Raw genomic sequence first — 63,586 nt, forward strand, 5'->3', positions numbered from 1 at the left:
TGCCCTGTAGTTAAGAACTTAAGAATTTTTCAGAACTCTATAATTATCTGTAGCTTTATGTCATATAAAAGTTTCCCCTAGTGGAAATTGTGACTACTTTTTTCTAATATGAAGTCTATGCCAAAGAGAAAAAAATTGTCATTTTTTATTAGCGGAAATAGTAACCTTTTAAAAAAATGATAAATTATACATTTCTTAAATCCAATTTTTGATATAGTAACAGTATTTTCCCTCAATATAATTATTCCATATACAGTATAACCAAAGCTTCTCAAAAACAGGTTCCACTGTTTTGGAATATAATTCAATATAACTGACTTCTATTTTTATATGTTACGACATTCTTCTAAAAATAAACCAAAACCAGACATAACCAATCATAATATACCTTTAAATTTCTTACATCACTGATAAATTCTTTGACGAATCCAATATATTAAAAATAAAAATCTTTTCATGGATTAGCTTCAAAGAAGTAACATTTTTTAAAATTTGAATTTACTGATGTTCCATTAACAGGCATTGAAATTCTTTATTCTCTAATTCATAAATATTAAATTTTTTTAAAAAAATTAATTTCTGATACATTGAAATCAGTTTAATTTCAGAAAGAGATTTGATCAGAAATAATAGTATCTCAGACGTCTTCAGATCGTTAAACATCTGGTCCATACTGAGAAATCACACATTTAAGTGAATTAAATTGACACTATTGTGTACTAACTAGGCAAACAAAATTCTATCTGTAGTTATTAACAACCTGAAAATCATGACAAATTTCAGTTAGTTGAATTAATGAAATGAAGTGGAAACTTTATAGCCATCTTTCTCACCCTGAATAATTGGTGAACAGAGGTCTAATTTTTAAAATCCATTTTCTAGAGTCAAAGATAGAGCTGGCTTAGCCAGTCTCCAGAGCAAACTGGAACAGACTGGATCATTTGCAGAACTCTGGATCCAGCCCTTCAGTTCAAAAGATTAAATTCACTCCACATCCAAGCATGTATACAGATCAAATTGGTGAGGAATGGGATTCTGCAAATTACTTCTTGCATATTTAGCCTTCCATTTCTCACTCACGTGGTGTATGAGGGGAGTGTATGTGGGGGAGAGGCAAGAATTTCCCTTCATCTTTTCTCCAGAACAGCAATCCAGTGAGGCTGAGACTGAGTGGTTCAAAATTATCAGTGAAGTCTGTGCCTGAATAATAGTCTTGAATCTGTTCTTCCTGATTTAAATGCGCTTTAACCATTAGAACAATTGGCACGCATAAAAGGTAAAGGTAAAGGTTCCCCCGCACATGCGTGCTAGTTGTTTCTGACTCTAGGGGCCGGTGCTCATCTCCATTTCAAAGCCGAAGAGCCAGCGTTTGTCCGAGGACGTCTCCGTGGTCATGTGGCCGGCATGACTAGACACCAAAGGCGCATGGAACGCTGTTACCTTCCCACCGTAGTGGCCCTATTTTTCTACTTGCATTTTTACATGCTTTCGAACTGCTAGGTTGGCAGAACCTGGGACGAGTAACAGGCGCTCACTCTGTTACACGGCACTCAGGATTCAACCCGCCAAACTGCCGACCTTCTGATCGACAAGCTCAGCGTCCTAACCCTGATTTAAATGCATCGCTTTAACCATTAGAACAATTGGCACGCATAGTAGTGTACAAATATATATAGGCATATTTGCAAATTCTTATAGCACTTAGACTTACATACCGGTTCATACTGCTTTACAGCACTCTCTGAGCAATTTACAGAGTCAGCCTATTGCCCCCAACATTCTGGGTCCTCATTTTACTGACCTCAGAAGGCTGGAAGGATGAGTCAACCTTGAACTCCTGGCAGTCAGCAGAGTTAGCCTGCAATGCTGCATTCTAGCCAATTGCACCACCAGTCTCTTGAAAGCCTTTAATGGCTTTCTAAAAACAGGTTTGAGGACCTGTTTGCTGGCTGCATTTACAGGCACTCTTGTCCAGTCAGACATCAACCTTTCCCTGAGCAATAAGTAGATGTGCCCTGCAGCAAAGGTCCATAAGCTTCTGTGATAAGCACATCCTGACAAATGGTAGCAGGGGAATCCCCCTCCCGATCTCTGCATGCTTATCCTCTTATTGCTATTGCTTGTTTTCTTGAAAAGAAACATTTGTTTGCAAAATACGGCTCCTGCCTTTGAGGCCCGTCAAAGCCCTTTTTTAAAGGGAGATGAATTTGGTCTGGGGGATGTGTGTGCAAGGAAAATCAGCCAGGTATCATTTATTTGTCTAACTGCTCTCTTGAGCTCTCTGGAAGTGGGAAAAGATGCTTGGCAGCTTCTCTTTGCCAAGAGGACTGAATTGGTCAGAGAAATCCCATCCTTTCATTGCAAGAGGCGGAGGTGCTGCCGCTTAGCTTTCTTGCAACAAAATGTAATGCCTTATTCCAGACCTGGAAAACAGTAAATTTATATATCTATTTAGGAGTAATTTTATTTATTCCTAATCAATAAAATGTTAAAACAGGTTATACAGCTAGTCCTCGACTTACATTTCATTTAGTGACCATTCAAAGTTACAGTGGCACTGAAAAAAGTGACTTATGACTGTTTTTCCTACTTACAACCACTGCAGCATCTCCATGGCCACTTGATCAAAATTCAGACACTTGGTTGGAGTGTCCTGGGGTCATGTGATCATCTTTTGCAACCATCTGACAAGCAAAGTCAATGGGAAAACCAGATTCACTTAACCACCGTATTACTAACTGAACAACTACAGGGATTCACCTAACAACTGTGGCAAGAAAGGTCATAAAATGGAGTAAAATACAGTTAACAAACATCTTGCTTAACAACAGAAATTTTGGGGTCAGTTGAGGTCATAAGTTGAGGACTGTAAAGCATTTCTGTAACCCCAATATTGTTTGGCTCATGTAACATGAAATATAAGAACAACCAGGTGCCTTGGTGAGTTTATAAAGTTTATAAAGATTAGTAACTTTGATTGCCTATGAATTACATGTACTGCTTGAGTTTACCCACTGCACTAAAGTATGGCTTGTTTTAACTGTGTTCTCCTGAAGACCCAATGCTGGATTTAAAGACTGCTAAGCTGAAACTAAGAATGCTAAAATAAGGGCTAATACAGCGTACAAACCCAGTTCAGGTAGTCCTTAAATTGCAGCCATTTGTTTAGCAACTGTTTGAAGTTCCAATGACACTGACAAAAGTTATTTATGACCAGTCCTCACAGTTATGACCATGCAGCCTCCCCACAGTCACATGATCCGAAATCAGGCGCTTGGCAGCCAGCCTGTATTTACAACAGTGGCAGCATCCCAGGGGTCATGCGAGTGCCATTTGTGACCTTTCCAGCTGGTTTCTGACAAGCAGAGCCAAAGGGGGAAGCCAAATTCCACTTAATGTCAGTATGATTCATTTTACAACCACCAACTGTGGTTGTAAACTGAGGACTGCCAATACTGTGTTGGATGCATAAGAAACCACTGGCTGCATTCATACAGAGTGGTGCCTAGAATCATTTTAGATCCAGTGCATTGTACGAACCCAGAAATCGGATCATTCAGAGTCGGAAGAGAGGCCATTTTAGCCTCAATATGCATTGGGCCAATCTTCCTCTGGTCCAGACTGTATTATGTGAACATCCAGTCATTTCTGCAGTACAGTAATGGGCTGCGCTGCCTAATCAATTTTACCAAGGAAATGAGATTGGGGGGAAGAGCAGCTGAAAATACAAGTTATTACATTACAAAATCCACTGGCAGTCATCAATTTTACCATTCAAGTACTGTCTGGCAACAGCACACAAACTATGTCTGGCCTCTGTTGCCGTTCATTAGCAGTAGGTGTACCCAAGCAGTGTATGAATGCCTGGACTCCTCAGCCAGTCAAGGCTGCTAATCTACGTAAGAGGAGGAAGGGCTATTGATGCAAGAAAGCCTTATCAAGCCTTATCAAGCCTTATCCTTTGTCAGCAAGGACTTCTGGAGTACTGAAGATACTGAGTAGCAATTTAGGAAGTGATTGGGGACTCTGTATTCATCCCCAAGGCAATCAGACTCATTGTCTGGGTAAATTTGCCAAATTACCGTTGCTCATCTAAGGGCGCCTTCTGGGCTAGTTATGAGAAACGTTATGGAAAATAAACAAAAGAAAGTTTAAGGAAATTAACTTCATTTACTAGTCTCATCAAATGTTTATTTAGAGTAGTGAATTTTTTTAAAAAAATAAAACATTAGCAGAACAGTTGCTTAATTGGAATGTTCAATTTGGTTTTTTTCAAGGTACACCAATATTTTAGTCAGCAGATGGCAGTGAAGGGTTATCACTGAAAATAGCAGTTAGTTCAGAGTAGTTGAGAGACTCAAAACTCACAAATGAAGGCAAATATAGGTGTCCCAGGACAACGTTGTTGCAGGATCCAATCTGGGTCGGTCACCGGGGACCTCAGAAGTTTAGTCTTCTGAGCTTTTGGAGTCTGAAATGGATTGGATTGGATCCTGCAGAATCTAAACTCTCCATCCCTAATGCTTAAGTGGGAAAACTTCATGATATCTCAGCAAGAGTTCTTCCCGGCACTCCTATCAGTATGGGAGAGTTGTTAGAAAGAATAGACACTTTGGACACTAACCTCACAATCGATACAAAAGCTGCGAGTGGCACAAAGAGCCATGGAAAGATACATGTAATGCTCAGTATCACAAGACAAGATGGAAAGAGCTGCACATGGATTAGAGAACAAACGAAAGCAATACGATATCATCAAGAGACTAAAAGAATTGAAATGGAAATGGGCTGGTCACATGGCAAGAAGAACCCAGGGCAGGTGGACCAAGGCAGTCATAGAATGACTTGGTAAAAAGCATCCACGAAAGAGACCAAGAAACAAGACGGATTGACAGCATCAGCAAGTACTGTGGCTCCACTTGGCAAAAGAAAACTCAGGACTGTATTGGTTGGAAACAGGCAGAAGAGGCCTTCAACCTGCAATGGATAGACCATGGCTAAAATGATGATGATGATGACTGATGTAGAATGAAGTAGCGGCTAACTGCTGCTAAATAGGGAGGGAGGGAGGGACAACTAAATTTACCTGAGGGCAGGAAATGGGAAAGGGGGTGAATCTGGCCTGGGGCTATAGAGAAAAGAATTCCTCAGTGTATTCCAATGGGAGTGGCAATTCCCAGTATGGTAGTAGTGACTGGTTTAAGCCCCCTCAAGCACATCAAAACAACAATGAAATTCAATAAAAGGAAATAAGAACAAAACAGTACAACTTAACCAAATCAGCAGCACACAAATATATGCCAGTTACAAATGCAGACTTAGCATCAGCTTGTCTTGTTTTACTATTTTTCATTCTGAAATCTAATCTTGGTAGTTGAGCTTTATAGTCAATATTAAGATCAGATAGGCTTCGAAGGACAGATTGAAACACAAGCAAAACAGCCATTAAGCTTGCTGAGAGTTTGATTTCTTTTCTTTTTAAAGCAAATGAATAGAAACTGGCTGTTATAAGAATTGCTAATCCCCATCCTCATTCCCTTTAAAGCATCCTGCATCCCGATGATCAGCTTCTTATGCACAGCAAGGGATTTAGGAGAACTACAGCAATCTTTTCCATCTGGGTGATGGTCAGTTCCTGTCATTTGTCATCCAGCGTGAGACTGCAGTCCTGGAAAAATCGGATTATTCCTATTGTTTAGGCAAGACTGAGCTAGAATGTTACAAGCTTTGCTCTTGAAATGTCATGTGATTTTAGTTTCTGTGTTTGAAAACATGTCCTTTCTAATATATCCAGGTTTCAAAATGTAAGACACACACACAAAGATAAAATGCCTTGGTTTGCCCATCAAGCTTAAAATGCTTATTTTCTGAATCTACATGAGAAAATGAATCATAAACTCAACAAACAATCCGAGTTGGCCCAATACATCAATGGGGGTGGGGTTGGGGGAAAGACAGGGGCAGAGGAGATAGAACTCAAGTTTCAAATTAACCAAAAGTTGGGGTATGGTACTATTTTCCTACTATGTTTTTAAACTGGGATCTAAGCCAGTTGTGCCAAGGGGGCCAACATCTCTTGAAAGTTTCAGGAAAGAGACCTTGTGCGTTCTTTGGTGAACAGCCACCACCAAGAATGTCCTGTGTCAGCTACTCATTTGTGTGACGATACATACATGGAAAGGACTACTTCATCGTATATTTACCCAACGTCTAGATCAGCGTTTCCCAACCTTAGGAACTTGAAGATGCGTGGACTTCAACTCCCAGAATTCCCCAGCCAGCATAGCTGGCTGGGGAATTCTGGGAGTTGAAGTCCACGCATCTTCAAGTTCCTAAGGTTGGGAAACGCTGGTCTAGATTGCTGAACTTCGTAACACTTCCCTCCAACCTGACTTCTGACACTGAGGGATGCAGGCAGGAAACGGTAAACCGGACAACCCTTGGCAAGTAACGGGGTCCCCCCCCCACGTCTGCTTGGGGAGCTCTGAAAGCTCTCCGGAGCTACACCGGGCGAGGCCGGCCGAAGCGTTATCTGCACCCCGATGCCTCTTTTCCTGGCTAAGTCAGAGGGCGTCTGAATCAGCGAGGGCGTCGTTTAGGGCAGCGTTTCCCAACCTTAGGAACTTGAAGATGCGTGGACTTCAACTCCCAGAATTCCCCAGCCAGCGTTTCCCAACCTTAGGAACTTGAAGATGCGTGGACTTCAACTCCCAGAATTCCCCAGCCAGCATAGCTGGCTGGGGAATTCTGGGAGTTGAAGTCCACGCATCTTCAAGTTCCTAAGGTTGGGAAACGCTGCTTTAGGGAGGCGTCGGAGCCAGGTGGGTCGGGGCGACGGGGGCGTGGCCTGCAAGGGCAGGGCGTGGCCACCAGGTGAAGGGGTGGCCGAAGGTAAGCGGCCTCGGCGCGCCGGGGCTGCCCTTTGGCAAGCAGCGCGTGGTGCGAGCGGCAGGACGGAATTAGGAGGGATGAAGGGGCGGCAAAGGTAACGCGGCTTCCCGGCGGGCGCGCGGGACGGCGTCTTCTCCTCTTCCTCCTCCTCCTCCTCCTCCGCCTCCTTTTGGTTGGGTCGGGAAATCTCTCGTTCCGGCTGATCAGCCCCTTTTTTACTCCTCCGAACTGGTCAATGACTTCTTTGTTAGCGGGAATTTCTCCACCGTGCGCTCGTTTATCCTGGATCTGTTTGCAGTGGGCTTCGGCGCGCAGCCGACTGTTTTACACAGGCTCGCTTTTGTGATGCTAGGTTTTTGTTTTGTTTTTTTTTTTGTTTTTTTTTTTGCCCAGGAAGGCTATCCACGCCTATGTCGGACTACAGTTCCCATCGTTGCCCTTGCCTTGGCCAATTCATCTAGTGGGCACCAAGTAGAGGAAACCGTGCCACCGCATCCTCCTAAAGAACATGGAGCCGGCTTCCCAGTTGGTTTCTTCCGAAGGTCTCCCCACCCCCCCACCCACCACTCTCTTTTTTGCTCTAATGCACATCCTCCCCTTCCCTTTCTTTCTAGGTTTGAGCGTGTGGTTGTATTATTGGGTTGGCGTCAGGTCTTTGTTTCACCCAACTCTTGTTTCTCCCTCCCCACCCTTCCCGAGAGCTTTGGTCTGCTGCTGTGGTTCCTGATCCCATCCACCCAAACCCTCTGCCAGCTTTTCCAATGCCATCCCTGAGCCTGTGTAGTTGTGGAACCAACTTTGCCTCAGTGACATGATGGTGGGGTTGTTTCTGTTGCTTCTGAGGCTTAGCAGAATAAGCATCTTATCCAGGTAGGGCAAGATTAAAACTGGTGACTCACCGAGATTGGATCCTGCAAGATTAAAAATAGGTGTAAGGTGAACATTTGGATGTGGGCTTGGACAATCCCTGGTGATATTTGAAAGAAAAGAAAAGAGTGGGTGCTGCAGTGAATAGCCCCAGCCTCCTTGAGTTTAATCAGCTGCTGTTACTAAGCCTCCTCCTCGCCTTTTGAGGGCTCTCCAGTCTTGAACTTCTCCAAGTCCAGGGTGTGTAATAGTCCAGCTTCTTCATCTTCCCTGAAGTTCTTGTGAAAAGACATTTAAGTGCAGGAGAGTCAGAGGGAAATATGAAAGTTTGCCCAGTGAGACCAGAGTTGAGGCACCACTGCAAAGGCCAGGAAGTAAAAAGGGAATGCCGTTTTTTGTTTTAATCCCATTTATATCCTGCCCTTCTCCGAAGACTCAGGGCGGCTTACAATCTAAGAAGGACAAATCAATGTGCTTAGCAATAGCCTTCATTCTATGTATATGCCTGCTTATTAGGGCTTTCGGGGGGCCCCAAGCAGCATTATTACAAAGTCAGCTTATTGCCCCCAACAATTTGGGTCCTCAATTTTACCTACCTCGGAAGGATGGAAGGCTGAGTCAACCTTGAGCCTGGTGGGACTCGAACCTGCACTAATTGCAGGCAGCTGGTGTTACTTAAGGAGGCATTAGCCCACTGCTCCACCAAGGCTCTTGGTGCACATTTCCAAAAGGAGCTGGTAGATTTGTGGCATGAAAAACTAAGAGACAGCCTTCCACCTAGTTACCTTTAGCTAATCATCTCACATTCTGTGGACAGTGTTTCGCCTCATGTCTCCTGAAGGTCAAGGGTTCCCTTTCCTGCAGTTCTTGGTGGTGGTTTTCCTCTTGCTTAAGCCATCCCAATCAGGTCTCTTGGCTTACAACATGCATGATTCACACCCAACTTGAAAAGGAATGTTTTGGTTGGGAATGGTGACAATTACTGCAACAGCATGTGGAGGACATCTGGTTTGAGAAAGCTGTCCTGAAACTGTTCTGCAATACAGTACCTGGTCTATTAGATCATAAGTTTATTTGTTTTTAAATTAAACGATGATTCTGTGTGGATGACACATATCCCCACTGAAATACACTGGTAATTACCAGATATTTATAATATGTCCTTGTTTGCTAAAACAATTGGTCACAATGGTGTTGTGAAGTATAATGTCCTTAGATAATTTTTTTTGTCCTGTGTTTAAACCCTGTCCTTGTTCAGGAGTCCATTGTTAAAACACTGCAAACGTCTGTTGGAAAAGTATCATGCAATAAGTGAATAGTCAGACAGAGAAGGGAAACTAGTTCAATATTACTTACCTTTTGGTAAAGCTCAGGCATTGGGTATGTTGATCTAGTCACAGAATGTTTATTGTGGTACGAACCTCAAAATGGTTTGTAAAGCTGAAGGAATTGAGTGCAACTTGCTTTTTGATGTGCTCTGAGAGTCATCAGCTGAGCAGTTCTTTCTCCAGATGTGTCAAGGCAGTTGATTCCTTGTAGTGGGGGACAAGGTAGCAGCTGTGGTTTCCTCCTCTGGTGGCTCAGTGTTATTTCCACACAAGTGATGGGATTGCATCCTCACAATTAGCAGAAAGATTGGGCAGATGTTTAATAAACAATTGTTTAGCTTGGAGACTGAAGGGAACTGTGTACCCCACACAACTCTGTCTACCCACTTCACTGCTGTTGCCCTAATCCAGCATTTATTCCCAGAAGCAGCTGCCACCTTAGCACCACTCTGAAATATGTGTTGGCTTTGTTATTGGATTTGGAATGGAAATGATTGACAGGTCATTGATTAACTTTGTCATTTTGCTTTAATAATATGTTACTCAAACTTATCTGCATGCAACATTAGGTAACAAAGTCTCATCAAATATGACTAGCAGTTTGTTTCAGCTAACTTCAGAGTGCTATTGCTATGAGTGCAAGGGGTTTGGTCTGAAAGTGATGGACTGGGAATGTTTGTTGTGGATTCCAGCATGTGCTTGACTTGTTCAGACAACAGGAGCTCCTTCCCTTTGTAATCACATCTTGATTCCTAAAGCAAGATGTGACGACAGGGGCGGGAGCTCCTGTTGTAGATGAATATGTCTTCTGAATTCTGCCTGTAGGGATCCAACTTTTGTTGTCAGCATAAGCAGACAACAGACTGTCACTTTGAAAAGTGGCCACTTAGTTTTACTGGTTGTTTAAATTCTATTCTGGGGGTCTGTGGACTGTTCTTTTGCAACTCTGTGTCCTCTTCACTATTATTTTGTTATACTTTGTGAAGGGTGGCAGTAGTTGTGAGTGTATCTTGGACTGAATAGATCCGTTTGGTTCAGCACTGTCTACTAAAACTGATGGTAGCTCTAGACCAGGGTGTCAAACTGCCGGCCTGTGGGCCGGATGCATTATAGCAAAACCGTGCCCATCCCATTGCCGGCAATGGCAAAAAAAAGTCACGATACGTCGCGACACATCACGTGACGTTGTGAGTTTGACACCCCTGCTTTAGACAGAATGATCTTCCCTAGAATCACTGTTTAATACAGCTAGGCTATGTATAAAGGGTTGAAAGGGATTCTGGATTAAAAGGTGAGACTTCTAAAGAGGCCTGCTACAAAGATCGCTAGCTTAAGCTCAAACTTCCAGGAATTGGTCCATTTTTTTGGATGGTGACATTGATTGTGTTCATATAGCATGCTAAGCTGTGTTATTATAAAACCCAGTATATTGTTTCAAGTAAAGCTTGAATCAGCCTGGAATTAACAGGGAGCACCTTGACCATATTTTTTTTTCTGCAAGATCAACTGAATCACAATTTTCCAGGTCCTTGAGATTTGAAAAGGTTGACCTTTCTCTTCCAGCCTCTTCCAGAGCTAAGAGCAGCTGCAGAATGATTGCCTCAAGTTTATATCACCGCAGCTGCTCATCCGTTTTTGAAATGCATGCGATCATGCAGATGTCAAAAGGTAAAGCTAGTTCAGAAGTGCAATGGTAAAAGCAGGCTCAGCTGGATTGCCTTACTTCTGTTTTTGTACCTGTTAGTAAGGTAAAGGTGAAGCACCCTAAGGGGAATCTGTTTCTGGGATCTATATGGATACCAACATGTTTCCTGATGAGAGTTCAGAAATGTTTTACCATAGGCTTCTTCCAAGATGCTTTTCAACTTTCCAGCCTAACTAAGAGCCCTGTTGTTCTTGACAGTTCACCAAGCTCTTAAGTAACTTGTCCAGATTTTTTTAAAAAGAAATAAATTCTAGATATAGTCTGGGAGAAATACTTCTGTTTTAGGGGAAATTCACACCTATTTCCAACTTTATCTACTTTCCCCTTGAAGAATGGCAGAGAGCTTGACACCCCCGCAATCACTCATTAAAGTAATATCCATCCATCTCTGAAGTGGCAGAAAGCTATATAGACATATCATTGACTGGTCCCTCTATTGCAGGGGTGTCAAACTTGCAACATCACAAACTTGCAAGTGTCACCATGTACCATGACTTTTTCCCCCCATTGCTCTATTGTACCCCTTCTGGTGTTGGTTCTGATTTTCAGATACAGGGTGTGCTAACAAAGCCACTGGCTAAACTCAAGTCTTGCTGCCTTCCCCTTTCTGAATATCATAATCAGAGGGGAAACTATTCACCAATCACAGAAGAACTGTGACTGGTGGATGATTTTGTCAGATAGGTAAACCTATTCAATGTACTTCCACACAGGAATGGAGTTTGGCAGGAGGGTTCAGGATTGAATTGTTAAGTCCTTGGTGCTCTCCAAGTGTAGTTGTTTGCCTGTAGATGTTTCATTTCCTAATTATGTAACATTGTCAGTGCCCCCATGTAGATTGAAACACCTGTCCCAAGGCAATTCTTCCCAACCTACAGAGTAGAAGGCTGGGACAGTCTCACATAAAGCAGGAGAACTGACTTTCCTAATTTACCTCCTCAGTGCAGAGGCCACTGGGTAATGGGCTTCAGGAAGTAGCACACTGAAGGATACACCCACTTTTCAAGAACTTGGCTCTTCTACTTTCCAAGACACAATGTTTGGAGAGGCTTGCCTAAGAGCAGGAAGAGAGGGCATACTTGGCTCCAACCTGCAGTGACCAATAGGTACTGGGTTGATTATACCTCCTGTAATTTACCTCTCTGGTAACTGGTGCAAAATGTCATAGATTTATATCATTTTAGATTTGACTGAGTGCTGTTGGTTTAAAGGAGAAAACGTGTGTCCCATGGTTAAATGCCAGTCTGGAAAGAAGACATGTTCCTTTTCATCTTCCACCACCCCCACTTCCATCCCTGTTGCACAAAAGTACTTACACATTTTCTTCATGCCTAGGGCAAATCTATTGGGTTTTTTTAAATACAGATTTTCAGGTTGAGTCTTAAAGTAATCTTCAGTATCACAGTTCAAAAATTCACAGGCATTTTTAAAAATAACATCATACTTTAATGGTTTTCCTAAGTCAAGTCAATGTAAGCAACTTTAATCTGAATAAGAACAGGCTTAAATTCTGGATATTACAATTTGTATAATGGCTTAAGGAGAAAAACCTCAGATTGCTGTAACTGTTCTTTTAATGAGTAATGAAGCAACATTTTTTTTCCAAAGCTGACTTTCCTCAAGCCACAAAGAATTTTCAACCTGAATGACAGATGTTGGGATTCACATAAACAACTTTATGGATTTTTGCTGGGGAAAAAATCTCTATGCAATTCTATGAAATTAGTTAAACATCTGATGTTGAAGCCAACTAGGTAAATTAACAGACAGGCTGCTCAGAGTCACTTTGAATCACCAGATGGGTGGAAAATAAATGTGAAAGAATGAAAAATTTACCTATTACTTTTCCCTCCCTCTCTCTCTCCTTATGCTGCCCATCTTATACCGCCATAGCTGTTGGTATGGTGAAGAATCTCTACACATCTGTAGCTGTTGGTATGGTGAAGAATCTCTACACATCTGCATTAACAAAGATTGCAGTTGAAATTAAACTAGTTTACTATAAGTATAGTATAGTATAGTAGTATAGTATAGTATAGTAGAAATCAACACTGAATGAATGCAAGGATAACCAGACATAAATTAATTTGATCTGAAATCTAGCTGCTGTGTGCTATCTCTCCATTTCTTTGAGGAGTATTTCACATGTTAGGAATTCACTGACAACCTTTTGTGAATTACTTCCATGTATATCAAAGTATCACGCAGGACAATTCAAGATGCCAAAGCAGTTCAGAAGAGACTGATGTGCCCCATGGGAAATGTCCAGTTTTAAAAAAGATTTTAAAAGAAATGATTTTAAAAAAATGATTTTAAAAGAAAAAAGAACATAGTTGTATCCTATAAACACAATCTTTTAATCCCCAGACTATGATGCAGGCACGTTTGCTAAAATTTAGAACTAAATACAAAATTTGTTATACAGAACCTGCCTTCTTGAATAAAATGGTTTCATAAAATAACCTATTCTTAATAGCAATGTCAAGAATTAGGGACAAAGGGAGAGTGTGTGTAAGAGAGAGACAGGGATGCGAAGGCAACATTTATATTTGCAAAATCTGATTTTGTCTTTATGAAAACTTGTGGCAAATCTGGCTGATGTCCCCACTCCCAGGCCATCACCCCATCAATCTGTAACTGGAAAGGCAAGTTCTAAACCTGTTTTCCTAAAAATAAATTATTCTGAATTTAGTCAATCTGACTCCCTGGTAATTGTTGTTAGAATTATTGGCTGACTTTACTGAATAAGAAGAAGAAGAAAAAGAGGGGGGGGAAGTGGGTGAGCTTGGCTTGGTTTATGGTGGAGGGTGAAACTTGTTGATTATGACTCTTACTGTTAGGATGGGGACTGAAGACACTGGAAACCCATGGTCTTGCCATTTCCCAGCATCTAAAGTGGTGTTTCTCAACCTGGCAAATTTTTTTTTATTGAAAAGTTTTTCAATACATTTTATCTTTAATAATCCCTCCCCCCCACCCCCTCCCCAACCCTTCCTAGCCCTCCCTAACCCTCCACACTCCCCTTCCCCCTCCCCCTCCCCGACTTCCCAGAGCTAAATACAAGGTATAAAAGTAAAAACAATCATAAACAACCATATGCTAACAACAATAAGCTATTAAGTCTATCGCACTCTAGCTCGTATAAAATGACTACAAGCAATACTAATATCACATCAAAACGTATACAAATGCTAAATGAAACTTTTTGGTCCCATATTTGTTCTGGATGTAATCAATCCACTTTTTCCACTCCATAATATAACGTTGTTGCGAATGGTCTTTCAAATAAGCTGATATCTTTGCCATTTCCGCCAGGTCAGAAACTTTTAAAGTCCATTCTTCTATAGTCGGCAGTTCCTCCTTCTTCCAATATTGACCTACTAAAAGTCTTGCTGCCGTAATTAAGTTCAACATCAACTTAGTGTTCACAACAGTAGTATCCGTAATTATGCCCAATAAAAACAATAGCGGACAAAACTTTATCCTTTGCTTAAATATCTTCTGCATATTCCCTGGCAAATTTTAAGACAGGTGGACTTCAACTCCCATAATTCCCCAGTCAGCATCTGGGAGTTGAAATCCACCCCTGTTAAAGTTCCAAAAGTTGAAAAACAGTGATCTAACGACTCTGATTGTCCACAGCATGCAAATACTGGAGGAGTTTAGTTTTTATGTTGGCTTTATGGACTTGGAACCAGCTGTTTGCTGTTATTTTACCAGGCTGAGTCTTTTCCTTAGTATCTTTGAAAATGAAGTGAAGGTCACGTCTAGTTATGCTGGAATTCTCACAATTCCTTATCATTAACCAGGCTAGCAGAGTCTAATGAAAGTTGCTCTAAAACATCTGGAGGGCATCAGATTGTCTCCTGCTGATAGTGGGAAAATAATTGAGGTTTATTTTACTCTTATTTGATTTGCATTTACTTAAAATATGTTATGTTCCCTTTGAACAGGCTCCCGGGGCAAAAAAAAAAAAACAAATCAGGAAGAGCTAGATTGGTAAAAGCTGGTGATTATAGTAAAATAAAGCATCCCAATAAAGCAAAGTCGATATATTAAAAAGAGGAAAAAAACATTGCAATTCTATAAAATTGGAACTCAGCGAAAAAAGACTGCTGCAATTGCTTGAGCTTATGGATTTAGTCAGGAGATTGTCCTCCCACCTCTGCATAATCTTTCTTTGAAAGGTTGAGAAATTGAATGCTTTCGAAGTCTTCCATTATGCAATTAAGGAGTGTTAAATAGTTTTGTCCATATTAAGCAAGCATATACCTGCACAGTAATACCGGTATCTGAATGCCAGACAGCAGAAACAGAATCTTAACTGTTTTACAGAAATTATCATTCCAAGTGCTTTTTTTATAAAAGAAAAAGGTGCCAGAACTCACACATGTCATACAACCGGCCTTGCCTACCCTACAAGGTTCCATCCAAAAAAGGTGCCGGAACTCCATTCTGAGTGTTCTATGAGAAAAAAAGCCCTGATCATTCCTGTGAGAATGTCAAAACAAAATGAATAAGGTTCAGAAACAGTGGCGTAGTGTGGGGAGTGCAGGGGGGGGCCGGCCGCACCGGGCGCAACATCTGGGGGGGCGCCCATTAAGCTCGCCGGAGGGGGACGATTCCGCTTCGCCGAGGGTCGGTGGTAGTGGGGGGACGGCAGCCGGTCAAGCCCGGCAACGCGTCCGATCCCGCCGCCGGCACCGGCACCTCTCCGTCTGCCGACGCCCCGTTGGGATCAGGCCAAGGCGCGTTGGGACGGGGCAAAGAGAAGAGCAGTGCCGCTGCCACCCTTTCCGTGCCGGATTTGCACCCTGGGCCAAAAAAAAACAAAACACAAAGGCGCCAAGGAGGGCCCGCTCAGCGGCGCTTCGGAAGGCCCGAGTGGGCTCTGCCGCTTCGTCTCCGCAATCGCGCACGAAGCCAAGCTGGGGATGGAGGCAGGCGGCAAAGGCTCGGCTTACGAGCCTCGCGGAAGATCAGCCACCCACTCGCGGGAGGGGCGGAGCGGGACGCCGCAGTGTCCACATGGCTCCGCGCCGTGGTTAATCCCCGCTGCACCTGCGGCTGCCATGGCGGGGGAAAAGGAACGGCGGGTTAAGTTTTCGAGGGACGAGTTACTCGCCTTTTTTTTATTTCCCTCCACCCCACCCCACCCCACCCCGCTTGCTTCTTTTTCCCCAGGGAATCTGAAGCTACTTTGCGCACATCAAAAGCCTTGAGTATTTGCGGCTGAACTCTGAAAATCGCTGACCCGAAGGCAGCCCTCTCAAAGCACCAATCCAAACGGAAGCGGGGGGGGCAGAGATTCATTCGCCCCAACCCACCTTTATTCAGGGAGGCGTGCATCACACGCCATTTTTTTTTATTTAGGGTTTTGATGAACACACGACAAAGGGAGCAATAGTCCCTGGCATTCCTTTAAGCCAGTGGTGTAGCGTGGGGGGGTGCAGGGGGGGCCGGGCGCAACATCTGGAGGGGCGCATTAGATGCATTTTACTTTAATTACATCAGTATTTTCATAACAAACAATACATGTGCTTAGGGGGTAAGGGTTTCTTTAACTAATCTAGTGGAAGAGACTCGAGTGTTAAAATCCACGGGTTAGGGGGCGCAAATTACTTGCCTTGCCCCGGGTGCTGACAACCCACGCTACGCCACTGTTCAGAAATGGACATTTCTTTCCTCCTTTTGTCTGAGGAATATTTGTTGGGGTGGCTGGTTTTCTAATAAAGTGAGTCATATAAGTTGATATTGTCTGATGGGTTCAGGAAGGTTGGCTTAACTGAAGTTTGGGGAATCTGCTGCTGGAAAAATAGAGAGAGAATCTGAAAACATGCTCCATGCCCCAAGGATGTGTGTGTGTGTGTTCTATAGGAAACAGCTCTGGAAGAGCTCTACCCTAAAGGTGAAATATTCGTATCTCTTGGCTACATACTCAGGAAGATTCACGAGAAACATTTAACACCTTGCATGCCCTGCTTCTAGGTGTAATCTGCTCATCCTAATAGGTAATAGGTGCTCAGGGCTCTGAAATTAACTTGTGTTAACCCTTCAGTAGAAGTAGAAAAATAGAGACCACTATGGTGGGAAGGTAACAGCGTTCTGTGCGTCTCTGGCATCCAGTTATGCCAGCCACATGATCACGGAGACGTCCTCGGACAAGCGCTGGCTCTTAGGCTTTGAAATGGAGATGAGCACCGGCCCCTAGAGTCGGAAACGACTAGCACGCATGTGTGTGGGAACCTTTACCTTTACCTTAAACCTTCAGAGTAGGTCAGGTAGGAAACAGGACACCAGAAGGGCTACTGGCACTTATATGTTATAATACAGGATCCTGAAACTGAAATATTCATATCTCTCATCTACATGCTCTCTTCTCTCTTAAAAGAGAAGTGGGGGGACACTCTTGAGTTTAATTGTTCTCCTTTTCAAGCCTAGGCTAGGCTGTTTTTCAGGACCATCTCTGTGTAAAAGTAAATGTTTGAACAGCCCAACTGGTTTGGAAATCTGGATGCTGACTTTGGAGAGAGAAGAGAGGGACCAAGTTGGTCAAGTCTGCTCTGAAGGTTTAAATGGCAGGTCCAATTTTCTGCTGCTTTCTGGAAAGAAATTGCAGCTGTTCTCTCTCTCTTCCCCCCCCCCCCAACCAAGTCATTTGAAGAAACTCATCCTCAGCCCTTCAAGGCCCTCTGGCTGCCCACGATTGCTCCAGTTGTGCTTGTGTCTGCATTCCTTCCCTCCCACCCACCCACCCACCCAGCCCCACAAGTCTTTCCCTGGAGCCTCTTTTCTGTTGCTGAGAAAGGAGGGCAGTTGGGTACTCAGGGACAGGAGTGTGGGGACAAATAGCTACTGTTCCAGCATTGCTGGGTTGTGAAATGAGTCACAGCCGGTGGGACCCGGGTTGTATAGGCTTCAGGAAACCGCAAATCCCAACAGCTCAGGGAGATTCTCCTTTAGCGCAACAGAAGTCAAAGAGATGCCTTTAGATTTTAAGCCTTTGTAATCAGCCAAAATCCCAGCCGAGCTGAATTATCTTTCACGACTCCGAACAGCTGAGAAGCAGGGAAAGCTGTCTGGTGAAATGAAGGGCTTTCCGGTTGGCGGCGATATTTGCCAGCCTCCAGATGTCGGCCTGCCACTTGCTGTGGCTGTGACAGACAAGCCATCTGCACTGGGAACTGAAAGGATAATCGGACCGGAAAGCGTGTATGCATACAGTGCTAACCAGATGTCATAGGATACAGGGCTTCCAAGCCAATTTCATGATTGCACAGAAGGAAATATTACTGTTGGCACCAATGACAAATTTACTATGCACACACCTCTTAAAAATACAGCAAGTGTATCATTAAAAAAAACCCTGCCCGTTTTAAAAGGGTGCGTTTGCATATATACACAGAGCTGCATCTACTTTTCTAACACTTCTAGTTTTTTTTTCTTTAATGTTTTAGGAGGAAAAAATTCCGCTGAAGTTTAGGCAGGCATCTTTGAGTCTCTTCCTCTTCTTCTTCTTCTTTTTTTTAAACATACTCCCTTTGATTTCTCCACTCTTTGAAAACGTTGTGATTTTTCTTTGTGGAGCATTACTTGCAATTGTTTGATTGCTCAGCCAATATTTGGATTGAAATCTGTTCCACTTGCTTGTGCTAGACTCCCAGTTCAAGCAGGACATACCAGGCAAATGTGCTGGGCCCACGTGTGTCCTGCTGTACTTGTTTGGTTCCTTCTTATTTGATAACAACTTAGGTCTTCTGTGTACCTTTGCTTCCTGAAAATGTGATTTGAATTGTAGCTAACTGCAAAGCAGATGCCCTCTGAACATGCAAACATTACAGTAATTCCTCATATCTAAGTTGCTCACAATAGGGCCATCCAGTGGTGTTAGTCTCTAACCAACTTAGGAGAAAGGGGAAATGTAGTCTAATATACCTAGTAAGCATCAAGGTGGGGAAATCACTGCTCAGTGTAGGAGCATGACAGGTTCAAAGATCCACCGACACAAATTCACTGTGAGCAGAATAGGACCATAAATTTACTTTCTAAGAAACCATGAATGTGGTAAAGGCAAAGCAAGCTCTTGCTAACAATTGCAAACTACAATTGTGGTAGAAATTTCCACCAACACCACTACTACAACATCCACTCTGCATTTAGGTGTTTAGGACCATCTCTCCTTCATGCTCATTGCCCTTTGGCTATTTTTCTCCTTGTCAGCTTGGTGATGTTTGCTGCCAGCGAAGCAAAGTAAATGACGCTGTTGTGATAAACCAGAAACCCTCTGGGCCATTTTATGAAGAATTGGATTTACACTTTTTGTGAGATAAAGGTTGGAAGGATGTCCATCACTCTCCCCCCCCCCTTCCAGGGGAATGGATGATTTGGGCCTGTCATTAATGGAATGATGTCACCAATATGTCAGGAAGTTCTAGCAAGGCTTCAGGGCCTTTTGGCCTCCCTTATTTTTATAGAGGTGCATTACTATTCTTTCTTTCTGTCTGACCAGATGGTCTTTGATTCCTCCAGAGACCGGCAATGGCTTAAAAAGCATTGCATCCCAAAGATTCTTCTGGAGTCCATACAATCAGTTGTGCGATATTGTCCTCAACAGGCTCAGCTTCAAGAAAGCAAAGTGATTTCATTTGAGCTAAATGTGTTCTCCCAAAAGCAGAGAGGAAGGGGAGCAGAACAACAGGGCTGGGTAAATGGGCTCATAGCAAATGTCCTAGAAAAAGTGTGTGTGTGTGTGTGTGTGTGTGTGCTCACACCTGCTCCATTCCTGGCTGGGCTAGCCCCTGCATGCCCTGGCTCCTTTCCTGAACGCAGGGGGCCAAGCAGGGACCAGGGGGAGAGACGGGAGCAAGGCAGGGGAGGGGACGCGAGTGAGCGAGCAAGCAAGCCAGACATGACAAGGATGGTAGCTGTGGCGCAGATGGAGAGACAAGCCCATTGCTCTGCTCAGTGGCAGTCTCCAAGGAATGCGAAAGGGGCGGGCGAAAGGGGCGTATTGACTATAAAGCAGGAGAGAATGACAAGGAATTATTTGTTTATCTAACATACGGTACGTGATAAGGAATAGCAAGCATTCTTGAGTAAATTTTACCATAAGCAGATTAAGAGGGTGCTTAGGTCGTCTTATGCCTAGGTAAGTGACTAAAACACAGGGAACAGGCATTTAGATTTAGTATCCAGTACATTTCTTCACTGAGCGCCAGTTTAGTGTGGTGGTTAAGGCATTGGGCTAGAAATCAGGAGGTTGTGAGTCCCACCTTAGACACAAAGCCAATTGAGCTGGATGATCTTGGGGTGGTCTCTTTCTCTCAGCCCTAGGAATGAGGCTCTTCTGAAAAGCCATTTTTTTAAAAAAAAATCAGATGATGGGGTTATTACATTTTAAATATACTGCTCAAAAAAATAAAGGGAACACTTAAACAACACAATGTACTGTATTTAATAGTAGGATGTCTTATTTTATATATATTCTTTGCAGCACGGTTTGGTCATAAAGAGCTTTCAGTGCTTAACATGGTTCAATACTTAAAATGAGCAGATAGACTAGTTCTCTTTAATTCCAGACAAATAACAAATCACTTTAAAAAATGACCTCGAGAGACTTTGAGTTTTCCTGGACATCCTCCTTTACCAAGTCATAGAGTTGATGGATGGAAAGAATAGAGGGGGGGGGGGGAGAATTACATCAAGGTCGGCTGTGAGAAGAAAGCTACTTATAGGTACCCATTCCAAAGATCCGAAGATGAGAACTTTGTAAAAACAACACTAACCAATGTGGCTGGTCCTATCAATCAGCAGAGGAAAATGATTTGTGCCAAGCACTGCCACAGGAAGAACTGAGAAATAATATGGTAAGAAATAGGTTTTTTTTAAGTGCTAATCTTGGTGAGGGGGAGCGATGGACCCTACTTGGACTTCCCCCAGTGCCTCATGTATATTACCATCCACTTTTTAGATCTTTTTTCTTCTGAATCTTGGGAAATGAAGTACATTCGGGCAGAAGCAGCTACCAACCTTTAACCCTAATTTAAGGGATTGGGGGACCCAGTGCAATATCATATACTCGGCCCCAGGTTTTCACTACCAATGGCTTCCTGAAAATTATTTTTATTTATTTTATTTTTATTAGATTTATATACCGCTCCTCTCCAAGGACTCGTGGCCGTGTACAGGGCAATTAAAACGCTAACAACACACAAGGTATAAAAATTAAAATAAGATTAAATCAATAGCCCTAAGTAATAAATACATTCTAAAATTTAACATTTTTAAAATTTAAACTCTAAAATCCAATCCCTCAGTCCAGGCCGGCCTGTTCAAACAACCAAGTCTTCAGGTCGCGGCGAAACGTGCGAAGGGATGGGAGCCATCCGGAGCTCAACTGGAAGCTGATTACGATGTTAATATTATGTATAACTGCTCAAAAAAAATAAAGGGAACACTTAAACAACACAATGTACTGTATTTAATAGTAGGATGTCTTATTTTCTGTTCCCTTTATTTTTACACACACACACTCACTCCATTTCTCTGTATTTTCAGAAAGAGTGTTATTGGCTTTCTTTCTTTGCACTAAAATGGGCTACTGTTGCACATGACAATTTCTGGAGAGCCCATACAAAGCCCAGACCTGTAGCTGCTGAAGCTGATGTAAAACCCTTTCATAATTGCATTTGGGGGAAAAATAATACTTGGTTTAAGCTGTGTTTAATGTAACAAACGGGCAACCTAGAGTCTTGCTAGGAATTCCAAATTGGCCAGACTGAGTAGCTGGCAAACCAATACAATACAATGCAATGTTGTATCTTGAGAACCCCCGTATGTGGGGGCATCCTGCGTAGATCCAGGGCTGTAGTAGAGGCAGATCAACCAGCCTTGGTGCCTTGGAAGGCAGAAGCCTTCCCATGGCAATGCCACTGCCATGTATTAAGTAGAGGAGTCCTGCCAGATCTGTTCCGCTCAGAAATCCAGGATGCGATTTCTCTTGTCAGAAAATACCTTCTTTTCTTAATTCGTATCTTAATCTTTTCTTCGGACTGCCGCTTGCTTCTTTCCCAAGGGGTTTGGGGTGGGGGCAGGCTTGTCCGTCCCTGCTCTTTCAAGTTTTCAAGCGAGAACTCTCCCGCCCGATGTGGCTGAGCTGAGTTTACTCCGTTTGAAGTTTTGATTAAGTGTACACGGAGACCCCTCGGTGGAAGCAGCGGCGGGGATCACATTCCAGCTGCCGCTCGGTGAAAAGGCGTTAAGAGCAAAGCAAACGACGAGAGCCCACCGTACACAGAGTAAGTTGTGGGTCTGAGGGGAGAGTCAATAAAAGGCGGGAGGGAGGCTTGTGGCTCCCGCCTGTCACTGCAAATGGCGAAGAGTCCCCGAATTGGGCCGGGCGTAGTAAGACTTTCTGTCCGACTGAATGAACACCAGGCGCGCACCGCAACGAAGCACGAGGTTAGCCTGGAGGAGGTGCACATAAACACAGCTGTTCACGAGAGCAGAGACATGGACCGTACCACTCTGGAGGCAGGGGAGAGCAGCCACAGGTAGTTGCCCTCCTCTTGGCTTCTCCCCGGTTAAGGAAGACCTCCTCGGTGGCTCCCAGGCTACAGCCGAGGGGCAAACGTTACCTGATGGGAATCTAGGTGCCAGGCAAGAAAGCTCCTGGAGCAGCCTGGCCGGGAAGGGGGGGATTGGTCCAAGCCCGGAGGGACCCACGGAGAAAGCCGGCTTAGCAGGTGCCCTGATACTCCAGGCTCCAGCCTGAATGGGAAGAGAGGCAGCATCTCCGAGTGGGCAGAGCGTTTCGAGGAAGCCCGGGGAGCAGAGGCTCAGTCCCATGGCTGCAAAACTCCTCAGGTGGGTCTTTTCCATCTTCCTCCTTCCTTGCATTGTCCTCCTCTGGGAAGGAGGAGGAAGCCGTCCGGGCTGGGCTGCGTGGGAAAGAGGCAGGATTCACCTGACTTCAATCTGGCAGCTAGAGAGAGAGAGGCTGGAAGGGGAAGAAGGCGTCGGAGGAGGCTGCCCGCTGGGATTCCCTGGAGTAGGCTCGCTCCGGCCGCCTTGGGGCTGGTTGAATGGCCATCGGTTCAACTCCATCGGCACGCTTCCCTGACTCTTGACCGCCCTGGCTTCTTGCGGAGAGGGGCAACCGGCGGTGGCGGGGAGGGGTGGCTGAGGGAGTCTGCCCTGGCCCAGGGCTGGAAAAAGAGCCCCGGGGATGGGATGCTGCAGAGAAGCTGGAACCGCTCTGCTTGACTGGAGCCCCGTCTGTATTTTTCTCTTTCTACAGGAATGCCAGGCAGAAGAATACACTTCAGTTTTCCTCTGGTGTTGTTATTTCAAGTGGGCTTTTATTCTGCCTTTCTGCCCAGAGGAACAGGGTGGGGTTTTTGTGTGTGTGGGGTTTTTTTTTTGCCATTACTTGTACTAGTGCTACTCCATGTTAGTACATATTGATAGTCTGTACTGCCTGTGGATTCTTATGTGATTTCCTGCCGGAATTTCATGTTTAAATCACCGCCTTAAAAAAAAGACTGTCTTGTTAAACTGCCTACAACTTGCTTTAGAGCGCGTGCGTGCACACACACACACATATACAAATACACTGGTGGCTTGTTATTTTCATGATTTTGTTTTCATATCATAGTTTTCTTACAGGCTTTTTTTTAAACAACAACAACCAGATATTCACATTTAAAAAGGGAAACTCACTTTTCCCTGAATTTTCTAGCATTTATTTCAAAAGGAACTCAGGTGAAAATTGGATAAAACCTAACCCAAAATTGCACAGTGCCTGCCATGTGCAGAAAATAGCAGGAGTAGACGATGAGTATATGATGCATTGTTGTGGGGGAAGGAATAAATAGAATAACACAGGTGAAATGTCTGTTAACGCACACCCTGTGTACTAGTTACTTTGTTTTAATTTATGCAGTTGTACCAACCACAGAACAAAGTGGCAGAATTGGGGAAGGCTGCACAGGTTTCATTGCTTCACTTTGGCTGCATCTCTCTCTCTCTCTCCCCCCCCCCCCATTCTTTTAGAAGCCAGTATGTAGTCCAGACTGTCACAGGGCAGGTTTGTCATTTTGTTAGTAAAGATTTTAGTGCACCTTGTTCTTTAATTTCATTTTTGTCTGGGCTGCCCTAGATATCCAATATCACTTTCTTCCATTATATTACTGTTAGTTTTCAGACACTAAGAGAGTTTTGATCAAAATGAGGTGCTCAGTCAAATGTCCAGTAAGTCCTGCATGAAAAATGGGAACATGCAAGTGAAAATAAGTTAGTTCTAGAAAGGCCTAGCCTGAACTTCTATCTGCCTTTTCAGTTGGAAAAATCCACAGTTGTCCATAATGCTGAAGTCACAATTCCCTCAAAAGAAATAGACCATATGTATCAGAAGGGCACTTTCAAACCATTAGTGCTGATTGCATGAACCTTCAGCCCCATGGGATAACTCTTCTCTCTCAGAAAATGCAATAGTCATGATGATAAATCAGCTTTAGTCACTCTATCTCTACTCGAGAACTACAAATCAGCTCAAGAACTTACATTAGCACAAGAGGCTGGGTTGCTGGCTAGACTTCCTGAAACAGAACTCCCATCCCCTTATTTGTTTTTGGAAATGTATTGTTTCTGGAAATGACGAAAGCAGAGTCAAATTCTATTGCAGGCTAACTGTAAGTTACATTTCTCTATCTCAGCCTTTGTTTATTGGCCACAATCTTTCCTATGTAGGATGGTTACTTGGTCATTTAATATCCGAGATGCTTCTTTAAAGCCAGACTACCTGTTGGCACCAAATCAGTGTCTTGCAGGTGCATTTGGTTTTTGTTGGTTTGTTATTAAAGTGTGAGTAGCAAGGAGGGTGGGGGTGGAGGGCAGTAGGGAAAAGTATAGTCAAAACTGTAGTACAGCAAAGTTTCTATCCTCCATAAGTCCCAACAACTACCTGCCCCCCTCCCCCCTGTGGCACCTGGCCCCCAGCTTCTAGATGAAAGTTCCCATTGGCTCTCTAGGTCTACCTGTAGCTAGAACAGAAAGAGCCATTCTTGGTCTCCTTGAAAGCAGGAATTGTTAGATGGCTTGGCTTATCCGTTATAAAATGCTGAGGTGCTTCCAAGTACACAAATACAGAATTCGTGCTGGAAATTTGTGCTACCATTTGATTCTGACTCTATTAAATAATGTTGTACTTAAAAATGGATTTCCCCAACTTCATTTGTCTCCTTTTATTAATAAAACACAAACTTTATTTCAAATTAACTGTGCAGATGATCGTCCTTCTCCCCTGTAGCAATATTTGTTTTGGTTAGGGGTGCGTGAACAAATGCATGTGTGAGAAAGAATGAGAGACGGACTTGAACTGCTGTAATTCCTATCTTTTTCTTCTTAGATTTTTTAAAAGCATGATCACTTTGTCTTTCATGTTAGCCACAGCTAGCACTGTAAACCACTTCTATTTGCAAAATCACAATAGATACAGGCTGATTCAGTTTTCAGAGAACGTTAGGATTAACAAATAGAAACCTATTTTGAAATATATGATGGCACAGTGTCTTTAAAAACTAAATTCTCTAAGTTTGCTTAGTGTTTGATTTAGATACTTGTGCTTTTACAAAAGAGTGAAACAGGAATAAAAGTATGAATTAATCAGACAGAAATGTCAGTTTCATGACTGACATTTCATGACTTGCCAATTCAGCAAGACCAGAAGAAGGAAAAAGTTTTCTTCACTGTACCTTAAAAGCTTCTCCTCTGTGCACTTAGAATTCTACAGATAGGATTTACAAGTGGTGCCCCACCTGATTTCTGACAATGGGTTAAATGGGAAAACCCCCTTCCCCAAGAGGCACATTCTCCTAATTCCAGATCAAACAATTCTGGGGACTTCTGCTTTAAACAATAACTCATTTTTGAATGTCATGTCACAAATTCCCTCCATGAAAAGAAGATATATCTCTGCCCCTTCTTGTTTCTCATCTGGCCGGTTAATGTCTCTGCCAGAGGATTCTGGGCCTAATGCCAGATTCTTCCAGCAAACTTCTACAACTTAAGTGAGCTGGCACATGCAATATTAAGAGCACAAGTCCAGAGCAGGAAATCTCCTGAGGACTTTGCTAAGCTCCGTGTTCACTGAATGGTCTGATCTGATGCTAAGCTGTTCTTTCCGCTTTATCCTCCTATTTGGAGAATAAAAACAGTCATCAAGCCAACTGCTTACAAAGGTGCAACTTAAGAAAAACTGAAAGATTGGCTAATTATATTGATAGGAAAAATACAGTAGAGCACAGCAATTTGGATATGAAGTGCATACAATACCAGTGAGGCGGGGAAAAAAAGTCAACTAGGAACTAGGAAACTGCTAGACATGTTAAACTCGAGATGTTGCTAGTGAATGTCAGGTCTGCCTGAGACAGGGCTAGACTTGTCTAACCATGGATGAGAAGACAGATCTTACATGTATTACTGATCTCAGGTTGGAGGAAGAAGAGGTGATCCCTCTCCTAGAGATCTTCCCAGTTGGGTTTCATGTTTTGCTCTCCATTGGTGGGATAGGAGAGATGGTGTAGCAATTGCATATCAAGAGACCTTAGCAGTTGCAAGGATCACTGATTCACAGATATCCGTATGTGGAATCTTGTCTGGTTATGCACATGTAAGTATTGCTGTTATCCCAGCTGCACAGCAGTATTCCTCTTGATCTTGTTATAAAGAGGTTTGTAGATTTGTCCAGATTCTTAGTACTGGGTGTTCAACCACCTTTCCCTGGGATCAGGGAACCCAAGAGTTCCTGTCTACCATGACAACCATGCATTTGTCCCAGGTAATCATTGACCTGACTCATATAGCTGGTCATATTTTAAATCTGGTATTCACCTTAGAGCATATTTGTGATGATCTGGTTCCTTCAGTCCATCGTAATGGACTGAATACTTCCTTCTGACAATGAAGAAACTAAACACTAAATTCTGAAAAATGTCACCTGGATACCTAGTGGATCCAGCAAGTTTCTAAACTGATTGAGTTTGGGAAATTTCTAAGCAGACTGGAGGGCGATTCTGTTCAGCACCTTCCTTGTTGACCACTGGAACAGAGAAACACTTAACAGGATCACCCCTGAACAGCTTTTCCTTGCCCTCCAAATCCTGTGAAGGTCTTTTGTGTACCAAGGAACTTGAGGAAATAAAAAGTGAACAGATTATGGTGGAAATTTATAGAATGTAAATGCAACCAGAATGAGTAAAAGCCAAGGGATGAACAATAAAGGCAATAAAGGTGACAAAATTCAATTGCTTCTCCATCTTTACTGTATCTAAAGAGTACTGGCCACTGTCCTTTAGGGAGAGGTGAGCCAGTAGATAAATGTAATTTGTGTTTCCCTAGCTGAGTTGGAGTTCTGACTTTGAGTTGGAAACCAGATGAACATATCTACTGTACAGACAATAGATAAAGTCTTATGGTGCTATCTTGGAAGCTTTTGAATCTACGTGTAGGAGATTCTTTGATCTTATCTCTGCCCCTTAGAAATTGGAGTGCCACCTTACATTGCTGATTAGAATGACCAGGAGAGGACTGAGAGTTGGATCTGAGCTGTAGTCAACAACAGTTTGAGGCAGGAGAGATGCCAGAGGTCCTTAAAAAAGGCGTTGGTGTACCAATTCCTTGGATGCAACAAAACTGCACAGTTATCAACCTATCTCTAATGTTTTTTTTAATGAAGGCTATTAAGAAAGCGGAGCTGCATTTGTACAGGGCTCTGGAGGATATAAATTATCTGGACCTTTGCACTCAGACTGGGGCATGTGATACCAACCACATTATTATTTTTTTTTTAAAATTCCATTTATATCCCGCCCTTCTCCGAAGACTCAGGGCGGCTTACAAGCTTAGCAGTAGCCTTCATTCTATGTATATGCCTGCTTATTAGGGCTTTCACACACACCCCAAGCTGCATTATTACAAAGTCAGCTTAATTGCCCCCAACAATCTGGGTCCTCATTTTACCTACCTCGGAAGGATGGAAGGCTGAGACAACCTTGAGCCTGGTGGGATGCGAACCTGCACTAATTGCAGGCAGCTGGTGTTACTTAAGGAGGCATTAGCCCACTGCTCCACCAAGGCTCTTTGCTCTCATGGATGATCTATGTATCTGAAGGTTCAGTTGTCCTTTTTTGCTTTATGTGTTTATTTTGTTAGTTATATTCTGTTCATTACCCAGTGTCACCTTGGCAAAATAGCCATTTAAATTGAATTAAATAAACATATTTCAGCAGACCCATTCATGGATTACTGCCTTGTCGTGGCGAAGGGGCTTGCGTAATTCAATGAAGCTATGAGCTATGCCGTGCAGGGGCCACCCAAGATGGACAGGTCATAGCAGAGAGTTCTGACAAAACGTGATCCACTGGAGAAGGAAATGGAAACCCACTCCAGTATCTTTGCCATGAAAACCCCATGGACAGTACCAAAGGCAAAACGATATGACGCTGGAAGATGAGCCCCTCAAGTTGGAAGGCATCCAATATGCTACTGGGGAAGAGCAGAGGGCTAGTATCATGGGGGATTGGAATGCTAAAGTAGGAAGCCAAAAGATAACCAGAATAACAGGCAAGTTTGGCCTTGGAGTACAAAATGAAGCAGGGCACAGGCTGATAGAATTTTGTCAAGAGAATACGATGGTTATAGCAAACACTCTGTCGAGCCCTTCGGGCTCGACATACTTACCGGGAGAGGGATTCAGCCGCAGCCCGCAGCCCTCAGCAACAGCAGCGGCCACGCCCAAACTCGTCAGCTGTCCGGCGGGCGAGCAGCCGTGCGACGCCGAGAGCCCAGCCGCTCCCAAGCTCACCAGCTGTACGGCGGGCGAGCAGCCGCACGACGCCGAGAGCCCAGCCGCACCCACATCCTCCTGCTGTCCGGCGGGCAAGCAGCCGCGCAACGCCGAGAGCTCAGCCGCGCCCACGCCCTCCAGCTGTCCGGCGGGCGAGCGCCGGACCCGCGGGCGTGCTGCGATCAGAGAGGCGGCTGAGGGCGGTCGTGAGTGGTTGCAGGGAGGCTATGCCAGGGCAGCCAGCCGGGGGACAGTACGCGCCGGCACAGTCAGCTGACAGGCAGGCAGAAACGGGCACGCCAGCAGTGCCGCAGGGTATTGAACGGCTGCGCCCGGACCTTGGGGGTTGCCAGGGGGTCATGGGTGTGGTGCGGGGAGATGCAGTGGTGGCGGGGAGCACGCTCAGGATGTTAGGAGGGGGGTGGGCTTGTACTTACCTTCACGCTGGGAAACACGGTGCCGGTGGAGGGAGCTGGGCGTGGGTTGAAGGAGTAGGGGGGTGGAGTATTTACGCAGGCCAGGCGGATGCTGGTCTGCACGGGGGAGGGGTGGGGCCTAGGGGTGGGGCTGCTACCTAATTACAGATATGGAATAAAAGGTGCGTTGAGGGCGTGTGGCTCTCAACGCTGACTTTGTTAATGCTTAGAGATCCTGACATTAAAGGTGCTCTCTGCAGTCATCCGTACTTCGTCGTGATTTTTTCCGGAGTGCTTGTTATTCCCGGCGGAGACGCAGCGTTGACAGTAAGTCAGCGTTCATATAGCACAGCGCTCTTTTTGCTGGGTTCTGGTTTTTCCCTGCCACCATGGCTGAGGGAACCCAGGGCGGTGTGCCCGTGGCAGGAGGGGAGGAACCAGCTGGGGTTGCTGTGCCCCTTGAGGTGGGGGAATTGGCAGAGGCCCCACCAGTGGTTCGGCCTAAGGTCCGGGACCTTGGACCAGTACCAAAGGAAGCTGAGGCTTCAGAACCGGCTGCCCAGGAGAAGCCTGGAGAATGGTGGCTCAGTCCGGTCTTGAGCCAGCCAGTGGCTGGACAAAACCAACCATCCAGAGGGAAGGGGTCCCTCTGGGAGTGGAGAGAGCGTCATGCCACCGATGAGGGCGGAGAGGAGTGGAGCTACACCACGGCTCCTGGCAGTTATACTATGGATGTCCTGAGGGACCATTTTGGAGAACCCCGGCCATGGACCCCTACTGATGCTGACCTGGAGACTGGTAGATGGACACGACCCAGGACCGACCCGGAGCGTAGGAGCCAAACCCGGTTCCGTTTGGCAAGTCCCCGTTTCCGGGCCCCGCAGGCCCCTGGTACCCCGCAGGTCCCAGGCCTTCCATCGCCGGGACCGGCGGCTGCTCCCGACTTGGGCCTCGCAGGACCTGGTGGAACAAGGCCGGGGGTGCTGTGCCAGCCGGGGGCCTGGGGTGGCAACAACCAGGGATTGCACAGAGGCCGGGAGGCCCGGCAGGTCCTTGGGGAGGGCCTGCGGTTTGGGGCCCACCACCGTTGCCTGTGACCTTTGACGGCAACCCTGATCGTTTGGCCCTGTTTCTCGGACAAGCCATCCACCATCTGGACCAGTACGGTCCTTTGTATGCTTCCCAGTGGGGAATGGTGATGGCTGTCACAACGGCTTTACAAGGGGAGGCAGCGGCCTGGGTGGCGAACCTTTACGGTGACCGTGCCCGTGAACTGGGGGATGTGGGCCTTTTCCTTGAAGCGCTGCGTACACGATTTGAAGATGTGACGCGCACGCACCGAGCGGAGGCTGAGATCGTTGGCTTGCGGCAGAACGGGCGTCCAGTTACAGCCTATGTGCAGGACTTTCGTGAAGTGGCCGGCAGGCTCAGTTCCTGGCCGGAGAGAATGCTGGTTCACCATTTCCGGGCCGGACTGGATGATTCCCTTCTACGAGCTTGTATCGTCCGGGGGATCCCTCCTAGGCTCCAAGAGTGGCTGCGGGTTGCGGTCGAGCTGGATGTGGCCTTACGGGGTTGTCAACGGCGTGTGCGGCCCGTAGGAGACTCCCGTCAGGTCCCGCTGAGATCGCAGGGCCAAGTGCAGAAGCCGCCACCATCGTTGCTGGGTCCTGCTATCCAGCCGCCACGGTCCGTTCTATGTTGCTTCAGGTGCGATCAGCCAGGGCACCGCGTGGCCGCCTGCCCTATACCCGCATCCCGGGTGGTTGCAGCAGCAACTCCAGCAAGGAGCACAACCCCCGGGCACTTTGCAGAGCGTTCCCGGGCTTCTCGGCAAGCTGTGGAGCCAACACCAGGGGGAAGCGGCCAGACGGACGGGGACAGCGCCATCGATGTGAACGTGGAGTATTACGAGCGTGGTGATAGGCCAGAGGAGGACCCCATGGTGAGTGCTCCGATTAGCCCATTTTCAGTTCCGGTTACGTTAACCAACCCTGCCACGGGGGAGGTGATGGGGTTTAGGGCTTTAATTGATTCGGGTAGCACGAGGTGTCTCATTAGCCGGAAGGTGGTGGCCACACTGGGTGTTGGGGTGGTACGGCTGAGGAGTCCAATACGTTTCCAGCAGGTGGATGGGTCTCTTTTGGGGGGGGCGCCTATCACCCATGTCACAGAACTTGTGCGGCTGGATATGGGGGAGCACTGGGAGCGGTTGCGGTTCATCGTGGTGCCCTCCATGACGGAGGAGGTGATTTTGGGGCTAACATGGCTGGACAGGTGGGGGCCGACCATTTGGTGGGAGGGGGGTTGTCGTCACCTGCGCCTAGGGATTGGGCCACAGCCCCCTGATCATGAGCGGCCAAGCACATCTGGCCCGCCAGGGAAGCCGGAGGAGAGTTGCAGGGCTGGGGCAGAGGTACACGTGCCACCAGAGTATACCGGATTCCTCGAGGTGTTCAGTGAGCAGGAATGCGACCTCCTGCCACCCCATCGACCGACGGACTGCGCGATTGAGCTAGAGCCGGGGGCCAAGCTTCCTAAGCCCCGGATGTATGCCATGACCCCGTGGGAGATGACAGAACTCCGAAATTATATCGATAAGAATCTTGCACGGGGGTTCATACAACCAGCTCGCTCGCGGATGGCAGCACCAGTTCTTTTTAGGGAGAAGAAAGATGGGGGCCTGCGTCTTTGTGTGGATTACCGGGGGGTCAATGCAGTGTGTGTTGAACATCTGTATCCACTGCCTTTGATGAAAGACCTGTTGTCCCACCTGGCTAAGGGGAGGGTGTTTACCCGCTTGGACTTACGCGAGGCCTATTACCGGGTGCGCATCAAGAAAGGAGATGAGTGGAAAACGGCGTTTAACTGCCCATTGGGCAGCTATCAATTTCGTGTGATGCCATTCGGACTCCAGGGGGCCCCCGCCGTGTTCATGCAACTAATAAATCAGGTTTTGCATGAACATTTATATAGGGGGGTGCTCGTGTATCTTGACGACATCCTTATATATACGGAGACAATGGACCAGCACGTTGCCCTTGTACGCCAGGTTTTGCGAAAACTCCTAGACGCGCGATTGTACGTGAAATTATCAAAATGTGAATTTCACGCGTCTCGACTGGACTACTTGGGCTATTGGGTCTCGGCGGCTGGGATTGCAATGGACCCAAAGAAAGTGGAGGCTATATAGCAGTGGCAAGCCCCGGGGACCAGACGACAGTTACAAAGCTTCCTGGGGTTTGCCAATTTTTACCGCCAATTCATACCATCCTTTGCTGCAGTAGCTCTTCCATTAACAGACTTGCTAAAAATCAAGAAGTTAGCGGTGAAACCACGGCCAGGGTTGCGCGTAATGTGGACTATAGAATGCCAACGGGCCTTCGAGACCTTGAAAGGTTTGTTCACCCAAGAGCCCATACTTTTACATCCCGACCCAGCAGCGCCATACGTTGTGCAAGCAGATGCTAGCGACGTGGCGGTCGGTGCTGTTCTGTTGCAACACAACAATAAAGGCGCATTGCAACCTTGTGCTTATGCGTCCAAAAAGCTATCGACCACCGAACGCGCCTGGGCTATCTGGGAAAAGGAGGCCTACGCCGTTCGATGGGCATTGGAGACGTGGCGGCATCTCTTAGAGGGGGCAGAAAAGCCCTTCGAAGTATGGACGGACCACAGGAACTTAGAAGCCCTACAAACCCCACATAGGTTGGCCCCTAAGCATGTGCGATGGGCCTTGTATTTCAGGCGGTTCAGGTTTACCCTGAAATACGTTCCAGGGGGGAAGAATTTCCTGGCGGACGCCCTCTCGCGGCTTCCGCAGTATGACAACCAGCGGGAGGAGGTGGTGCAAGCTCTTATCCCTCCTCACAGCCCGGAGGTGGTGCGGGCTGTACAGAACATGGGTGTGGAGGACCTTGTACAACAGCTGAAAAAAGCTCTGGTAGGAGATGACTGGCTACAGCAGCACCCGCGGCTCCTAACCCAATGGGATGACCTGGCCTGGTACGGGGGTAGGATGTATGTGCCGCGAACCCTGCGAGAGACTGTGCTTTATAGGTGTCATGATGCCAAGCAGGCCGGCCACCTCGGGTTCCTGAAAACCCTGCACCTAGCTAGACGTCAGTTCTGGTGGCCCGGGATGAGGCGGCAGATCAAAGATTATGTCCAGCGTTGCCGTACGTGTGCTATGGCCAAACCCCAGACCGGGAAGCCAGCAGGGCTTTTACAGGTGGTGGCGGACCCTAACCGGCCATGGCAGGACATCGGGATGGATTTCATCGTGGACCTACCAGAGAGCCGGGGGTACACCGTTATCTGGACCGTGGTTGATCTGTTTTCTAAACAGGCCCATTTTGTTCCATTGAGGGGCTTGCCCTCGGCCCGGCGTCTGGCCTGGTTATTCATTACCCATGTGTACCGCTTACACGGGGCGCCTAGACGCATTATCTCGGACCGAGGAGTGCAGTTTACCGCCAGGTTTTGGCGTGAATTCCTCCAGTTCATCGGGTCATCCCAAGGATTAAGTTCGGGGTACCATCCTTGCACGAACGGTGCTGCTGAACGGGCCAATGCGGCAGTGGAGCAGTACCTACGCAGTTATGTCTCGTATCAGCAGGCAGATTGGGCTGACCTACTGGCGTTTGCAGAAATCGCCCATAACAACGCGGTGCACAGTAGCACTGGTCTCCCACCGTACAAAGTGGTGTCTGGCTACGACTTCCCTCCTGTTCCCGAGTGCGACCAGGGATCGGCTTCCCCTTGTCCACCCCAGGAGTGGATGCTACAGATCAGAAAGGCATGGGCAGCAACCAAGGAGGCCCTGAACAAGCAAGCCAGTATCGTAAAGACCCAAGCAGACAAGAAGCGCCAACCGTTCTACACCCCAGGGGTTGGGGACTGGGTGTACTTATCTACGAAATACCTGAGGTTACAAATACCTAGTAAGAAGCTGGGCCCTAAGTATATAGGTCCCTTCCAGGTCACCCACATCATCAACCCGGTCACGGTGCGCCTTCGGCTGCCTAAATTCTTGGGTAAAGTGCATCCTGTGTTCCACGGCAGTTTGCTGAAACCAGCCCCCATTCCTGTCCGGGGGGAGCCAGTAGGGCCGGGGCCCGTGGGTGATGGACAATATGAGGTACAAGAGATCCTAGACTCCAGGATGCGGAGAGGGCGACTGCAATACCTGGTGCTGTGGAAGGGATACCCGAATACTGAGGCATCTTGGGTGACGGAATCAAACGTTCAGGCCCCTAGATTGGTTAAGGCGTTCCACCAGAGGCACCCTGGTAAACCCTCGGGTGGGGGTCGAGGGGAAACTGCTGCTCTCCTTAGTGCTTGTATGACTTCTATATCTTGCCTTCCAGGAGGAGCCTTGGTAGGAGGGGCCGACTGTCGAGCCCTTCGGGCTCGACATACTTACCGGGAGAGGGATTCAGCCGCAGCCCGCAGCCCTCAGCAACAGCAGCGGCCACGCCCAAACTCGTCAGCTGTCCGGCGGGCGAGCAGCCGTGCGACGCCGAGAGCCCAGCCGCTCCCAAGCTCACCAGCTGTACGGCGGGCGAGCAGCCGCACGACGCCGAGAGCCCAGCCGCACCCACATCCTCCTGCTGTCCGGCGGGCGAGCAGCCGCGCAACGCCGAGAGCTCAGCCGCGCCCACGCCCTCCAGCTGTCCGGCGGGCGAGCGCCGGACCCGCGGGCGTGCTGCGATCAGAGAGGCGGCTGAGGGCGGTCGTGAGTGGTTGCAGGGAGGCTATGCCAGGGCAGCCAGCCGGGGGACAGTACGCGCCGGCACAGTCAGCTGACAGGCAGGCAGAAACGGGCACGCCAGCAGTGCCGCAGGGTATTGAACGGCTGCGCCCGGACCTTGGGGGTTGCCAGGGGGTCATGGGTGTGGTGCGGGGAGATGCAGTGGTGGCGGGGAGCACGCTCAGGATGTTAGGAGGGGGGTGGGCTTGTACTTACCTTCACGCTGGGAAACACGGTGCCGGTGGAGGGAGCTGGGCGTGGGTTGAAGGAGTAGGGGGGTGGAGTATTTACGCAGGCCAGGCGGATGCTGGTCTGCACGGGGGAGGGGTGGGGCCTAGGGGTGGGGCTGCTACCTAATTACAGATATGGAATAAAAGGTGCGTTGAGGGCGTGTGGCTCTCAACGCTGACTTTGTTAATGCTTAGAGATCCTGACATTAAAGGTGCTCTCTGCAGTCATCCGTACTTCGTCGTGATTTTTTCCGGAGTGCTTGTTATTCCCGGCGGAGACGCAGTTTTGACACACTCTTTTCCAACAACCCAAGAGACGGCTCTACACATGGACATCACCAGATGGTCAACACAGAAATCAGATTGACTATATGCTCTGCAGCCAAAGATGGAGAAGCTCTATACAGTCAGTAAAAACAAGACCAGGAGCTGACTGTGGCTCAGACCATGAGCTTCTCATTGGAAAGTTTAGGCTTAAACTGAAGAAAGTAGGGAAAAGCACTAGGCCACTCAGGTATGAATTAAATCATATCCCTGTTGAATATACAGTTGTTGTTGTTGTTAGTTGCGAAGTCGTGTCCGACCCATCGCGACCCTATGGACAATGTTCCTCCAGGCCTTCCTGTCCTCTACCATCTTCTGGAGTCCATCTAAGCTCACGCCTACTGCTTCAGTGACTCCATCCAGCCACCTCATTCTCTGTCGTCCCCTTCTTCTATTGCCCTCAATCTTTCCTAGCATTAGGCTCTTCTCCAGTGAGTCCTTCCTTCTCATTAGGTGGCCAAAGTATTTGAGTTTTAGCTTCAGGATCTGGCCTTCTAAAGAGCAGTCAGGGTTGATCTCCTCTAGGACTGACCGGTTTGATCGCCTTGCAGTCCAAGGCACTCGCAGGAGTCTTCTCCAGCACCATAGTTCAAAGGCTTCAATTCTTTGGCGTTCAGTCTTTCTTATGGTCCAGCTTTCACTGCCATACATTGCAACTGGGAAGACCATAGCCTTGACTATACGCACTTTTGTTGACAGGGTGATGTCTCTGCTTTTTAGTGTGCTGTCTAGATTTGTCATGGCTTTCCTCCTGAGCAGCAAGCGTCTTATAATTTCTTGGCTACAGTCCCCATCTGCAGTGATCTTGGAGCCCAGGAAAATAAAATCTGTCACTACCTCCATTTCTTCCCCATCTATTTGCCAGGAATTGAGAGGGCCAGATGCCATGATCTTGGTTTTCTTAATGTTTAGTTTCAACCCAAGTTTTGCACTCTCCTTCTTCACCCGCAACAAGAGGCTCTTTAGTTCTTCTTCACTTTCTGCCATTAGAGTGGTATCATCTGCATATCTTAGGTTGTTGATGTTTCTTCCGGCAATCTTAATTCCAACTTTTGATTCATCTAGCCCTGCCTTTCTCATGATGTGCTCTGCATATAAGTTAAATAGGCAAGGCGACAGTATACAGCCTTGCCGGACTCCTTTCCCAATTTTGAACCAATCAGTGGTTCCGTGTCCAGTTCTCACTGTTGCTTCTTGGCCCGCATATAGATTTCTCAAGAGACAAATAAGATGGTCTGGTATGCCCATCTCTTTAAGGACTTGCCAGAGTTTGTTATGATCCACACAATCAAAGGCTTTAGCATAGTTAATGAAGCAGAAGTAGATGTTTTTCTGGAACTCTCTAGCTTTCTCCATGATCCAGCGTATATTAGCAATTTGATCTTTAGTTCCTCTGCCTCTTCGAAATCCTGCCTGTACTTCTGGTAGTTCTCGATCCACATACTGCTGGAGTCTAGCTTGTAGAATTTTAAGCATAACTTTACTAGCAAGAGAAATGAGTGCAATGGTGCGATAGTTTGAACATTCTTTGGCACTGCCTTTCTTTGGAATTGGAATGTAAACTGATCTTTTCCAATCCTGTGGCCACTGTTGAGTTTTCCAAATTTGCTGGCAAATTGAGTGTAGCACTTTTACTGCATCGTCTTTTAAGATTTTGAATAGCTCAGCTGGAATACTGTCACCTCCACTAGCTTTGTTGTTGCTCAGCTTTTCTAAGGCCCACTTCACTTCACATTCTAGGATGTCTGGCTCGAGGTCAGTGACCACCTCATTGTGATTATCAGGGACGTTAAGCTCATTCTTGTATAGTTCTTCTGTGTAATTTTGCCACCTCTTCTTAATCTCTTCTGCCTCTGTTAGGTCCCTGCCGTTTTGGTCCTTTATCATGCCCATTTTTGCATGAAACATTCCTTTCATCTCTCCAATTTTCTTGAAAAGATCTCTGGTCCTCCCTATTCTATTGTTTTCTTCTATTTCTTTGCATTGTTCATTTAAGAAGGCATTCTTATCTCTTCTAGCTATTCTTTGGAATTCTGCATTTAATTGGGCATATCTTTCTTTTTCTCCCTTGCCTTTCGCTTCCCTCCTTTCCTCAGCTATTTGCAAAGCTTCCTCAGACAGCCATTTTGCTTTCTTGCATTTCTTTTTCTTTGGTATGGTTTTGGTTGCTACCTGTTGTACAATGTTGCGAACCTCTGTCCATAGTTCTTCAGGCACTCTGTCTATCAGATCTAATTCCTTAAATCTATTTGTCACCTCTACTGTATATTCAACAGGGATATGATTTAATTCATATCTGACTGGCCTAGCGCTTTTCCCTACTTTCTTTAATTTAAGCCTAAACTTTGCAACAAGAAGCTCATGGTCTGAGCCACAGTCAGCTCCTGGTCTTGTTTTTACTGACTGTATAGAGCTTCTCCATCTTTGGCTGCAGAGCATATAGTCAATCTGATTTCTGTGTTGACCGTCTGGTGATGTCCATGTGTAAAGCCGTCTCTTGGGTTGTTGGAAAAGAGTGTTTGCTATCACCATCGTATTCTCTTGACAAAATTCTATCAGCCTGTGCCCTGCTTCATTTTGTACTCCAAGGCCAAACTTGCCTGTTATTCCAGTTATCTTTTGGCTTCCTACTTTAGCATTCCAATCCCCCATGATGATAAGGACATCATTTCTGGGTGTTAGTTCTATAAGGTGCTGTAGGGCTTCATAGAACCGGTCAATTTCATCCTCTTCAGCACCGGTGGTTGGGGCATAGACTTGGACTACTGTGATATTGAATGGTTTGCCTTGGATTCGAACTGAGATCATTCTGTCATTTTGAGGATTGTATCCCAGTATTGCTTTTCCTATTTTTTTTATTGACTATGAAGGCTACTCCATTTCTTCTGAGGGATTCTTGCCCGCAGTAGTATACCTGTTGGTCATCTGAATTAAATTCACCCATTCCTGTCCATTTTAGTTCGCTGATACCTAAGATGTCAATGTTTAGTCTTGTCATCTCTTGTTTGACCACGTCCAGCTTTCCTTGATTCATGGATCTTACATTCCAGGTTCCTATGGAGAAAAAATCTTTACAGCATCGGACTTTCCTTTCACCACCAGACATATCCACAGCTGAGCGTCCTTTCGGCTTTGGCCCAGTCGCTTCATTCTTTCTGGCGCTACTAGTACTAGCCCTCTGCTCTTCCCCAGTAGCATATTGGACGCCTTCCGACCTGAGGGGCTCATCTTCCAGCGTCATATCGTTTTGCCTTTTGGTACTGTCCATAGGGTTTTCATGGCAAAGATACTGGAGTGGGTTGCCATTTCCTTCTCCAGTGGATCACGTTTTGTCAGAACTCTCTGCTATGACCTGTCCGTCTTGGGTGGCCCTGCACGGCATAGCTCATAGCTTCATTGAATTACGCAAGCCCCTTCGCCACGACAAGGCAGTAATCCATGAAGGGGGAATATACAGTAGAGGTGACAAATAGATTTAAGGAATTAGATCTGATAGACAGAGTGCCTGAAGAACTATGGACAGAGGTTCGCAACATTGTAGAACAGGTAGCAACCAAAACCATCCCAAAGAAAAAGAAATGCAAGAAAGCAAAATGGCTGTCTGAGGAAGCTTTGCAAATAGCTGAGGAAAGGAGGGAAGCGAAAGGCAAAGGAGAAAAAGAAACATATGCCCAATTGAATGTAGAATTCCAGAGAATAGCTAGAAGAGATAAGAATGCCTTCTTAAATGAACAGTGCAAAGAAATAGAATAAAACAATAGAATAGGGAGGACCAGAGATCTTTTCAAGAAAATTGGACAGATGAAGAGAACGTTTAATGCAAAAATGGGCATGATAAAGGACCAAAATGGCAGGGACCTAACAGAGGCAGAAGAGATTAAGAAGAGGTGGCAAAATTACACAGAAGAACTATACAAGAACGAGCTTAACATCCCTGATAATCACAATGAGGTGGTCACTGACCTTGAGCCAGACATCCTAGAATGTGAAGTGAAGTGGGCCTTAGAAAAGCTGAGCAACAACAAAGCTAGTGGAGGTGACAGTATTCCAGCTGATCTATTCAAAATCTTAAAAGACGATGCAGTAAAAGTGCTACACTCAATTTGCCAGCAAATTTGGAAAACTCAACAGTGGCCACAGGATTGGAAAAGATCAGTTTACATTCCAATTCCAAAGAAAGGCAGTGCCAAAGAATGTTCAAACTATCGCACCATTGCACTCATTTCTCATGCTAGTAAAGTAATGCTTAAAATCCTACAAGCTAGAGTCCAGCAGTATGTGGACCGAGAACTACCAGAAGTACAGGCAGGATTTCGAAGAGGCAGAGGAACTAGAGATCAAATTGCCAACATACTCTGGATCATGGAGAAAGCTAGAGAGTTCCAGAAAAACATCTACTTCTGCTTCATTGACTATGCTAAAGTCTTTGATTGTGTGGATCACAACAAACTGTGGCAAGTTCTTAAAGATATGGGCGTACCAGACCATCTTATTTGTCTCTTGAGAAACCTATATGTGGGCCAAGAAGCAACAGTGAGAACTGGACATGGAACCACTGATTGGTTCAAAATTGGGAAAGGAGTTCGGCAAGGCTGTATATTGTCTCCCTGCCTATTTAACTTATATGCAGAGCACATCATGAGAAAGGCAGGGCTAGATGAGTCAAAAGTTGGAATTAAGATTGCCGGAAGAAATATCAACAACCTAAGATATGCAGATGATACCCTTCTAATGGCAGAAAGTGAAGAAGAACTAAAGAGCCTCTTGTTGCGGGCGAAGAAGGAGAGTGCAAAATTTGGGTTGAAACTTAACATTAAGAAAACCAAGATCATGGCATCCGGCCCTCTCAATTCCTGGTAAATAGATGGGGAAGAAATGGAGGTAGTGACAGATTTTATTTTCCTGGGCTCCAAGATCACTGCAGATGGGGACTGTAGTCAAGAAATTAAAAGACACTTGCTCCTAGGGAGGAAAGCCATGGCAAATCTAGACAGCACACTAAAAAGCAGAGATATCACCCTGTCAACAAAAGTGTGGATAGTCAAGGCTATGGTCTTCCCAGTTGCAATGTATGGCAGTGAAATTTGGACCATAAAAAAGGCTGAGCGCCAAAGAATTGAGGCCTTTGAACTGTTGTGCTGGAGAAGACTCCTGCGAGTCCCTTGGACTGCAAGGCGATCAAACTGGTCAGTCCTAAAGGAGATCAACCCTGACTGCTCTTTAGAAGGCCAGATCCTGAAGCTAAAACTCAAATCCTTTGGCCACCTAATGAGAAGGAAGGACTCACTGGAGAAGAGCCTAATGCTGGGAAAGATTGAGGGCAATAGAAGAAGGGGACGACAGAGAATGAGGTGGCTGGATGGAGTCACTGAAGCAGTAGCAGTGAGCTTAAATGGACTCCAGAAGATGGTAGAGGACAGGAAGGCCTGGGGGAACGTTGTCCATAGGGTCGCGATAGGTTGGACATGACTTCGCAGCTAACAACAACAACAATTTCAGCAGATTTCAATAATGTCAACCACAACATCCTTCTGGACTACTTGTGTGAGTTGGAGGCGTAATCTTATGGTGGTTGTACTTCTATCTAAATAGATAGATCCAGTGAGAAGAGGTGAGGTTGGACACATGGAAATTTCACTGCAGAATTTTTTTTTCTTCCCTATTCTGTCTATGTAAAACTGCTAGGAGAGGATGTCTGCCCGTATGGTGTGAAGTTATCATAATAATCTGAATTCCGTGCCTATTGGGAGATGGATTAGAAATCAATATTCAAATCTGGTAGGTATCAGGATATGAATGGGGAAAAAAGACTCAGACATAGACCAAGCAAAATGGAGCGGCTGTTGATTCAGAATAACTGATTGCATGACTACCATCTATGTTTTGATGGCGGTTTTTCTCTTCTGGAAAGAACAGCTTCACAGTCTGAGTTCTTCCTAAATGTATGGTTCCCAACCTGAAGAACAGAAGAGATAATGTCTTGTAGGGCCTTTTTGGTTGGTGTGTCTGCCGTTTCCTGGCCCTGAACAGGATGTACTGAAGATGTTCACTCATATCCTTAATATATAAATCCAAATAATAATAATAATAAATCCACTATATAAATCCTAATAATAATAATAATAATAATAATAATAATAATAATAATAATAATAATAATAATAATAATAATAATAATAATATAGCTCAATTAGATTACTGTACAATAATTGATGTTATAGGCCACCTGAAGCCTGGTTGATTTTGGCTGGTACAAAAATTTCATAAATTAATCAGAAATTACGGTAATAAAACCAGAAAGCAAATCTTAAATTATTTTTTTCATAGCATCTCTAGAAGGCATTGCTGTGTCTATATCTAGAAGTACTCTAGAGGTACAGCTGCATTATCGAAGGCTAATTAAAGAGTTACTATAATTTTGAAGTTGATAGAAACCAATGTTTTTTAATTACCATTTTCTTTCTAAATAGTTGAATGGAGAAGAGGATAATGGATACCTTTCAGCAGTAAAAATTTCTCCATCTGACTTTTTTTCATACATTGGTCGTACTTGCCCTCCACTTAGTATCACTTCCCTAAAAATAGAATAGAATAGAGCTGGAAGGGACCTTAGAGGTCTTCTAGCCCAGCCCCTTGCTCAAGCAGGAGAACCTAAAGTAAAGTTAAAGTTACATTTGAGCTACATGTAATGCCTGGACTTGTTTGTATAGCTTCCTAAGGTATTGAATTTACATAGTGAGCTACTGAAAAGCTGTTGGGCATCTTTCCCAGTTGAGTGACAGGAAGGACATAACATCATTTCTATAATCAGCCACTGTTTATCTCATCATCTAAACTCGACACGTCATGTAATGTGTCACAACGTGTTGCAACTTTTTTTGAATTGCCGGAGCTGGGGTGGGTGCGGCCTCCATATGATGCAACCGGCCCATGGGCTGGCAGTTTGACACCCCCGATCTAAACCTATCAGATGTAATGAGGTTTCATTAAAAAAAAATGTCTCATGCTAAATTGTCTAGTAGGCTCTGAAAGAAATGTCCTGAGTAAGTCTAAGTACTTTTTTTCCATCAACCACCAGGTGTGCATCTCCATTGTTACCCCATGGAAATGATGGATGTAGAGCTTAGAGAATTCCAGTTTTTCTGTCTTACCTTGTTTAGCTTTTCAGTCTCTTTAAAGAGATTGGTTAGTATTAGATCCATTATGAGTAGTTTAGATTCTAGATATTGTAAAAGCAAGAGGAATAGGTCTTCCTACTTGTCGTCTCTATAAAACATGAGAAATTGGTTCTTTATATTATGTCTTCATTTCCTTTCCTGTTCATTCTGCTGTTTTTTTCCTGATCTTCCTGTTAAGTCTCCCCTTAGTCATCTTCCCATTTCCATCTCTCCTAATTGCTCTTTTTCTTCTGGAGCAATATTTTTTTTCTTTTCTCCTTTCATTGCTTATCCCATTTTACCCAACAGCACTCACAACCCTTGGAAGAGAATGCAGTTGGTGCCATTGTTATTCACTGGTTGAGGGCTGCATGAATGAGTATATCCAACAGTGAGACCAATATAAAGTTGACCTAAGAAGACTGTCCAGATAGGATGACAAAAAGTGTACAGAGCTCTGGGCTCTTGTCTCAACCTCAATACATCTGTTTAATTATAAGATATTAAGGAGACATCTGGATTCCCAGCTTCAAACTACTTCCCCTGTATAAAAACCTGGGATGTAAGCAAAGAATGAGTCCAGTAGAAGGCCCTCTCTGGTGAAGGTACAACTTATCCTCTGAGTTTGCCACCCAAGAAGGAGGCTGGAAAATTTTGTAAAATTTAAATCTAAGCTTTGCGTTCCTTTTTGTTTTCCAATAACCAGGATCACTTGTAAGTTGTGAGACTAATGTTGCCTTCAAAGAGTGCTACAATTTTCCAGCTCCCTAATGTACTTTTGAAGATCAGGTTCTGATAAAATCTACTATTTTTTTTCCTTTTACTATTCTCTTAGTGGATGTATGTAATTGTTCCACTTTGGGCTGATTGATTTAAGTAGTGCTTTAAACAAAATCAGCATATCAGCTATGTCCTACTACTGTGTTTTTACTTGTACAGTATATCCAGACTGAGTAGATAGAGGATTTATAAAGGATTTATATCAGGTTAAAACAGCAAACACATGCAGGGGGAAAAGTTCATGGACCAGCTTCTGGCACTTCAAATAAAAGAATGGCTTCACAGTGGATGGAATATTATTTGGACATATATTTTGAGCATCTTCTCAGAAGCATAGTTATGACTGGCATTTTGCATTTTAATGTGTTCCTGTCAAATTCATGTGCTGTAGTGTCTAGTTGGCAGGATGCTGTATGTTGGCTTCCATGGTGTACTCTAAATTAGAGATCCACCTAGTTCATAAAAGAATATAACTTGAAGTGTAAGAGAAGTAAATATAAAAGAACTTGAATTAACAAATGAAATGGAGAAAAAATAAATATGTTGAGTGTATGTGAAACTAAGAAAGGGGTGGCCCATAATTTGAAATGAAAATAAAGTGATCCCTTGGAATGGAATTAATACTGTACATGCAATGAAATGAGGGTGTACAGTAGTTTGATTATAAATGAATGTTCTTAACATATATCAGGAAGTATTAATGGTATCTAATTAATTTGAGTGTGTACAAATTTAGGAATCTAATGAATTTATCATTGCACGTTACATCCAATGAATGATAATAACAGCAGAACTATTAATGGGGAGAAGAAATGTATTATTATTTTGGATGAATGGATTCTAATGGTGGTGAGGAATTATCCTGTTTGGTGACATGAATGGATAGGAGGGAATAAGATGAGAAATAAGTGTTGGAGACCCAAGAATGAATCAGAATGGTGATTGGTAAATATTTCCTTTGATAACTATGTTTACAGTATTTCAGATACATATTTTAAGCTTAAGTCTATTCATACATATTTATGTGTTGATTGACTATGTGCCAACAACTTATTGTTGAATCTTAGCAACCACAAAGAGAAATAGGAATGCTTTTTTTAAACTGATTTGATAGTTTATGAGGAAAAATTGAGGTAGCTAGTGAAGGATAAGGGTGATTGACCTGTATGAAAGAAATATCCAAAGATAATTTGGTCACATAGAGAGGATAAATGCAAATCAAATTGCAAAGCCAACAACATGAAAGCAAAATGAATAACTTGAGGGGAAAGAGAAGGTTGAGAATGTTGTGTTGGGTGGAATTTATCTCAGAAAGAAATAAGAGCAAAGCACAAAAAGTGATATTTGAATCAGCCAATGGACCTGGTAGAAACTAGGGTATTTTGCAAGAACAGACTGTGTTTTCCTTTTCTCTCAGGCTTTAATGGCATTACATGAGGCTTGTAAGAGAAAAAAGTAAGAGAAAAAAGATGGAGTAGCTTACACAATAGTTATCTACAGCAAACGTCGCAAGACGTATTGGAACTGTTTTGCCATTGCTGGCAATGGGGTGGGCGTGGCTTCCAGATGACACGTCCGGCCCGTGGGCCGGCAGTTTGACACCCCTGATATAGTATCAGTTTATATAATTTGGCTTGCTTGTTTGCTTGTTTGATTTATTGGATTTTGAGGCTACCTGACTCCCAAAAGACTATGGATAAATGAGAGAAATAACATTCAGAGATTTTGACAGGGCTTCCACAAATACCCTAATCCCAGGCCCGGCAACAGAGCCAGGTCTGGAAGAACATAAAGAGAGAAGACCATAGGTCATGACCAAAGCTCCTGAGATCCACCAGGGTTTACTTCATTTACAAAATATGAAATCCAGCTTAAAATCACTTTACAATTGAGATGCTACTTGTTTCTGTGCTTTTGTCTTTAGTATGAATTCTGGCTTAGAAATATCTTGCTGAAAGAAACCTAAGTCCATACTATCTGTTGTTCTTTGCAAGAACCTTGGCCACAAGTAATCCACTCAAAATGTATCTGTGTGTTCATTCACATCGATTTAAACAATGCCCAACTCTAGGTGACTCTGGCAGTTTATATAATAAAGAGCTAGAATAGAGAAACGTGTGGAGGAAAAACTGAACATGGATGGCTGAATAGGTACACGGATGACTTGCTACTGTAAAATAAGATGAGATACCTTTATTGTCATTTTTTTTATTTATTTAAAAAGTTTTACAATACATTTTGACTTTAATCCCCCCTCCCCCACCCCTATCTAGCCCTCCCTATCCCTCTCCCCCATTCCCTCCTCCCCCCCGACTTCCCAGAGCTAAATACAGGGTATAAAATCGAAAAACAAACATAAGCACCCCTATGTTATCAACAATAAACTATTAATTCTATCTCCCTCTAGCTCATATAAAATGAATACAAACAATATTAATATTACAAATAAAGTAAAAAAGAAAAAGAGAAAACAGAAAAAGAGCTTTACTCAGAATAGATTTTCTTAATCCCAGTCCTTATTCATATTAATTTTAAAAGAAAAAAGAAAAAAAAATTTCACCTACTATTTGCATTCTCCCACCTTTCTCTAATTTCTAAACAAATTCTCAATTACGCGCCAAAAGCGCCTATCTCTGTTAACCTTAATAATCTCCAACCAAACTAAACTATGATCAAAAATAGTTCTTGCATGTATCACGCCAAATGTCTCGCAGTTCCAGATCATCCTTGAGTTCAAGTAAAAAGAATAAAAAAAGGTTTAGACAGTCTCTAAGACAACTTGTTGTTAATTAGGAGCTTGCGTACCCATTCTCAGTTCAACACATACTTTTAGTCCATAACCCTAATATACTTTTCTAGCAAGCAAATAACATCAATCTTAAATTGTGTTAAATATTAAAAAAAAACTTTCTTTCTCCTCTATGATAAATTTAATCCATTGAGATTCTAATTTAAAAATTTAATCACCAATCTTGACACCCCAAAGCTTTTGGAGCACGTCTATCATAACCCCCATAACTTCTTTGGACCGCGCCCCGTCCACAGCTTCACTGTAAGTACGCTTTGGAGATTCCATAACTTTCTGCTGGTCTTGCTCTTGCTCTCGTCTCGCTCTTCTTAGGGCGGCACGCGTCATCCTCTGGCCTCCTGCAACAACCGATGAGACTGTAACTTGATCCCCTCCAACACCATTGTCCTCTGTCTGTCTATCTGCAACATCTTGAAGCTTTCCCTCGCCGTATCCCTTTACAGCTTCCAAAAATGATAGGGGGGTTGCTTTTAACACATTGCTATAAAAATCACGTGCCTGGGCCACAGTAACCAGACGATGTCTTTTACCTTCGTGCATCACCACCAGTCCAACTGGAATCTCCCATCTAAACTTAATATCACATTTCTTAAGTTCCTGTACTAGAAATGCAAAATCTTTCCTTCTCCTTAAAATCTTCGGAGGAATCTCTTTTAAAACCAAGACTTCTTGCTCAGCCACTACCAATTTAGTATCATAGGCAGCTTGAATGACTTCATCTCTAATTACTCTCTTTGTAAAATAGACCACCACATCTCTGGGTAACTTCCTCTGTCTTGCAATCCATGAATTTACACGAAAAATTTTGTCCATATTTCCCTCAATTTCAGATGCTGGCTGGCCCAGTACCCCTTCCAGAGCCTCAGAAATCAGCTGCTTTAAATCTTCTTTACAATTCTCCTTTAAACCCCTGATTCTAATAGCATACTGCATCTGATGATACTGAACAAGGCTCAATTCTCCGTCCATTTTATCCCTTATATCTTCATTTTCTAATACCTTTGCTTCTAATATAGAGTTCTTTTGACTGAGATCCTCCACTTTTACATCCAGCTGTTGCACACATTCAGCTACAGATTCAGTCATAGACAACATGTCCACCCTCATTGCTCTAAACTTCTCTTCCATCTTCTTCTCCAATTTCTCCATTTTCTCCTCCATTTTCTCCTCCAGCTTTTTCAACTTTTCATCCATCATGTCAGACATCAATTGTGAATGCTTTCCAAGAGCATCTTGTAAATCCTTAAGCGTCAATGCCGGAGGAGGTGCAGGAGGAAGCAAAGCTTGCAATGAGGTCTGTTGCACCAGGGAAGACCCCGCACTCCGAAGAGCTTTAGAAGTTTTAGCCGCCATCTTCCCCCACTTTCATTTATTGCGCACTTTCACTTTAAAGCTATAAAATCCATTGAGCTAGAGAGTAAAGATAAGAGTCCACATCACCTTGACCTCCTGTACCGCTCTGCCTGCATCTTGATAATCAAAAGTATTTCCTTTTGGCAGGGGTGGTTGCTAACGCCTGGGTCTGCTTCCAAAAATCACGGAGCAGAGACGCTGCGCAGCTCGGAGAAACCCAGGCTTTGGGGGGGCTCAATCCTTCAGCCACCCAAACTCTCAGCTCAGGCGGCCCCGGAGAGCTCAACCCCTACCTGGGGCCTCACCCCCTTTTCTTCTCCCGAGGAGGGGGCTTCAAATCCATCTAAACAGCTGATCGGCGCTGTTTACGATGGAAAAACACAGCTGCGGAGCGGGCAGCCCAAAAACGGCTGTCTTCAGCGTCGCGTCGCCACCGGAAGTCCCTTTATTGTCATTTTTATGTCTGTGTGAACACACTGGCACACATTAAAAACAAAATTTTGATGCCCACTCTCAAAAGAATGTACGTGTGCATGCGTGTGTGTGTATGTGTGTGTATATATATATATATATATATACACACACACTGTGTTTCCCGCAAAATATGACCCAGTCTTATATTTTTTTTTGCCTTCAAAAGAGGCACTGGGTCTTTTGGGGGGAGGGGGTCTCTTGCCTTAGGACACCACAGCCAGGTCTCCCACACCCCAACACCTATTGCGCCGCTGCCTTACTTCTTCAGCAGCCATTTGCTGCCACTTGCCGTTGGATGCAATGTGGTGCACTGTGCCATTGCCGGTCTAAGGAGTGGGGGGTGAAGCTGCCCCACATGCTCCACACCCACTTACCTTACCAGTAGGATCACCACAGCCAGGCCTCCCACACCCCGACACTTGTCAATGGTTTTTTGGGCCATTGCTATTGCTCATGGCAAGAAGCCGAGTAGCTCTTTGGGCCATTGCCGTTGCTTGCGGCAGGACACCACATGGTGCTTTGAGCCATTTCTGCTGCTTGCAAGCAGCAGAAATAGCCTGAAGCACCATGTGGCGTCCTGCCACAAACGATGGCAATGGCCCAAAGAGCTACTCGGCTTCTTGCCATGAGCAACAGCAATGGCCCGAAGCGCTGTGCAACTTCCTGCTGCAAGCGGTGGCACTGGCATGACAAGCCACATGGCTTGACAAGTGTTGGGGCAATGGGAGACCTGGCTGCGGCAGTCCTACCAGTAAGGTAAGCAAGTGTGTGGCATGTGGGGCAGCTTCACCCCCCACCACCACACTCACCCCCAAATTAAGGCTTACTCTTACCACGTTTCCCCGAAAGTAAGGCCTACCCAAAAAATAAGCCCTAGCTTGATTTTTGGGTTTGGGCCTAATATAAGCCCTAACCCAAAAATAAGCCTTAGTTTTGGGATGAGGCATACACCTAAAAATCAAGCTAGGGTGGGGGTGGGGGGGTGGAGTTGCCCCACGTGTCCCGCAACTACTTACCTTGCATCCAGGCCTTTCCTCGCTGGGCCACTTCTTCTGTGGTGTCTTCTGCAGCCAGGCCTGCATTTCTCAGTCACAGGCTTTTCCGGAAGGCCACTGCAGCCGAGAACCAAGCTATGGATTCAATCCATAGCTCGATTCTGCAAGACCTCTGCAGCCGAGGACCGAGCTATGGATTGAGCTATGGATTGAATCTATAGCTCGGTACTGCATAGGCTGCATAGGCCTTCCGGAAAGGCCTGACTGCAAAATGCAGTCTGGAATGCAGCTGAAGAATGAAGCTGCTCCTTTGGTCCCACAAGACGTGGACCAGCTGAGTGAGGCTGTTGGTGCTGGAGGTGAGTAAGACATCCCCCAAAAATAAGACCTGGTGCCTCTTTTGGAGGCAAAAATAATAAGATCCAGTCTTATTTTCGGGGAAACACGGTACTGCTAAGGTGAGAGGAAATGCAAACAAACAGGTGATTAGCATCTGTTGTCTAATTTATTAGGGATATGAGCTATTACTAAAATTTATGTGGATTTAGTAGTTGGTGGAAACTGAGCCAAAGACTTTGCCACTGTTAAAAACTACATCATGCATTACGATTACTTTAAAAAAAAAGAGAGGTCTAGACATTAATGGATAATGCATTTGGCTGAGAAATCTTTTATCTCCAGGGGAACAGCGCGTTCAACAGAAGTCACCAATGATCGAGGACTGTAATCACTGAATGTCTGCTCTGTGACCTATGTAGAGTGAGGTTAATGTGATTGCTCAATTCCAGATGGAATTGGCCCAAACAAATAGGGAAAGAGGAGCTTGTGACATCAGGGTAGGAATGGAAAGCAGCATCCAGATTTCTTCACAGTTTTGTACCAGGGACCATAGCCTCTGGGGTTTGGGATTCAGAACTTTGTCTCCATACTCTTTCAGAGGCCATGAACACTAAATATAAACATGTGGACATTATAAAAAACAAAAAGTCCAAATGGATTGGAATCTCAACAGAGAAATACTAATGAGAAAACAACACAATTGCAGCAGCAAAGTGAAACACCCTGCCCCCCCCCACCCTTCATAAATAGCATAGGAAGCAGTTTTGAACATTAAAGAACATTAGTTTTCTCCGTTCACCGATATTACAGAGCAAATTAAATTAGCCCGGGGAAAATCTCTGGCAGCAGCAGCAATTAGCAAACATGCAGACTCCCTTCTAGTGCTGCTTTACATGAAAAGAAAAAGAAGGCTTTCAGTGCACTCTCACTGTCATGCCCTCATTTCCAAACCCCTTACTCAACCCCAAGGGTGTTCCTGACCCTTGACCCCCGACCCAGGGACAGAGGTTGATGGTACTTTTTATAGCACTCTGCTGGAGGACTGAGGGCCTCTGGGCTGCTCTCAAGTCCAGTAAAAGGATGGCTTGCTGGAAAGGTCTATATTCAAAATGTTGAGTGCTTCTGATGATCCAGGAGTCTTTGGTGTCTGTCAGGGAAAACCAGTTTGTAATGGGCGATTACAATTCAAGAGCCGGGGATTTATTTTAAAAGGAGTGATGTCCGATAATCGATAATCGAGCAGTGCAATGCTTGTGCCAAATTGATAGTGTCTTCTGTCATCCTTGCAGGACTGCACACCACTCAAGAACATCATGCTTGGCCGGAGTGCTAGAATGGACTTCAACACGACTGAGGTTCTGTCAGTCTCTGTGTCATCAAACGTTCTTGTTGCTGCTGCTCTTCTTCCCAGATAGGCTGGCTGCTCTTCCTCTTCCTGCTCATAACTTGAAACCAGCCCTGCCTCCAATTGTAAAAGACAAACCTTTCCTAGTGACTTGGAATGCACCAACGGCTCGCTGTGCAGCTGTCTACGATGTCCCTCTCCGTTTGGACTCCTACGGCATCCTGGTGAATTCCCAGGAAGCCTTTGTGGGTGGGAACATTACCATCTTCTACTATGATCAACTAGGCTTATATCCATATTATGTGAACACAACAGTGCCACCCACTGCTGTTCATGGTGGCTGCCCTCAAAACGTCAGCTTGAAAGACCACCTGGAGAAGATGAGAAAGGACGTTGCTATGGCCATGCCCTCACACTCTTTTGCAGGTCTCGCTGTGATTGACTGGGAGAACTGGAGGCCTCAGTGGATTCGGAACTGGGATAAAAAAAATATCTACCGGGACATGTCCCTCCTCCTGGTCAAGCAAAGAAACCCCCATTTATCTGATTATGAAGCTGAGCTGGAGGCCAAATGGGAATTTGAGGCAGCTGCCCAGAATTTTATGACAGATACTCTCCGCTTAGCTCAATCTCTGCGACCCAACGGCTGGTGGGGCTACTACCTCTTTCCCGACTGTTATAACTATGATTACTTGGATGATTTTGAGGGCTTCACAGGGCACTGTCCCCCAGTGGAAGTGCAACGCAATAATGAGCTATCTTGGCTCTGGGAGAACAGCAGGGCCCTCTACCCGTCCATCTACATGGAAGAGATGCTGAGAAGTTCCCTGCAAGGGAAGAAGTTTGTGCGGGCCAAAGTGGGTGAAGCCTTGAGAGTGGCTGAGTTGCCCTCCACTCAACACTCCCTCCCTGTTTTTGTGTATGCCAGGCCATTCTATACCTATACCCTGAAGGAGCTGAGCCAGGTGAGATTCTTTCACTGCTTTACCTCTGCTTCCCCATGGACTTGAGTTCTGAGCCCAGCGCAATTCTTGGGCATCAAGAATTCTGTGCCGGTTTTGGAAGTGTCTGATAATTAAACTGGACTGTGAATGTCATCTTGTAGGGCAAAAAGAAACTAATTTGATTCCCAAGTTCCAGACTTCATTTGTGAATGGGAGAAGAGCTGTCCCACTAGGTTTCTCAGCTAGAGATGCCAAAGTGTCTCCAAATGGGAATCACCTGAGAGATGAAAAGGATGGTGTGAGTGAGCCATTTCACTTGGATTAAAACGTACTCGGTACTTAAAATGGATGTATTTTAAAATGATTGTGTAACCCTCTTCCTCTTGAATGGACAGGATGCACGTAATTGCTTCCAGCCCTCCTTTAATATATATATATATATATATATATATATATATATATATATATATATATATATATATATATATATATATATATATATATATATATATATATATATATATATATATTCCTCTAGTCGTAAGATCACAACTTAACCTCGGCCGTAAAACCTGAGCAACCTGGAGCTAATGCAGAGCCTGTAATACCTGCACTCACGTTTTACATCGTGCTATTGGCCATGCTCACTATTTTAAAAACATTCTTCTGCTGATACAGAAAATTTTTCAGTTATCTTGGGAACAGTTCTGTATTTGTTCATTGTGTGGTGTTATGTATCATATTGCCTTTCGTAGCAATGTGCAGTTCAGCCTTTGGAAGGGGGTTGCATTTGTGCAGGGCTGAAGGAAGATTGTTGGTAGCTCTAGTAAATGAGGCCTTTACTCCCAGGTGGTGGTATTGCAGTCCCCTTCCCAAAGAGCAGCAACACCCCTTCCTGGCTGGTGGAGCTTTTCCTTCCCTTCAAGCTGAACTGGGGCAAGGTGCTCTTTCTAAGTGAAAGCAGCTTCGCTCTTCTCATCTGGCTTCTTTGATGCCTCTCCGTCTCCTTGATAGTTTTTGAGTCAAGGCACCGCATTGTATCAAATTGCTCCTTTGATCTAACTTAAGGGAGTTCTGCGAAGCCAAGAAGGGCTTTGTTGCCTGGCTCTCCTTAAAAAAAGAGAAAGAAATATCAGAAGAGGAACATTTTAAAAAACTGGATGTACCTTTTAACTCAAGTGGGATGGCAGTCCGATTATGGATGCTCAAATGGTAAGTAGATGGGTGGTTAGATAGAGGGGAAGCACTTAAGGAATGTCACAGCCCCACGTGTGCCAAGGATTGTAGCAGAAACCTTCTGTAAACTGGGAGATTGGCATGCTGGAAGTGATCCATGGGGGCCTCTTGTTGAAAGTAGACCAGGAAGAGCCGGCAGAGGAGACGAAGCTCCAGTTATTGGGGAGGAATGGAGTAAAAGAAAGGGACCTTTGTGGTTCCCCCACCCACCCCCATCTAGATGGATTGACAGAAGAGGAAATGCCTTGCTTAAGATTGTTGTCATCGATTCATGTGAAAAAGAATCGCAGTAGGATGATTTCACCGTGCTAGAAATAACCCTTCTTCAACTCTTGCTTCAACACGGCAAAGCCTTGATTTCATGCGTACCTTCATTGAGAGAATCACAAGTAAAGAATCATACAATTGGGAGGGTTTGGCTAGTCTAAAGAAAAGAAGAAATAGAGGAGACATGATAGCAGTATTCCAGTATTTGACGGGCTGCCACAAGGAGGAGGGGGTCACGTTATTCTCCAAAAGCACCAGAGGGCAGGACAAGAAACAATGGTTGGAAACTGACCAAAGATAGAAGAATCCTGGAATTAAGGAGAAACTTCCTGACAGTGAGAACAATCAACAAAGTGGAACTGCTTGCCTCCAGAAATCGTGGGTGCTCCATCACTGGCGACTTTTAAGAAGAGGCTAGACAGTCACTTGTCTGAGATGGCATGGGTTCTCCTGCTTGAACAGGGGGCTGGACTAGAAGACCTCCAAGGTCCCTTCCAGCTCTATTCTATTGCATTCTATTTAGGCCAAGTTCAGTGCAGGAGTCAAAATTAAAGCATCTTTGACTGATACCTGCCCAGTCTCTGATTTAATATAATCCCATATAATCCTCTGATTTAATATAATCCCATGACTTCATTGCTTGTAGTGTTAGGATATCCCCCCCACCAAGCATTTATTGAAGCAGAACATGCTTTCTTACAACTTGCATCCATTTTTTGTGTCCTGTACACTGGAACAAGAATTTTAACACAGAGATGTTATTCCTCATGGAAGAGGTTACCGAATAAGATCAACTAAAAAAAAAAACAGACAGAAAAACAGAGTTTTTAAAATGTACAGTGTATCATGGAATCATCAGTATCAAGTATCATAATTTGTAAATGGTTACACTTGAAAAAAAAATCTGATCACAGGGAGCCATTCTAGAAACAGGTTTTCACAAGGTAAATGGGAAGAGGTTCAGCAGAAATGTCTCAACCTCTCCCTTGTTTATTATTTCTTTTTTCACATTTCTGAACCACCCATTTTCCTCAGAGAGGAGCTCTTGACAGTATACAATGAAATGTTAAAATGTAGAAACAGCATGTAAAAATTTAAAATTTAGAAAGGGGCAAGGATGCTTAAACCCTGCTAATTTCTTTGCGATGGTTTCTCTTGCTGTTCTAGACAGACCTGGTGTACACCATAGGGCAGGCTGCAGCCATGGGTGCTCATGGTCTTGTGCTCTGGGGAGATGCAGAATATTCTCGGAACCGGGTAACGTAGTTCCATAATCCTCCATCTTCTTTTCTTATTCTTTCTTTTTCTATTCATTTTTGCTTAGTACTTGCCACAGTGTTGGGGCACAAAGGATAGACCTGAGGCTGTATCCCTTGTTATCTAATAGATTAGTTTTTAGATCAGTTTGCATACAATGCAGTTTATTTCTGCAATAAATAAAGGGATCATCGGAGATTTAAAATCCAGTGTTAATGAGAAGCAGAAAGAAAAATCAATATTTTTGACCTGTATCTAGAGATAGGCAAGGTATCACATTTCAGATGTGGCTGAATTACGTCTTCCAGCAGGCCCTATCAGCCTGGCCAATGTTGCAAGTATCTGGTAATTGTAGTTCTTCAACATTTTGGAGTAATCCTTCGCTTTGAAGTGACATCCTGCATCTGGGCTATACTATTTCAAGAGTTCAAGTGGCAAGTCTTGCATCATTAGTAGCTATTCTGCAACAAATTGAACATTCATCATAGATAGAAGGGTACTGTAGGGAATAATTATGGTCTGTTCTTCTGTTTCTTGACAAAGAAGTGTGGAAGATCTGTTTTGTCTAGAGAGGTATTCCATTATATGAGCTCTGCCAACTGTTTGAAAAGGTACAGCCAAGACCCATTGTTCGCCTTGATGAGAATGCCGTTGGGGGGCAGGCTTGCCTTGAATTTGGCCTTTAAAAGAAGATTGACATGTTAGGCTGACCATCTCTTGTAACAGGTTACATATTGTATTAGTGCAGTTTTTAGTACATTAATGCATGAATAAAACAACAACACAACAGAAACAATATTCTCTCTGAGGCATCTTAGTTGAATAACGAGGGAAGACTGGCAATTTCTCTAAACTGCTCAGAATCACTTAAGTGAGATGGGCAGCGCAGAAACGTAATCAATAAAAATAAAAATCTTGTTTCCATGTAGTCTGTAAGTGGATCCTGATCTTAGCTGGGACTTTCTAAAATTGTAATCCTATGGATTTCCTTGATCTGTAGCCCAAGAAAGGCATTCCAGGAATCCCCTGACCTTTTTAGATGATTTACCCCAAGATTAGAGAACTAGTCCTACCTCAGAGAGAAGAAAATCAGACACTGAAAAGACTTTCTCCTTAGGCCCTTGGCAGAATGCTGTACGTCTAAAAGGGATTCAGCCTCAGCCAAGCAGATTTTTCTCAGCATTTATATCAATTAATTGCTGTGCTTCTTAATGTATACCTTCCCTTCTCTTACAGACCAATTGCTTAAAGGTTCACAAGTATCTGACAAGCACTTTAGGCCCATATATTGTCAACGTGACTCGGGCCACTGAGCTCTGCAGCCGTCATATCTGCAATAATCATGGCCGCTGCATTCGTCGGAGAATGGACTCTGATGCTTATTTACACCTCGGTCCTAATCCTGCGGATGGCATCTCCACTCCTGAGTTGGCAAATAGGACTTTAAGCCAACAGCAAAAGGTCAAGATGGAACAGGAGTTTGCCTGTCATTGCTACAAGGGGTGGAGTGGCAAAAGGTGCCTTTTCAAGGGGCACAGTGTGCGACTGTGGGCAGACAGCTGGTGCATTTACGGCACAGTTTTGTCTGTACTTTGGATAAGGTATTTATGAGCCACTTGGACTAGTTGTTATAAATATGAATATTGTGAAGCCAATGCTGTAAAGTGAATCCTGTATCTTTCCGTGTGACAGAGAAGGTAGGTACAGGCATGGTGTTGGGTGATAGAGGCATTATCGAGTTGCTGTAACTCTCCCTGACTTCCCAGGATGTCCTTCTCTTGTGGTGTTTCACTAAGAAAGTTGGCATGTATGGATTTGTCCTAGTACCGTTCACTATCTATGCAGGACTTCCAATACACCAGGGATGGGCTGCTTGGGCTCTCCAGAGGTTGCTCACATATCTCTCTCAGCCAGCAATGAAGGATTGCTGAAGCCAAAGCTTAGCACTTGGGGAAGAGCACAGATTTTCTACCTGGGAGTGTCTTGGGGTGATTTCAAAAAAAGTCAAGATGGTGGTTACAACTGCATGATCACAAGAACCATTTTGATATATTTTTTTTTACTTCTCCAGCAGACACTTTGTTCTACCCCAGCAATACACAAACAAGTTTCTTTTTATTTTCTAAACTTCTCACCAGCATACAGGCATCCTTAATATTTGAGGTGCACGTTTTTCTAAACTGTGACAAAGACAGTAATTTCCTATTACCTTTTGTTAAATCAAAACTAATCTAAGCACATTATTTATATGCAGAGCAAACCTTTCCTACTTGAACCAACTAGGTGTCCTCCAAAACGTGATTGGTGCTGTTTAATTGAAATATGTATGTAGGTAAATATGTGTACTTGTCAGGCTACCTCTCTTATCAAGGGATGGGGGAGAGAAAACTTAATTTTTTAAATTAAATATTTTTCATGTGACCCTCAGTGCCTTAATGCTTCATTCTTTTATAATGCTATATACTGGAAGCCAGAAATATCTTTCATCTTGATCAGCCATGAAAATTTTTGATTTATATGAGTTGACTCTCATGACCATTTGTCTTGTCACCTGAAAACCCTCAAATGTTTAATTTCTTCCTCCTGTCTTTGTCCTGTATACTGATGGTGTTGCTACATCCCTGCCATTGGTCTAAAGCAGAGTTGTCAAACTCAATTTCATTGACAGCCACATCAGCATTATGGTTGCCCTCAAAGGGTCAATTGCTGTCCCCTTCTCTCCCTCAGGCTTTGCCCCACAGAAGCCTCTCCTATCCTATCCCCTTCTCTCCCACAGGCTTCCCCCACCGACATCTCTCCTCTCCTCCCCATCGCCTTCTCTCCCCCCTCATTCCTCCTCCTCACCCCAGCAAACTCTCTCTTTTTTATATCCTCTCCTCTCCTCTCCCATGCATTCACTCACTGCCTGCCTGGCCTTTTCATGCAGTGCTCATCAACTGGAGCTGCATGCGGTGATTCTGGGGTCCCCGCCAAGCCCCAGCAGCTCCAGCTGGCTCTTCCCCCAAAGATTGCATGCAGCTGCCAGCCATCCCCAAGGCCGCTGGAAGCCCCAATCAGCTGGAGCTGTGCACGCCGATCCTGGGGCCTCAACAGAGCCTGAGCAACACCGCAGCTCCAGCTGAATCTCCCCCAGGCATCTCTGCATGGCCACACTTCTCCTACTAGTCTGTTTGCGGGCCAGATCTAAACACATCATGGGCTGGATCATCGGGCCTTGAGTTTGACATGTCTGCTCTAAAGGCATTGCAATACTTTGGACCAGGCACTCTCATTCAGCTCAACCTACATCACACGATAATCTAAAATTTGAAATTGGAGAGAGAAGGTTGACGTGCTGCATCTAGAGGAAAAATGGGCTGGAAAACTCTTTCATTGACAAGAAGAAATTCAGCAGGTGCAGCCTTCACCTTTAACAGCATCCTTGCACAGGGAAAAACAGGATTTGTTTCCAATCAGCTTGACACATATGTGGGTCCTCAAGGAATAGGTTGCAGCTTTAAAAGCAACCCAGTGTCGCTCTAAGGAGCACATTCAGATGATACAGACAAATGCGGATAGAGTGGCTTTGCAGGGTGAATGTGTCCAATGAGAAATTCAATGCACATTCAGACTGCAGAGTTTGGATCATGTTGGAGCCTTGAAATGTGCAATCCATAATGCAGTTACCCTGGCCTGTACCAATGAATAAGTCAAAGCATGATTTCACCAACATAACAGAGGGGAGGGCTGCTCACTCTCTGCTACTGCTCCATGTGATCAAGGCAATATTTATGTGCAAGGCCTTTATGCAAGGAGGCTTTTGCAGGTAACCAAGGCCCTCCGTTGCATACCAGACAATTTCTGCAACCTGGTAGAACGTAACCGCCTCCCTTTGCCTCTTGTAAAGGTGATGGGATTAATGCTTACACATTCCTGCTAAGATGGGAATCATTAAGACAGCATTTAACTCTGGTTGACAAACATTTCTTTTTCTCTGGGGTTGGTGTTTGTTTCTTTGCTCTGACTTCCTTCTCACACATTCCTGATGGAAAAGTTGTATTTGTGTTAGCAAGCTAGTTATGGCAGCCTCAAGGGATTAGTTATGGCAGCACAGTGGCCTTCACCTAGATGTTTTGGTGTTGATTCATACTTTATATATCCTATATAACTACTGTCATACATACCAGCATTTGCAATCTAAACACAATAAAATTTCTTGTTGTAGCTGGTTTGTTCTTTGAACTTGCTGTTTGGCTTCCCGTTTCATCACCAGGATAGGCAACATCATCAGTGGAACTTGGGTTGAAGCATCTTAATTCAACAGCAAGCTCGGAGAACAAACAACCACCTTCTGCCACCCAAGCTACAAATATTTTCTATCGTCTCTAAAGCGTATTGGATAGGAATGGATTTCTAACCCAAGTTAGAATTGTATCTCCCCTCCTCCTTCGTATACAACCATTCTGTGCCGTAAGAGACCTGGAGGCAGATACCATGACAAACATTACTAAAGTACAAAAATATAAGTTAACAAGGAAATGAAAAAAGTGCAGAAAAACATACATTTGTTCATATAGGGTGGAGAACAGTAATACTGTTTTTAATCAAAGAGACAGATTGGGGGGGGGTGTATCCATAGAAGAAAACAAGCCACTGGCTGCAAATTCTTGGTTATCAGATGCACCCATGCTCACATGCTGGGATGACTGTAACAGCCTGAACTGAGCCCTTGTGTGCAATGCTGCAGAAATGGAATTAGCTTAATGCTAATCTGGTGTCCACAGAACATGAACTGAAGTACAGTATTAGCAAAGAAGTAGAGTTGCAGTTGTGCCATGGGAGCACAATGCTACTTATTGCACAGTGCGCAGGCTGTAGGGATTCTGAAATGAGCAGCTTGTACATGTATTAGAATTGATTCCAACCTCTTCTCTTGGAGAATAGCAGCTCTTGGCTTACTATTAAGCCTGGATGTTAAATAAAGGTGGATTGTTTATTAGCAGATCATGTTTATCTAGGCTCATCATCTGATGGCAGAGATGCCTACTGAGTAAGCTCCTTAGTAGCACCTTTGTGTGAGGATCTATGCAATGTATTAAGTACTTAACTTCAATCCTGGGCAAGGGAATTATGCCACGTGGCCTACTAATTTGGAGGTATAATACTCAGCTTTAGCTATGGCACAATGACATTCCTTTGCTTTTAAATTACAAATTGACCAACTTATTATGAAATGCATAGTGCCTACCTACCACACAGAAGTTCTAGCTTTAATATACAGTTCCACAGTGAAAAAACTCAGGCTATGTCCATCAAGTACATTTGGAATATTCTTCCTGTCCATGCCAATATACAAATCAAATCTAATTCCTCTCTCAAATATCTCTCATCTCATAACTCCAAATGCATTGAGCATCTGTGACAAAAAACAGCTCATGACTATAGCTTTCACAGAGGTATTTTTATGATTCTTTGGGGGAGTTCTAGCTTGAGGCTCCAGTTCATCTTATTACACCAAAATGTAAGTGAATCCATAAATTGAATTGTGATGACATTTGATTCACAGAAAGAAGAAATTAATGGATCAGAATGTTTGTTTAGTGTTTAGGACCAGATAATGCCATGCTTTAAAAGGGTAGCCTACAAAACTTGGGAATTCAGCATAAACATACCACGCTGCCTTCACTATGTTTCAGCTACAGATTAGACATCTTTCTTGGCACACAAGACATTTTTAAAACCTGTACTTGAATTATATTTGCAAGTCATAATCAAATGAAACTGAGTAACTGAACATGTTATTAACACCTCAGAGAGATAGTATCGAGGTCAAGAGAAGTGTTACTACCGCTTTATATTGCTTTGGTAAGACCACATTTGGAATATTGTGTACAGCTTGTCACCATGATACAAAGAAAGGTCTGAGACCTAGAAAGAGTGTGGAGAGGCTAAAACATGATGAACAATTGCAGAAACTGGCTATGTCTAGATAACGAAGGACTAGGGGGGACATGACAGCAGTCTTCCAATATTTGAGGGGCTGTCCCAGAGGAGAGGGCATCAACCTACTTTCCAAAGTATCTGAAACACAGTAAGAAGCAATGGATAGAAATTTATCAAGGAGGGATCCAACAAAGAACTGAGAAAATTCCTGATAATGAGAACAATTCATCAGTGAAACAGTTTGCCTCCAGAAGTTGTGGGTACTCCCTCACTGGAGGTTTTTAAGAAGAGAGCCATTTATCTAGAATGGTATAGGGCAGAGGTGTCAAACTGCCTTACCATGGGCCAGTTGCATCATGTGGAGGCTGCGCCCACCCCAGCTCCAGCAATGCAAAAAAAGTCACGATACACTGTGACTCAGTGAGTTTGACACCCGTGGTATAGGGGCTCTTGCTTGAACAGGGGCTGGACTAGCAAACCTTCAAGGTCCCTTCCAAGTCTGTTATTTTGTATAAACTTTGTCTTTAGTCTGTATACACTAAGAATGCCAGCAATAAACTCTCCCTGCTGGATATTTAAGAATCAACATTATGTTTACAGGTTTGATTTCAGGAGTATTTTGGGAAAAACAAAGGAAAAATGCTTGAGGGGCTCCCATATCAACACCTGGAAATACCTCTCAGTGGTAAAATTGATCTTGGTATCCCGGCAAGCAGTTGAATAACCAAACCAAGTTAGGGTCCTGAATAGATATGAACACACACACACACTATATATATATAGGTATGTAGGTCTTGGCGTATTTGGGTCTTTTCCCGTGTAGGATTGAGGGTGTCTTGGCAACGTTTCGACGAGGTCCCACTCGTCATCTTCAGGCTTCGCTCGCACAAGCACGAAACCGAAGACACCACCCTGAAGATGACGAGTGGGACCTCGTCGAAACGTCGCCAAGACACCCTCAATCCTACACAGGAAAAGACCCGAATACGCCAAGACCTATATACATATACATACATACGTACGTACGTACGTATGTAGATCTTTGGTCATTCAGGTTTTTCCCCATGTAGAATTGGAGGTATCAGGGCAACGTTTCGACAAAATCTCATCCGTCATCCTCAGGCTTTAAAAATACTTTAATTTTTAGAAAATACAGCATTCAAAACAGTATGCCCTGCCTCCCCCATAATTTCCAAATTTACATCATCATATAGCTCAGTCAGGAATGTGCATCTTCCAAACTCCACCAGCCTGAGGATGACGGATGAGATTTCGTCGAAACGTTGCCCTGATACCTCCAATTCTACGTGGGGAAAAACCCGAATGACCAAAGATCTACATACAAACAACTGCGAAAACCAAGACACAGGAAAATCGGTTTATTGCAGATCTGCAACATGATCTCATTTGCAACTACCTGATGAACAACAAACCACCTGGCCTCCCAAGTTAAATTCAACCACTTTGTAGCAATAGTTTCTATGAATTCATGAGACATAAAATTTACCAAAGCATACCATAAAGGGAATGGCCAGTTGTATCAACAGATATCTCAAGTCTATTAAAGAAATACTCAAAACGAGTTGCTTTAAAAATACTTTAATTTTTAGAAAATACAGCATTCAAAACAGTATGCCCTGCCTCCCCCATAATTTCCAAATTTACATCATCATATAGCTCAGTCAGGAATGTGCATCTCCCAAACTCCAAACCTTGATTCTTATGGAAGATTTGATAAGTTACTAGCATGAAGAAAGAAACAATCACTCCTAGCTTGCTTTTCATTTGCAGCAAATTAAATGCAATGGATAATGAAAACTACTTGCAGTGTTAACCATGTGGTCAATTAGACATTATTTGAGTGTGCTAGAGATGTCAGTGTAAAACTACTGTCATTTCAATTGTGTGCACACAGGAATATAATTACTTAAGAGCATTAGCAAGGTCTCGCTATAAACATATAATTCTTGAAAAATTATTTTGGGTCTCCTATAAAACTTTATTTCTATAATGAGATGTTCTTGCAATCACTCAACATTTTGTAATATTAGAGCTAATAAATGTTCTGATTAAGTATTCATCTTGGACATAAATAGCAAGATACATTCTGATCCAAGCTAACAAATTCAGAGACTATTCCAGGATAGGGAATAATTTCTACATTTTTGTGGAATTTTTTTGCTACTTGGCAAGTGTGTTGATGGTAAGTTTGTAAGTTCACATAACTGCAAGGAAAACAAAGTTCTGGAGTCTAGTTGAGTGTTAAGTCTCCTTATCCTGGAATAGTCCTGGAATTTGTTAGCTTGGATCAGAAAATAGGGTGAGGTCGGGGGAAGAGTCGGTATTGATAGAGTGGAACAGATCAGTATGATTTGCACACTGCACACTGAGTTTTTGTTGGTCTTCCAGTCAGCAAATAAGAAAAGGGGTTCACCAGCCACAAACACAATATGAATATGCATAATGTGGCAGCAGCTACTAAGATCGGATGGACAACTGAGAAGCAGCTCTTTGCAAGGCTGAGTGTTGCATTGTGAAGGGAAAAAGGGGGGTTGTGAAGGGTCAGCTTGAGAAGCAGGCTGTTTTCCTTCTTTACTTCATGGAAGTTCTCATTTACCACTGCTCACGCTTTTGAGTACACTGATTGATCCACCATCGTTGCATGGTGATGTTTAACATTGATACCACAAAGGAATAATTTCAGACTAATATGATGACGTAAAAGATGTAAAACTAAAACGAAGGCAGTGCTTGCTTACTTTTCTGCCACATTTGCTTGAATTGCATGGATTAATTAATGCAAATAGAGAAAACAAGGAAAATGCCAACAGTGGTCATCCCAGTATGCTTAAATATACCTTAATATCTCATCACGAACCCAAGGAAATGTGAGCTCAGGATCAGAGTAACTGCTGTTATCAGTTTTGGAATGGCAAATTTTTGTTCTTCTGCATCAAAATATAATAAGGACCAAAAAAAAATAAAATTCTGCCTCTTATTGGTGGGGAGAATGCAATACATGGAAGAAAACATACATGACAAACTTAACCTAAAATATAAAGCTTGCCTAGGGGGGAAAGGGCAAAACAACAACTCACATTATTACAAGAGTGTAGCACTCTCAACAAAAACACAGAATGAAAGTAGCACAGCTATCTCTGCATATATGATGCAGAAAATGCAGAGGTCCAAATCCAAACGTTACAGAATATTATAATCTCTAGATTTAGTTGAACTGATTTGAGATTTGGTCACAATAAAAATAAAGTTTTTAAAGAAATCATTGTGCCAAAGATCAGCAACGTAGAGCCTTCAAAATGTCCAAAGAACCACCCTTTTTTAAAAAAAAA

General features: G+C 44.3%; 1 protein-coding gene across 1 annotated transcript; it reads left to right on the plus strand.

The window, feature by feature from the left end:
* Positions 1 to 6,408: 6,408 nt before the first annotated feature.
* LOC310633385 (hyaluronidase-4-like) lies at positions 6,409 to 56,081 on the plus strand (the record flags this gene model as incomplete). Its single annotated transcript, XM_083351092.1, has 5 exons — positions 6,409 to 6,562; positions 6,805 to 6,985; positions 50,555 to 51,575; positions 54,225 to 54,314; positions 55,551 to 56,081. The coding sequence occupies 5 exons, from the start codon at positions 6,409 to 6,411 to the stop codon at positions 55,923 to 55,925; spliced, it is 1,821 nt and encodes a 606-aa protein (XP_083207218.1). The 3' UTR covers positions 55,926 to 56,081.
* Positions 56,082 to 63,586: the final 7,505 nt, after the last annotated feature.

This window comes from Vipera ursinii (assembly GCF_947247035.1).
Source record: "Vipera ursinii genome assembly, chromosome: 2".
NCBI lineage: Eukaryota > Metazoa > Chordata > Lepidosauria > Squamata > Viperidae > Vipera > Vipera ursinii.